Source organism: Sinohyriopsis cumingii, chromosome 10 (assembly GCF_028554795.1).
Source record: "Sinohyriopsis cumingii isolate HCF-2022 chromosome 10, ASM2855479v2, whole genome shotgun sequence".
Classification (NCBI taxonomy): domain Eukaryota; kingdom Metazoa; phylum Mollusca; class Bivalvia; order Unionida; family Unionidae; genus Sinohyriopsis; species Sinohyriopsis cumingii.
In genome coordinates, this window is record NC_142970.1 from 6,709,530 (window position 1) to 6,766,399 (window position 56,870).

Below are 56,870 nucleotides of genomic sequence, written 5' to 3' on the forward strand. Positions count from 1 at the left end.
CACAAGTGAAACGTAAAGAACAATTGCATCCGTTACGTCACCAGATCTTTAACCACTGGTACCTGAATGTTATAAGAGGACTGATTCGTCAGAAATTTTTTCAGTGGTCAGACCTTGTTGAACACTTTCAGTTTATGGATGATGATGGACCAGACGTTCGTAATTTTGGTTACTTCGAGATTCACTTACTGCAACGTATTGAGGAAGACGAGTTAAAGGATTACCAACATTTGTTACATGGAATCTGCTTAGAAAAAGACGAAACATCTAGACAAACTCTGACGTTTCAATTACGGTATGTAACATTTAAATTCCCTACTGGAGAACGAACGTGTTTGGTTAGAAATTACATTTATTGCTTCCGAAACAAAGACACTATAAAATCAAGTTGCCATGCCACGGATTATGTCACATATCATTCAACAGATTCCGTGGAAGGAACTCAATGACCATATTCAAACCGTGGATCATTACCATCGATTATTACAAGAACTGTATCCATTCAATTTGGGACGACAATTGGTGTGTGTCTTAGTGACTTGTTTTCTGGGATTTCGTTTACTAGCCGATTCTTTGTGGACTCTTTACGATCAGTACTTACCATACCCCCATGGCCTTAAATGGTCACGAAAAACTCCTTTTGCTCAAAGCCTTGCGTTTTCATCTGGATACTTCTCGACCTCAACGGGAAAAAAAGATTCGTCAACTTTTAGCGACCCAAGACGTGTATGACGATGTGTGTGTAGCTTGTGACTTACATCCCCATTGGACAGATGTCCGTGCCTGGAAAGAATGGGGTTTTGAGGCTTGGACCCAAGAAGTGGCTCAGTATGCACGAGAGTTGTTCAAGGAAAAAAGTTACTTTTCAACCCGTGTTAGTGACGGTGCCAGAAGAACCCGTCACCCAGGACAGGACTGTCGTGGACAGACCTGAAAGACCCTTTCGGGAGGACACTTGTGTGACCTTACCCCCTACTATAGAACTGGTTAGAACATTACCCAAAACATGTTGTACAGACACTTGTTTTTATTCCACGTTCATGGTTATTATGTGCCTTTTATCCTTGTACTTAAGCCTTTGGCTTTTATGTATTTTTGTCTTTCGTATTCATGTTTGAAAAAAAAACATTCAATAAACGTGTTCTGAAAAAAGTATATAAACTCTTGTCTTGTTTGTTTTCGTGTCACAAGTGACATTTCTGACACAATGGCTACCACTGCTGTCTCTGCTCCCTCTTCCTTTACTGTCAAAGTCATCGACGAATACTTAGATCGTGCCAGTTGGGAGGCTTTGTATCTTCGCCATCCCTTTAACATGCTCATTGCTGGACCTAGCGGTTCAGGCAAAACCGAATTCGTCAAACGTTTGATCGAACATAAACATCATTTGATCGATCGGCCACTTCAACGGATCGTGTGGTGTTACAAAGAGTGGCAATCGGCGTACAACCTCTTGCGAGAAAGTCAAGGCGATTCCATCGTGTTTGTGGAAGGCATTCCTAAAGAAGACGACAGCATCGTCTCTGACTCCCGTCAAACCCATTTGGTCATTTTCGACGACATGTTAGGAGAAGACGAAGAAGAAATTAAACTGTGGTTCACGCGCAAAGGGCATCATCGTAATGCCAGTGTCGTTTACATCACCCAAAATATGTTTCAACAAAGTAAAGCCCATCGCACCATCAGTCTCAATGCGCATTACGTGGTCTTGTTTAAAAGTCCTCGAGATAAATCGCAAGTGCAAGTCTTAGCCAAACAGTTAGGAACACCTTGGCTGACTCAGGCCTACGACGATGCCACTCAAACGCCACACGCCTATTTACTCGTCGATTTGAAACCTACCACCCCCGAGGAATTGCGATTTCGTACTCACTTGTTTCACCACTGGTGCCAAGACGGAGGACCTGTCCTGTACACGTCTCCGTCCTCGACTTCATTTTACTCCCCATAAAAAATCTATAAAAACCTCAGGCCCTTTTCGTCTGTCTCACACACAGTGTGAACATGACGTCCCTTCAGTCGCATCTTCCCGTCAAATTGATTCGTGCCTTGTATGGCATCAGTCGAGAAAAAAATCCAAAAACACGAGCTCGTGTCTTAGAAGCTAGTCTCAGAGAAGTCTTACGATGGTTCACGGTCACGGCACGTCAAATACTCCAAGGAATCATTCAGATTCCTCATCAAACCAAACGCTTTTTCGATCGAAACAAAGTCGCTTTGGTCCAACTGGCTGATCCCCGCATCGACACTCAAACCAAAAAACAAATCATTTTGAAACCTGGAGGGAGCGGTACTCTAGGAGGGGTCATCATTCGCTCACTCTTAAGATGGGATCCTAATGCCCCCAAAGTTATCCCAAAGAAAAAAGTCCAACGAAGCCCCAAGAAGAAAAAGACCAAGTCCCCAAGGAGAACTTCTCCAGTGGCGGGACCCTCCTCTTACCAGACACCACCCCGGAAAAAGAAAAGAAGCCCCCAGAAAAAGAAACAGAGAAAAAGTCCCCAGAAAAAGAAAAGTCCACAGAAGAAAACTGGTCGCAAGAGAGGCACTTCGGCCAGGACGCAACCTTACACTCGCAAACCACGACCTGCCACGTCGGCGACTGTGTCTCCGGCAGCCTCACGTTTATCCACTTCTCCGTAGATGACACCAGGAACTGAAGAGTACTTGGAGACGTTGATCACACCAAGAACTTCTCCGTTGATGACCCCAAAAAGAACTTCCCCAGTGGCAGGACCCTCCAATTTAGTGGCAGTGGCTGCTGCTCACAAAGTACCTTCTCCCAAAATCAAAGTCCATGAAAGATCGGGCATGTTACAAAGTTTACTGGATTTGTCCAAGCAAGAACTGGCTCGATTTAGTCCGTTACGTACCCCTGCACGACGTGTCATGCCTGTCATGAAGTTGATACTACGTAAAGACAATCAGTGGCGACGCGTTCCAGTATAAAAAAGGCCTGTGACCAAGTAGGGTATCAATGTTTTTTTTTGGTGCTCCTGAAGACTCAAAGATGTCACCATCCAGAAAACCCCAAGGAAAGAAAAGGAAAGGACTACCACCACGTTTAGCCAAACATGGGGACATGTTATCTGTCCTGTCCAAAGCTTCTCCACCCCTACGAAAAAAACTCATTCAAACAGCCTCCAAAGAGGTCATCGATACCGTGTGCGAATGTTGTTTGAATGTTTTGAAAGGCACGATCCCTTTGTCCAAACACCAGAAACAATGCTTAAGCAAACATCGTCACGTTCTTCGCCAAATGGTTCGAAAGAAAATTCCCATTCGTCAAAAAAAGAAGATGTTAGTGCAACGTGGAGGCATTTTGCCTCTCTTGTTAGGCCCCATACTGAAAGGAGTCTTGGGAACCATGTTGGGAGGTCTGGTGGGAGCAAGATAAAAAGGCCCTCGGAAGTCCCAAGATCTCAGAATCGACCCCTGACAACCCCATGGAAGGACGAAAACTAGCTTTAGTGCCTTACAAACGATGGATGGAATACCATCGGTGGCAAGAACAAAGCACCCCGCATTTACCTCCCAATCCCAATTTGAGCGAGATGTCCCAGTTACAACACGAATTGTAGTCCTTGATGGATCGCCAAGATTTATCCGAAACAGAAAAATCGCAAAAGTACGGTCAACTCTTGCAACGACTGCAACTCTTTCACCAGAAAGCTTTAGACGAAACAGCTCTACCCACTTTGAAAGATTTTAAGACCTTGATGAAAAGTCCAACACCATCATTATTACCACCACCACCACCACCACCACCACTACTACCATCCCCAGGGGTCACCAGAGATGCTACCCCTCGAAGACCTGAGGAAGAAGAGATGCGAGAAGTGTTTCAAACACCGTCAGCAGCTCCCATTTCAAGTAAGATTGCAGCATCCTTGTTGACACCGTCCCCCACACCCCAACGAGAAGAAATGAAAGCTTGGGTTAAAAAGATGATGTCCACTCCTCCTTCGACAGAAGTGAAAAAGAAAGAAGGGAAACCAGAAGCGAAAAAGGAAAAGAAAACCAAAGCCATTCCATTGTCACCTCCACCACCACCACCACTACCTTCGACTTCTACTCCCGTAGCCCATCGGACACGTAAATCCGTTTCCAAACCACCCTTCCGTCCCACCCAAAGTAGCATCACCGAAGAGTGGGTGACTTATTAACACACAAAAACAAATGGAAAAATTCTTAGCCAGCATTTACTATGATCCCTCCCATTCTGCAGGTTACGCAGGAGTTCAAAAATTGTATCGTGCTGCCAAAACTCGATTGAAAAGTCTCCGTTTACCTCAAAAGCAACGATGGTTACAAGAACAAGCTACCTACACTTTACACAAACCCATTCGACGCAAGTTTGCCAGAAGTCGCACCCGAGTGGAAGGCATCGATCATCAATGGCAAGCCGATTTAGCCGATGTCTCTCATTTGGCCAGCTACAATCGTGGCTACAAATATTTGTTTTGTGTCATCGACGTCTTTTCCAAATTTGCCTGGGTCGTGCCCTTGACTTCCAAATCGAGCAGCGAGTTAGTGCGAGCCCTGCAACGGGTGTTGAAACAAAGCGGTCGTCACCCTCTTCGATGGCAAACGGACAAAGGCACCGAATTTCTGAACCAAGCTTTCCAAAAAGAATTAAAGAAACGTGACATTCATTTTTTTACCACCGAGAATCCCGAAACCAAAGCCAGCATCGTGGAACGTTTTCAACGCACTTTGAAAGAACGCATGTGGAAATATTTTACGCATCACCACACTCTGAAGTACATCGACATCTTACCGCACCTGGTGCAAGCGTACAACCAATCTTACCATCGAAGCATCGGACGTGCCCCGCAAGACGTGACTCCCGACAACGAAGTGTTGGTGTTTGAGCACCTGTTTGGTACGTCCCCGACGAGGGCTGTCCTCAAGAAAAGTGGAGAGTTGGCCGTAGGAGATTGGGTGCACATTGGCAAAACCAAACGCACTTTCGACAAAGGTTACTTACCTAACTGGACGACCGAATTGTTTCGCGTCACTGGACGAGTGCATGGCCGTCATCCTGCCGTCTATAAATTGGAAGACATGAACGGAGAAGTGCTCAAAGGAACGTTTTATTTGCCCGAGTTACAACGTGTCACCAAAAAAGAAGACGACGTGTACGACATCGAAAGCATTCTCGAACGCAGAACCCGTAAAGTGGGCAAACGACGTGTCAAAGAAGTCAAAGTACGTTGGAAAGGATATCCACCCAGTTTTGATTCTTGGATCGACGCTTCGCAAGTCATCGACTATAAAAAGAAGAAGTGACCATCATGCCCTTTCACACAGACGCAGCTACTACGTCGACCACTCCTCCTTCACATAGTTCTTCTGTGCAAGAGTTACAAAAACAACCCTTGTGGGTGTGGTGTGGAGAACGTGTGCCTAAAACGCAAATCGTCTTTTTCTGCCAAGTGTTCGTGGTGTATTGTGTCATCGGGGCAGCCATTGCCAATTTGAGTTTGCAACAAGGAGACAAACAATTGTGGACCATTTTATTGAGCAGTTGCATCGGTTACCTGCTTCCTAATCCCTCCCTGAAATTCACCTCGAACGGGAACCACGGAATCCTTGCGTCCAGTGCCAGTGCCAGTCACCACTCCAACCACATCCAGAACCCCATTTTGAGCGGAGACACGCCTCTGACGTCCAGTAACCCCTCGGACAGCCACAGAACTCTGGAATTATGAGTCACCAAAACCAATTTTACTTAACCTTACCCAGTGACAGTTCCATGGAGGTGTTTCCCCACAGCACGTTGTGCTGTTACACGGCCAAATTACCTCAAGCCATCCCCTTAGATCACGAAGCCCATTGGGAAGTGGCTTTAGTAGAAATGATTCACCCGACCCAAGTCCTCAATGTCCTTCCCAATCAGAATTTTTTTACGGTCGAAGTTCATGACCAGCAATTGCAACAGGAGTTGGATAAGAGAACGACCATGTCTGACATTAAAACCTATAATCACATAACTAAAACGTCCACCTACCACTTGTCCATTCTCCCAGGCTATTATTTTAGTGGTCATCATTTGGTCAGTGCCATAGCCTCCAGGTTTAATGGCGTGTTTGGGAAAGCTTTTGACATTGTCAGGAACAAAAGTGTCACCATGGAGTACCAGAAAGTAGCTCGTCGATTCTTGATGAAATTTGAGCGGAATAAAATCGTGTCCATTTTATTTTGTCCTGAATTGTTTGACATGTTGGGCGGAGACATGGAGATGAGGAAGAAAGTAGAAAAAGAAAAACTCGAATCAGCAAGCATTTACGACAACGAGACTTTTGCCAAGTATTTTCGTACCCCGGTAGAACTGAACCAAGGACTGAATTTGATGTTCGTGTACTCCGATGTGGTGGAGTACAACGTGGTGGGACACACCTCCGTGCCGTTACTGCGTGTCATTCCTTTCAAAGTGGATTCTGCCACGAACGCTGACGAGGAAGGTGGAAACACTTATCACGTCCACCGCGAATTTGTCCATCCTCACTATTTGCCTGTCAGCAAGTCGTATTTGGACACGGTCAACATTACTATAAAAGGAGATTTGGGACAAAATATTCCATTCACCAAAGGAAAAGTCACGGTGAAACTCCATTTTCGAAAACGGTTCTCTCACGACTCGTAAGTAAGTCATGTATCCAGTGTACCGAGGCGTTGCTCGACAGAGAGGACACGGTTTAGGAGATATGTCAAAATCGGCCTTTCGTTCGGTGGCCCCGGTGTTGAAACCGATGGTGACACGCGGATTGCACGCCTTGAAAGATGCGGCACTGACACAAGGCAAAGAATTTCTCCAAAATGTCATCATCGACAAACAAAACCCTAAAGAAGCCTTCATGAGGGCAGGCAAAAATGTCTTGCTGCAAACGGGCAAAGACATTTTGGGTCGCCGAGAAACACCTATAAATGCCCTGCACGCTACCGAGTCAGGCATTCTGCAAGGACAAGGCAGAAAGAGACGACGCAGAAAACACCCTTTCACCAGACTTCAAGCGAGAAAGGCCAAGAAAAGAAGAACCGTTCGAGACTTAGACGTTTTCGATTATTGAGACACAGAGAAAAATGATGCACCGAGAATCTTGCGCTTGTTCCAAGACGGAACTGGATCTGTTTGCCATGCACCCCACCATGACGACCATGCAAGAATCCCAATGGGTGGAATTTCACCCCGTCTCCTCACTGACCGATTCCGCTCCCATCGAGTTTGAAATCAAGGGACAACCCGAAGATTACATCGATCTGAATAGCAGTTACTTGTACTTGAAAGTCAAAGATCTAGATAAGGATAATGGTGCAGTAGAAGACACTGAGAATATAGCTCCCGTCAACAATTTCATGCATTCCTTGTTCAGCTCAGTGGACTTGTACTTAAATAACAAACTGGTCAGCAGCAGCATGGATACTTACCCTTATCGTGCCTACCTGGAAAATCTCTTGACGTACGGAATAGATGCCAAGAACACTCATCTGAATGCTTGTGTGCTATGGGAACCTGACGAAGCGAGCAAGTTTGACATACTAGATAAAGACAATGGCGGCTTTGAGGAAAGACGAAACAAAATCAAAAATGGACAAAGTTTAGAACTGATGGATCGTTTGCATCTGGACATGTGGTTGCAAGAGAAATATTTGCTGAACGGGGTAAATGTCCGCCTGAGACTGAATCGCAGCAGTGCCGCTTTCCATGTGTTGGCTGATACTTCTGCTGGCAATCCTAAAAGCAAAATCGAGGAGGCCAAACTCTACGTACGACGCGTGGAAGTGTTACCCAAAGTGGGAAACGACATCAGTCAGACGTTGAGCAGAACGACCGCCAAGTATTCCATACGACGTGTGGAAGTGAAAACGTTCACCATTCCCAAGAGACAGCATTCTATGATCGAAGATCATCTGTTTCAAGGACAGTTACCCAAACGTTTAATCCTTGGTATGGTTGAGAATTCAGCCTTCAACGGAGCTTTCGCTGAAAATCCTTTCCACTTTCGACACTTTGACATGTCCAAGATCGAAGTCAGTCGCGATGGCAAGACCTTGTGTACACGACCTTTCGAACCTGACTTTACCAAGAAGAATTACTTGAGATAGTACTTGTCCCTGTACGAAGCCACGGGCCAGTTAGGAACCAACACCAGTCACGGCATTACGTACGAGGATTATGCAGGAGGCTATGCTTTGTGGGCTTTCGATTTCACTCCTGACCAAGGCAGCGACGAGGGACATTTCCACCCTATAAAATCCGGCCAGATTCGTGTGGAACTTCAGTTTACTAATGCTCTACCAGACACGGTGAACGTCATCCTGTATGCAGAATTCGATAATACCATAGAAATCAACAGATTGAGAGAAGTTATTCTAGATTACTAGAAGCCATGGAAGACTGTTATCCCTCTTTACCTAGTGAAGAAACTTTGGACATGAAATGTGAGGAGACTGTGGAAGAAGAAGTGATCATGATGAAGTCAAGATGGCCATAACAAGAAGCCCATTTAGTCTCCTGTTTTGCCAAACACTTGGCTGAAAAAATAACGGAATTGGTCAAGAAAAATTGCTATGGATGTCAAAACGATCATCCCAGTCAAATTCAACACGATAAATGCCTGATGTTAAGTCAAGAAGAAAAATTGGACGAATATCTGGACGAAGCTTGGAGTCTCATCTCGGACAAAGATGTGTTGCACCAGTGGTATAAAGACTTGCGTGAACATTCTTGTCCACCATTAACCACTCAAGAGATCCATTGTGTCGAAGCTCTCCTGAATCAGAGTGAAGAAACAGAACAAATAACCGTTTATTCGTCAGACATTTTCAAGCAAAAATGCAGGATCGAATTGACAACTTATTATTACCTGTGAAAAGAAGAAGAAAAAAAAACACACACAAATCAATGGATACCTGGGAACTTTATTACCTTTTGAACCACAGTTCGTACACGGCTTCTTGGAATCCTGTCGTCTGTGCTAAAGATGAACTCCCTCATCGCAAACCTCAAGACCATCAAGCTTACGTAATCAACACGGACGACAGTCATCTCCCAGGAACCAACTGGGTAGCCGTCTACTTTCCTCAAGAAGGATGTGTGGAATATTTCGATTCCTATGGATTGCCCCCTTTGGAAGACGATATCATTGACTTTATGAGAAGAAATGCTCAGACCACCCGATTCAATAATGTGAAATTACAAGGCACAGATTCCTTGGTGCGTGGACAGTCCTGTGTGTATTTTCTGCATCATCGCAGCCTGGGCTATTCCTTAGAACATTTAGTGACTCATTTTGATCCTCGTTCTTCTACTAGAAATGATGTGAAAGTAGATCGATGGTTTTGTGACCATTATGCTTATCTTTTGTCTCAAGCTAGGAAACGTAGTGTCCATCAATGGCCTAATGATTTCCAACAGTGGAAATCACAATTTCATTCACAACGTTGTCAGCCCTGTTTAAAATAGACTGTATTTGGAGAAAAAATGTTTGATGTTTTGAAGAAAAAAATGTTTGATGTTATAATGTTGGATTATTGTTAAAAAATATGTTAGAAATGTTGTTGTTTAGTGTTAAGTGATTTTTGAATAAAAAATGTGTTTTGAAAAAAAATGCCTTTGTGGTTTGTTTAGCTATAAGAATGTTGGATTGATGCTCTTTAATTTCTTACTATCCCTCTCATGACACTCATTGAACGTTGCGACTCGAAAACCGTGTGGGGCATGTTTTCCTTCACGTCCGCGCTTTGACTTTAAGAACCGGGGTTGTTTCCAGTCTAACCATCCATTGTCGACTCATCCTCCTAAGAAGATGTGCTCCAAACTAGCTAAGCTCAACGAAGCCTACGTGAATTTGCATAGGGTCAGACACAGTCTGATACCGAAGCCAGAAGAAATAGAGAATGTGAGAATGTCAAAAGTCACTGAAGACCTGATAGAAGAGCTCTTCAGAGAAGAAATGAACAGGGAGAAAGAAGAATGGACAGAGAAGTACAGACTTCAGAGACAGCAGCAACAGCAACAACAACAACAGCAGCAGCAACCTGAACCTGACAGAGGCTTTGTCGATTGCCGTATCGACACCAAAGAGTTCTTCTTCTCTTTCCGAAGAAGCAGACCTATTGCCAGAAAGTCTATAATCAGAGGACATCGCATTCTTAGAAACTAAAAAAGAATGCCATAGCAAACAAAAAAACCAGCCCTTTTCAGGGCTACCCAAGACTCTAGAAAAGAAATAACGATCGATTTGCCAATGTGTGTAAGTAGAGTAGTGTGAATATAAACACTAACTCTTTATTGATAGTGAGAGTGTATGTGTTTGTGTGTTTGTGTTTGTAACAGTTTGCGTAAGTTTGTGTGAATAGTAGATTAAAATAATGTCTTTTTTGGTGTTTGAGGTGTATATTTGGGGTTAGATTGGATTGCTTTGCGTATGTAAATAGTCTTTTGAAGTGATTTATAAAAAAATTTTAGAATAGGAATGGGTAGCATAAAAAGTGAGTGAGTGTTTCTTTTAGGTCCGCGCGTTGTTTTTTTTTTTTTTTTGGTCATGATCTAGGTAAGATGAATTTTATGTTTTTAGGGGATGTTTTCCTTCACGTCCGCGCTTTCACTATAAATTGAAACTCATTCGTCAGTCTAGCTACCCTTGTTGATTGATCAACACCACCACCAGAAGAATGAACACCAGAATTGTGAAACTGTTAGAACTCCAGATGCACCTGGAATATGAACTATCAGCGGAGGCTATCGTAGAAGAAGCAAGAATAAAGAAGGAAGAGGAGGAGAGAAGAGAGAGGGAAGAAGAGGAAAAGAAAATAGAAGAGAGGATGTCGTACAATATTCCCGAGACAGAGGACTGGGGTGCTGAAGCGAATCATCCCGCCTCTGCACTCTCAAGACAAAAAGTAAAAAGAGACTGGAGTCAAAGATGTGTGTGTGGCGCCAGGCCTGGAAGGTGCAACCATTAGATAGGTGCATCTGGAGTTGAAAAAAAGAGCCCTTTTAAGGGCTACCCAATACTCTAGAAAAGAAATAACAATCCATTTGCCAATGTGTGTAGGTAGAGTAGTGTGATTATAAACACTAACTCTTTTTGAAAAAAATGTGAGAGTATGTGTTTGTGTGTTTGTGTGTTTGTGTTTGTAAGAGCTCAGGTATGTTTGTGTGAATAGTAGATTATGGGTTTTTTAGTGTATGTGGAGAGTATAGTTTGGGTTTTATTATATGAAATGAGAAAAGTGTGGGGATGTTTTCCATCACGTCCGCGCGTTGTTTGGTCATGATCTAGGTAAGATCAATTTTGTTTTAGGGGGATGTTTTCCTTCACGTCCGCACTTTCAGTATAAAACTAACAGTGTTGGCCATTGGAGCCCATTCTACGGAATAAGCAAACAAGAAGATGCCAGCAGCTTCAGCTTTATACAACGATCTTATGGAAAGTTGGTATTGGATGGTGGATGGATTGAGTGTAGCAGAAAGGGTTGAAAAGGAATGGAGGTATGCAGTGACAAAAGACTTCGTCTCAAAACAAGTAACCAGCCTCCACTTATCCGTAAATATTGTAAAAGAAATGATAGAGGATGAGGAGAAGAGAATCAGAGGTTTAATTAACCCACCGTATGTGAAAGTGGGTAAGTTAAAATAAGCGATAGTTCATGTGACGAGTGCAAGGTGCTTTCTAGAAGACATTGTAGAATGGACAGATTGGTGTTTCGCGAAGTGGGGGTTAGAAAAACTTAAGAAAGCGGAAGAAGTAATGAGGAATGTGCTGACCGAAGAGGTCAAGAAGATCAAAGAAAAGTGGTCAAAGGAAAGAAAAGAAGAAGAAAATAGAAAAAAAAAGGATGAACTAGAAAAACTGAACACAAACTGGATGAAAATCCAAGAGAAGTTCCGGGCCATGGGCCACCCGGACTGGCTGCCGGAAACAGAAAAGAAGAAGAAGAAGAAAGGAATGATGGACAAAATAAGAGGATGGTGGAAAAAGTTAAGAAGTTAAAAGAAGAAGAAAAAACCCAAAGGCCCTTTTCAGGGCCAGCCATATTTCTCGAAAAGAGAATGACTTTTCAATTGCCTACCCCTTTTTTAAATTTAAATTTAAATTTAAATTTGAAAAAAATTTAAAAAAAAAAATCCCATGTTCAATTCCCCTTTTCCCTAGACAAGCCCAAACTCTATTCCCCATGTTAAATTCCCCTTGTCGCTATATGTTCCCACGATTTATTCCCATGTTAAATTCCCTTGTCGCTATATGTTCCCACGATTTTTCGCCATGTTAAATTTCCATTGTCGCTATATGTTCCCAAGGGGGGTCTGTAATGCTAATTCCCATTGTCGCTATAATATCCCCATTCACTACTTATGTCTTTCATTTTGATTGAGCCAATTAATTACTGGAACAAGTCTTTTAATTTTGAATACTTATCCCTTGATCTGTGCCTTTATTTTAAATTGGATACATAATTATAAATAATCTGTATTTAAAAAATAAAATTAAGATAAGTATTTGTGGATACTCACAAACAAAATCTCAAGAGTTGGTTAAAAGCGGAGGTCGACAAAAGGAAAAAGGACTATTTGGTCCAGCGTTCTACGCAATGTTCATTACATATTAAATCTAAGTTTAGTTGAAATAGGTTTTAATTTTTAATTTACTTTTACTACTGTTATATGAAATGGTTATACTAACGATTTCTTTGCTTTAGCGGCTAAGGAATTTGAAGAGTTAATAATATTAAAAACAATGCATTTTTTATTAATGCTCATGTTGAAAGTTTGAAATCTGTATATATATATATATATATATATATATATATATATACACTAATACACTAATATTATGAATAATTGCATTTTGTTTCTTTATTTTAATATTTGATTTGCTTAATTCATTCTATCTTCTGTATCTCTCGTCATATTATAAGTTACCTATTATTCATGTTAATATTAGGTATGTACTTTTCTAATAAACGCTAAAGAAAACGGCATATATTTCACATAACAACACATATGTTATCATCCTACCTGACTTACATGTAAATATTTCATCATCAAAGCTCCCGATATAAAATTATACCACGTGCAATCTCCACGATCAGTGATATGATAGTATGTGCAATCCTTACACCTGCTGTAAGCATTGTTGCATTTTCGATCTCATATGGTCTTTTTTCTGCCCTTCGCGACTATTCACATTCTAAGCTTTCATTTATTTTATGAATTAGATTTGCAATATAAAACATATTAAACCAGACGACTGGTGTTTTTGTTTTTCTAAAGGGTATGCTGTATTAGATAAATGTATGAGGTAAATTCTTAAAGATCTCAAAAGGTGATCTCCAGTGAGTCAGGAAATAAAAAATTCTCTCTCCTTCTCTTGCACAATAAAATGAAAAATAAACAATAACGTAAAGATTATGCTGGAATTCCAATCGTATTCCTTATATATGAATTAAAATACATAGTAATGCGATATCCGGCTTCCACAGTATTGTTGAATAGACGGAGCAATGGAGTCCTTCTGTACCTCGGTTTTAGTTGTGGACAATGTCATAGGCAGGAGGCTGACCTGAATAGAATAAAATGCAAATATTACATTTCTTCTGAGAGAGAGAGAGAGAGAGAGAGAGAGAGAGTATGTTTACCTAGCCGTTAATATCCGTGTGTGTGTCCGAAAGTAGGAATGAATCTATGGTTTTATAGATGCATTTTCGAAACGCTTTTTTTAAACTTTAAGACCGTTGCTCTATATTGTACGTTTTATCTTTTATCTCCAAGAGTGTTACTCAATATTGAAATGAAATATTCATTCCCTTGGTACTGTTCTTTCTACGTCAATACGAAGCGGCATTCTAAGCACATGTTACTTTCGTAAAGAGATTCCACTCGTCGTTTACACATGCAAGAGCTGAATATATACATAGGTGTGCTCAATTTGCTTTGATTTGATGTGTCTTTAGAATAGTCGTGTTAAAATTTCCATGTAAAAATGTTTACTGTTCAGATTTGTAAATACATACTTTGGACCCTCAGCAACTTCTGCATTACATATTAACAAATCATTTTTTCACATCAGCTTCAAACTATTGCAAACGAAATGAATTTTGTGTTTACTTTTGTTATAAAATAAATCTTTATATTTTAAAACTTTTCTTCCATGTCTGCTTAAAATATAAAATAATATGTATTCTAACTGCACATTGGCAGCCTTATTCAAAGAATTTAACCGTTGACTGGACTAAAGTGTACTGAACTAAGTTGGAAAACATTGTAATATATTAATGTACAAATTATGCAGGCGCTGAGATCCCCGAATAAGAATCAAACGGGATTTCAAAAATGTCTAGAGAGCACCAATGTGGATTGTTCTCGGTTTTTCAAACCACTTTATGATGGTGGCTCCTGCTTCTTTCGAAATGCCACTGTGAACACTTTGTTATTTCTCCGATCAACTTGCAAAAAACCTGCTTGTAGTTGTATTCAGTTTCGAGCAATGGCATAACATAATATGAAATATAGAAATTATTAACTTCGATTCAGCAGATCCAACACTAATAACTTGAAATTTCGTTGCGTGCAATTTCAACATAAAAGGACAATAAAAAACGATACAGAAACAAGTTGTGCAGACAGGATTCCTTATCCAAGACAGATGCGAATCTTTTATACAATTCCTTGCGTGGTAACCCTAGTATTGTAATAATCGACTTCGCATTTGTATTATGCGGTCGAGGCGCGAAGTCTTATCTAACGGCTGTTGTGATGCATTTGTAATATGCTGGCAGCAGGAGCGCGAAGTCTTATATAAAGACTTTTGTACCACGTTTTTTTTTTTTTTTATGCTGCACAAGCTTGAAGTCTTATTTGCGTTTGTATTATGCTCTGCAGGCGCGAAGTCTAGTCGTTGTATGAAGTTGTTTATACAGAGAATAGGTAATGAATTAACGCTGAAATGTTTGAAAAAATTTATCTTTTTGAATATGCACTGAACACTAGATAGGTTTAGGATATTTTCTTTTAGGTTATCAAGGTCTTAAACATGATAATTGCAAAGAGGTTGACAGTCAAGTTTTCACTTCAGTCGATCGAAGATCTACTTCCAAATACCTAGGTGTTGATAAATTTGCTACAAAAGTGACAGTAACTCGCTTTAAAGACCACCTGCTATAGCTATCAGAACGTGCGAACTCGCAAAACAAAGTTACCATGAGGCGGCTGTGTTAATTTGGGGTAGGAGACTTTAACTTAGAAAAGTAAGCAAACAAAATGCGATTACCAAACTACTATATACGTTTCTCAGATTGTGATGTTAACGTCGCTGACGTGATAAAGGAAAATACAAATGCACTCTTACATAACGTCTGTGTCAAGAATAACGTACATATCCATGTCTACGCCCACTACAATGATTTGATTCAAAGTTCGCAAAGGAGTTTATCCCTATGTGTACATGAGCGACCGGGTAAAGCATACTGAAAATTAAATACCACAAGTGGAGGCATTGCATTCGTCGTCGTCTCACAAAAATATTTTCGCAAACGACTACACAAATAAGTACAATGTTTGGTCCCTGTATTTACTTGGAAGAAAACCTTGGCGGCTACCTTGGTCAGTATCTGCGTATGCGCGTGCCTCTGTTTCCGTATGCGGATCACTGCCATCTCACCACTGTTTGCGTGGGTTCGAGTCTCGGATTCGGCTAATGTGGATATGTGAGAAAGCTTGCCAGTAGCTTCTCGTGGGTCGGTGGTTCTTTCCGGGGTTTTCCAGGGTTCTTCCTCCACCATTAATACTGGCCGCCATGTATAACCTATCGTGTGCTGAAAAATGGCGTTAAACCCTACAACAACAACAACTGTTACCGTATGTTGTAGACACGCTTCGCGATACAGCTATGGTGGCGTTCTACAGTTTCGCATTTTGCATAGTTAGGATTTTAAAGAAAAAGAATTTCCCTGGCTTTCATCACTGCTTATACTGGCTATTTAAAAAAGATCTTGTATATCTTAGGTATAATGCAAAGAATCTTTAATTCCCTTTATTTTGGTGTATGATTGATTGGTGTACTATGGGTTATAGAGTATACAGCTTGGCCTTACTTCAAATGTGCACCTTTCAAAAAAGTGCTAGCTCTACTTGGTAATTTTCACTTCCTGAATTTCAGAGGTAAATTGTATAAAAAAGAGCCGATAACTTTTTTTACATTTTATATATTTGGTAATTCATTCATTGCACTTTCAGAAGCTGGTTTGTCTAGTCTGGCAAAATTCATTTTCCCTATTTTAATAGCTGCTATGTATAGTGTACTTTAGACTGATTTTTGTAACACAAGGGAGCAGTCATTTTAGTTAGCAGTGTGCTTAAATCATGTAAAATTTCCAAAAGTACAATATCCAAAAGAAATATCATCCACATTACATTAATGTAGCATAGAGGTATGCCAACATTCTCTCTACTGTGCATGCTTTAAATGCGAACGACTTCACCTTATATATGTCACTCTCTCAAAAGTACATATTATCTGGTGAGCGCCCCCTATGCATGAATACAAAACTAGTCCTCTTGCAGTGCTTTTCTACACCGGAAATATAAAACAGCTAACTGACATTGATCAACATCCTGCGTATGGACAGATACGATCCCTCTGTCCCAAATAGTTTCTGTATCTTGACCCCAGACAACTTAGTAAGTATGGATGCTGATGGAATCAATGTCCGTACGAGAGTTTCACTGGATCACTCACATTAGTATATGCATATATGAGCACGATAGTAACAGTGACATCGAATGCTTCTTTTAATTTGGCATTGAGTATCCAGACGAGCTGCACATCAGCTATACTGATTACATGCTGGTCCAATTAGCGCTGTCGGTGACGTAGGTTTGGGTGTTCCCGTATACTGCGGAATTATAAGTATACGGAACGCACCAAACAGATGCCAAATCCGCAAACAGCAACAATGTAGTAAACGTGAGTCAGATGTAGTTATATATTTGTTTGGGAATGGGTTTGTGGCGAGTCCATCGGGTGCTCAGGTTTTGCCAGCCTGCATGGATGATTCCACACATCAAGATGGGCACTCATGCGAAGGAAAAATAGTTAAATGATTGTGAAAAGTTTTTTGTTTTACACTCAAGAAAATTGACAATTACGGGCCAACAATGAGCTCTAAATATGTCCAGTGGGTAATTAGGTTTTGCCAGCCTGAATCAATGATTCCACACATCAAGATGAGCCCGAATATGATGGCAAAATAGACAAATGATTGTGAAAAGGACTTTTTATGCTCGTAAATATTTCCGAGTATGGGCAAACAATGGAGTACCCCTGTAAACTTGTTGGCATTGATATTGTCCGGGACATTAAACAAGGTAACGTCTGCATCCTTGATGTCGACACCGAGTTTGAATCACGCAAACTTTTTGACGGAGAACGCATTGCAGTACACAGTAACAAATCGAAGCTATCACTGACAAAAGCCTAATTGTTCTGGAGCAAGTTTGACCTATCCAAACTGCCCATGCCCGAGCATTATTATGATAAAATCAAACCGGTTAGGGTGATATCAATATGCATATCATAGCAGACAACGTGTACGACTGACGTTGGTGAGACATTGCTTATTAATGAATATGAAACTAATGAGTATCTGGAAGATGACTCACTATCTAGCAACACCTACATGAGAGTCGTAGGAATATTCAAGGATGCATGATTGGGTAAAACCCATCGAAAACTGTGCTCAAAAATGTGTTTAACCTTGACAAAACTCGGCAAGAACATCAAGAATGCAAAATGTGTCCCACCTGTTGTTTTGGCGAAAACAAATATAAAACATTATCTACATGTGGAATGCTTGCTGTAGCGACGTAAATTTATGCACACAGAAAATCTGACCCGTTTAAAAAACATTGGATGTGTGTATACCGAAGCACGAAAGTACGTTTGTCCCAGCTTTGCACCAAGCGATTATGATCTCTCATGGAATGACAACTTACGCGCATGAACACCGGTAGGTCATGCAATAAACATTGACGTTAGTTCTGTGTCGGCGAGAATGCAATTTCTCTCTCACATATGTTGTACTTGGTGGTCTTTGTTACGCCAAACGGTGGCGTGTAGGTCTGTATAGTATCAATCAGATCTGATTGTGAAAATACGTCAATGGACCAAAGTGGGTCCGTAGCACGACATTGCGAGCCTCCCAACTCCCCCATAAAAGACATACCGAACGAGATTTTTTCCAGTAGGTCTAATAATAAACGTGCCCATAAATTCATTTTGTAGGAAACAGTGGCGGTCTTCTGTTGACTCGCCTCAGCAGGATTTAACACAATATTGCGTGTGGTTTCATTATTCAGTGCTTCTGGGAATACGTGTTATCCACTCGAGATATCACTCTGCAATCTGAGACCTCATTAATGATTTCTGAGCGTCCTGATGTCCGAATAATCGCACAGTAAGAGTACTGTTAAATACTTCGAATAGTCCGGTCGCCATGTATGTAAACATGTCCAAAATGAATCAGAATATTGTATTGTTTAACAAAGCAGCACCTGGTCCGATAAATTATTTCCGCAGATTCTTTTGCGGTTATGCTAGTGGTGAAAGTGTAAAAATGCGTTTAGGCGCATCTGCGATACTTGCGGACTCTTTCGATGTCAGCGGTACTGCTTTCTTCTATCTGCCAGCAGTATATACGATGGTTAATTCATACGTCTGTATACACGATCATGCAAGAAAAATAAAATATCAGCCTAACAAAGTTCTTAAGGAATTCTCACATCAAACCGTCATCGGAAAATCTTCCGTGATGTGAATAGTTGATTTTGCAACAGCGCTACAGTGCTTGCGTGGCTAATCATGCTCATGGATGACCTTTGCCACACGCGATAATTTTTCTACGGCAGCTTCGCATTTACCCAAGTAGATCGGGACTTGTTTCCGTACATTACTGTTTTAGCTTCAGTGAGAATCTTAGTCTTCACACCTCCTCTGATGATCCATCTGGCATATTTATCTCAATATAGGATTACTAGCGCTTGAGCCATGAATGATATCTATACCATCACTTTGGCGTTCACGGATATCACTTGAAGCTTTATAGGTGAAATCGTGTTGCAGCCTCGAGATGATTTATATGTGTTTCTCCAGTCTTTAATTTGTTGCTAGAATCTCGTCGTATATATAGGTATGTTCGAGGTAAACAGTAATCTTATCCAAGAGTATGTTATTGACCAGGATATTGAGCCAACAGTGTCAGTGGTTTGTTTTAAACCGTGTATGCGTCCACTGGGTCCACCAATGAAAATAAACGTTATGAACATGATCCAGTGAATGAAGCTCGAGCATTTTTTGTAACTATAGGTGGGGTTGCAGTGAGTATTTTTGTGCCACGTCACACACAATATGTGGGCATGATTGTATTATACAACAATCGCCTGTACAAAATTATCCCGTCGGCGGACTACCAGCTATGTTAATATGTGTTCAGAGATTTTACGGAAGAGTTTCACTTGTCAAAGACGTCGTCATAATCTACCACTGATTTCTTTTGCACTACTGATGAAGCTCCTGTCATTGACGACCTTGATTCAAGCGTAAATACTCTTGTTGTGAGCGATGAAGTGATGCCTGTACACCAAGACATCTAATCCAAAATACTTACCCGAAGCTGACACAATTAGAAACGTGATATATGTAACGCAAAGTTAAGCGCACGTGCCGAAATTAATTTGGAAGAACTGCAACATGATGTTGATGTTTCATGGCATTGAAGTGCATGGTCATTGTATATGTTGTGCCGTTCTTTCTCGTTGTATGAGTTGAGGAATATGTTCGCAGAGATCACCAAAGACAAATAAAGTTCCCGCAAGATTTACTTGACTAATGAACCTCAGAAATATCGCGCTGGTTTGAATAAATCAGTTTAGTAACCATGCGATTTATTTAATGACAACCGAAAAACCTCAAGGGATGTCATGACCGAGTATTCTGACAGACGTCACAAAGCTTCCCAGGGTCGACTGCAACTTCATCGCGGTTCACAGCGATCTCCGTGAATGTCGTACGAGATGTTTGCAATCCGAAAGTGGATTTTTAGCCGATGGTATCTATGTGATTGTTTAGGCAAAATTTAGATCTCGATTAATACCCAACCATGGTCATTTATTCCTAATAATTCCAATTTTCTTCCTAGCATCAGATCAGCACATTTCATCAACAAAACATTCACTTTTATATAGGTGGAAGTGTTCTTTCATTAGCCTATTAACTGTGATATAACACATAGCCCGATCTTCGCTAGCCATGATTCGTTGATCCTTTATACAGTAACATAGGATACAAAGCCACAGCGGGTCATGCCAGGGATATATTATCATGATCATTAGTTTTATAGATAAGAAATGGTTGTTGCGGTTAAACCATGATATTCCTTTTTTCCGCACATTACGCTTGCTCATAGCACGTGTTGTTATTACAACGTTGTTCTTACATTTCGATCTTTCAAAATAAAAATTGTTTAGTGAGATCCCTGCTCTAATAACCGCCGCTGTAACATATTGTCGAGGTGAAATGTAATAATTTCCAAAGACTGGCTGGTAAAGCCTATCACACGCCTTCGTCAACATAAGAAATAAGTAGTGGAATGCAGTAAGGTCTATGCAATTACATTGTTTTAACTTATGATGGTCCACTTTAATCTGTGGGTTGTAAAATTTGATTGGAAAAGACAGGAGAGTGGGGGTGGTTTTTTGTTATTATTAGGATGTAATGGGTTGATATACAAAAAACTTCACATCAGATGACATGGAAACATGGAACCAAAGGTAGTCCGCATAATTTATCGATATGTAAAAAATTCCAGTACAGTATCACGTGACCGTTTACATCCAATCAATATGCAGAAAACGCATTCAGTTCATAAAATTAGGAATTATACTGAAATACAATCTTTTCAGAGCCAAACAGAACTGGACAGTTGGGACCAAATTGAGGTTTCAATGCCAACTTGAGACCATATAGTGTTATAGCATTAACACGTGTAAATACCCAGTTGCTAACAGCTCAAAACAGAAAGGAAAATACTAAGTACTAATCCTGAGTCTGCTTATACAACGATAAAGTGGAATTTACCGATAGCTTTGGTGTGAAGGGAACCAAGAATAAAGCAACTATTATGGAGACATGACAATATTAACCGGTGTGACTGTAGGTGCTGGTTAAACAGGGCCGTTTCTGTGGTATTCGTAAATACGTGTCTATTCTGAACTTCTCGCACCACAGAATAGTCTCATCGCAATTTCCTAGGCCTTCGTAAATAAAAACGATTACCCTGGGTGAGTTCGACATTGTTGACCGAAATGTAAAGTCATTGATAACTCTTCGCACAGATGAAGTTATCAAGGACAACGTTCGCAGAAAGCTCACATCCACCATTTAAAACCGCTCCGGTGGCCTAGAGGTTAGAGCATCCGTCTCGGATGCGGAAGATCGTGGGATCGATCCCCTGTCTAGTCATACCAAAGACTTACAAAAATGATACTAACATCTGCCTCGCTTGGCATGTCTACGGCATGATGCCCCAGTGCTAGACATCACTGTAGACCGTCACATTGCAGAGATCGTAGCGATATGACTGAAAAATTGTTAAAGCTACGTTAAAAATCCAAATCACACACACACACACACACACACACACACACACACACACTCCACCATTTAAATCATAAAAGGTATAATAGTACCAAGAATAAAAATAGACCTTCAACCTCAAATAATTTAAAAAACAATATACAGCGCAAAATTGACAGTAAGACTTATACAAATGGTACTAACAGCTCTCTCGCTTGGCGCTCAGCATTAAGAGGTTAGTGTTAGGACTGGTCGGCCTGGTATCAGGATAATATGACTGGGTGAGACATCATGCTACATGTCTGCGACATGATGCCCCAGTGCTAGACATCACTATAAACTGCCACATTGCAGATATCGTAGCGATATGACTCAAAAATTGTTACACCTACGTTAAAGATCCAAATTACATAACATCATAAGTCAATGAAACTATCTGATGTCGACAACATAGACTTACAAAGATGGTACTAACATCTGCCTCACTCCGCATGTCTGCGGCATGATGCCCCAGTGCTAGACATCACTATAAACTGCCAAATTGCAGACATCGTAGCAATACAACTGAAAAATTGTTAAAGCTACGTTAAGATCCAAACCACACACACTGACACACACACGTACAGACCAACCCACCCACCCACACACACACATCACATCTTATCTTAAATCAATGAGAATATATGATGTCGACAAGATAGAGCAAGGTCCCAAAACTGATGATCTTGATATAATAATAGATGGATTCAGCGTTGGGAAGACAGATTGAATAAAAGTACACAACTATCAGCGACCGACGAACGTATTATGATACCATTACAAAATCTGCTAGAAGTTTTTATGCTTGCAACTGTAGGCGGGTGATTTAATACAAAATTCATAGAATATTTTATTGGACAACAATGAACAAGAGGAGGTAAAAATGTAACAGAAGAATTGTTTGGTGAATATGACGAAGGACGGATATAATAAGGCAACTCTATGACCACCGGTGCACCGATTATGCCGTGTCGGTTGACTTATCCGCCTCCCTAGCATTGATGGAAATCATGATCGTTATAAGTAATCATGTTTGTATTTGTCTTTGCGTTTGATTTTCACGTTATAACTGTTTTTGTACTTGAATAAGTATTTACACTTGTATTTTTTCGAATTTTTAAAAGTGTTTGTACTTCATTTGTTCACGCAGTTTGTGTTACAATCTCAAAGAATTGTGTAGCTGCATGATACTGGAGGGTTTGTTTGGTTACAGGTCTATATTGAAGTCTAATACGCCACTCGACTATCCTCTAGAGTGGACTCTTGATAGTAAATTTGCTTGGTTGGCTCACGCAGACTCACATGCATGAGCGTGTGAAGCGAGAACAAAGTCATGGGTTCAGGAGACTTTGACCTATATAGTAACAAGAGTGTGAAATTCCTATTATCATACTACCCTTTGAAAAAACTAAATAAGGAATGTTAAAGCATGGAAATAACATTAATAGTTGAACAGAAACATTTATATAATCTGGCAATATAGTGTCGTTTTTGATGTCCTGTACCTGCTTTTTAAACGGGGGTTATTGTGATAAGATGGCGTAATCTGATAAGACTTCTAGCTGCACCGACAAAACTAAAACATAAAGTTTTATAATGCATGAACTGAAATAACATGATGTTATTACAGATGTTGGCCTTCGTCTCATAAACTTTTATCGGTAAATAATTATGCCAAGAAGTTACGTATTATAAATTATGACACATTGGAGTTTGCACGTATATCCTTTGTCCGTTTTCGTAATCCGGAACTAGACTCGAATTGAGACTGGGGCAGTGATTTACACTCCTTAATTTAAAACCTTAGCAGGAAATAGCTGTGTCTTCCCTACCGGGAGCGTCCTTATCATTACATTAGCAGGTAATCGAGCTAACTCCCATAAAATAGCATTGAAATGGCGGACAGCCAGTTATAGTGTAGATTACAATGTAATCGCACGACAAGTTCCAAGCGGATGTTCTGAATAATGCAACGTTATTGGTGAACGCATCGTTCTGAAAATCTATTCGTCTAACTTGAATCTCTGGAACGTTTTAACATAGAACTATCGTGTTATACAACTAGAACTTGCTGCCAAGATTGGAACGTTTTAACATCAAGCGATCGTGTTATACAACTAGAACTTGCTGCCAAGATTGAAACGTTTTAACATAAAGCGACCGTGTTATACAACTAGAACCTGCTGCCAATATTGAAACTCTGGAACGTTTTAGCATAAAACTATCGTGTTATACAACTAGAACTTGCTGCCAAGATTGAAACTCTGGAACGTATTAACATAAAACTATCGTGTTATATAACTAGAACTTGATGACAAGATAGCTGCCAATCAGACATGTATGATTTACATAAATATATGCAAGAAAAGAAAATAGTGATAGTGACAACAAAATATTCTTAACAAAAGTATTGATATTAACTTCTAAAGCTGTCATTCCGGCATCTGTATGAATGGCCATTTTTTCTTGGTCACTCAGAGTAAAAATGAAGCATTCCGGCTGTTTTCTGATGATCATTTTGCCCTAAAAAAGAAATGAAGCGTTACTTTTTTTTTTGGATGACTATGTTAAAACAGAAAATTAAATATATGCCCTAATGCAATTTTGCTGAAATTAAAATGACTAAATATTAGTGAATAGGGTCACCCTAGCGTCAATGGGAATTAGCATTACAGACCCACCCTGGGTCACTCTGGCGTCAAGGGAAAATTAACTTGGAGAAAAATCGTGGGTCACTCTAGCGTCAAGGGGAATTTAACATGGAGAAAAATCGTGGGCCACTCTAGCATCAAGGGGAATTTAACATGGGAATAAATCGTGGGACTGTCTAGCGTCAAGGGCAATTGAACATGGGAATAAATCGTGGGACTGTCTAGCGTCAAGGGGAATTTAACATATGGAAATTGAACATGGTGGGTCTGTATAGCGTCAAGGGGAATTGAACATGGTGGGATTGTCTAGGGACAATGATGGTAGAGGGTCAAACACAACAGAGACAGAAACATACATACACTAGTACAAGCGTGAGATTTATATATAAAGCATTACCAAGACCTGAAATCTTGCTGGGGTGTTCAAAAATTTGCATAATTGTAATGATGCTATAAATAGCTATAATCAAGGAAATGCTCAACGACAAAATGGATGTGACTAAAAGTAACGCTAAAATGACGAAATTGTCCCAGAATTTAAAGGAAAATAAACATATCCCCGAAAATTAAGTTACAATGGTTTAGACTAAAATGGACAAAATTAGTAACTACTAACAATATCAACTTGTGTGACGATCGTGGATAAATACCTATATATCTATAATCAGCTGAAATTCCTATGAAATCCCACTATCTATTTATAGCTCCAACTTGTGGGTTATTTATAGTCTCAAAATTTCCAGCGTCAGTGACGTCACTGTACTGAACACTAGGGGATAAATGGCAACAGTGTTGCAAGAGGCTGACCTGAATACGCGCTACTGTAGGCAGGTAGGTAGAGTGTATCTGATAGGGATAAAGTGAGTTTATAGGGACAAACAGAGACCAATACACACACACACACATACACACAACATACGCGCGCAGACACACGCACACACACACACACACACACACACACACACACACACACACAGAGGGAAGAGGAAAAAACAAACCCCAAATATACTATCAACACAGAGGGGAGATAATACAAACCCCAAATAAACTATCCTCACAAACGTACGCGAACGCATACAAACCCCAAATATACTATCCACACAAGGTCGCTAACGCATACAAACCGCAAATATACTATCCACACTCGGGAGGAAGAGAAAAAAACAACCAAATATACGATCTACGCAACGTACGCGAACACACACACACACACACACACACACACACACACACTATAAAATGGATAAAATTAGTAACTACTTACAATATCAACTTGTGTGACGATCGTGGATAAATACCTATGTATCTATAATCAGCTGAAATTCCTATGAAATCCCACTATCTATTTATAGCTCCAACTTGTGGGTTATTCCTTTGGAAAATCCCACTATCTTTTTATAGCCTCAGCTTGAGTGACGTTCCTGTTTATGAATTCTAGTATATATGTATAGCTACAAAATGTGGAAATCCCCAAGTCGATATTTATAGTCTCAAAATTTCCAGCGTCAGTGACGTCACTGTACTGAACACTAGGGGATAAATGGCAACAGTGTTGCAAGTGGCTGACCTGAATACGCGCTACTGTAGGTAGGTAGGTAGCGTGTATCTGATAGGGACAAAGTGAGTTTTATAGGGACAAACATAAACCAACACACACACACACACACACACACACACACACGCGCGCAGACACACGCACACACACACAGAGGGAAGAGGAAAAAACAAACGCCAAATATACTATCAACACAGAGGGGAGATAATACAAACCCCAAATAAACTATCCACACAAACGTACGCGAACGCATACAAACCCCAAATATACTATCCACACAAGGTCGCTAACGCATACAAACCCCAAATATACTATCCACACTCGCGAGGAAGAAAAAAAACAACCAAATATACGATCTGCACAACGTACGCTAACACACACACACACCACATACACACACACACACACACACACACACACACGCACACCACAGAGGAAAGAAGAAAACCATTATACACTATCCACACGGAGTGAAGAAATAACCCTTGATATATATACTATCAACAGAGAGTGAAGAAAATAACCCATTATATTCCATCAACACAGAGTGAAGAAGTAAAAGTTTTTTGAAAGCACCTAAGCCCTCACCTGCAATGACCAACTCTGCCAAACACCTACACCCCACCCCACCAACTCCCAACACTACAAAACCCATTTAACCCGTTATTTTATGGCATCAGTGTGTGCTTTAGGAAACATCAAGACACAAAATGATAGATGAATAGACTGACTATTGTTTACGGACTTGCATGCCTAAAGAGCGTGCGTGAAGGAAAACATCCTTCCATTTCAGTTCTAACTAAAACATGATCCAGAGGGATAGAGAGAGGTGAAAGAGCACAATTTCATAAAGTGTGAGTAAAAACAAAACACGCCATCCTTATTATACAATGTCAAGACCAAGAGACACTTACGTTTTCTTTCTGGTCTATTCTCTTTTAGAAGGTAGTATGAAATTTCACATCAGGGCCAACGCATCGGCTCACATTGTCAATTTTTCCATTTCCATGTCTTTACTGGCACAAGTTCTTCATCATCTTCAATTTCTTCTTCTTCTGAAACCCTCTTCTCTGTTTCGTCTTGTTTCTGTTTCTTCTCTTTTCTCGTAGGGCACTCTGAATTCCAGTGTCCTTTCTCCTGACAACGATATTAGGTATCTTGACTTTTGTCTCTCATTCTTAGACGAAGCAGGTATTTTGGAGACAAATACCCATTTACCTTTGCAGATATAGCAAACTTCATTAGCACTCACTTTCGTATGACTCTCATCAAATCAACGACCAAAAGATTAAGTTTTGTTGCCACTTTCGCATGTGAATTATGCTTTCGTATGACTTTTAGCAAATAGTTGACCAGCAGGTCGATCTGTGCTGACTCTTCCATCTTCTTGATCGTTTGAGAGTGGAATGAATACTCTGACGCTAAGACACTCTCCTTATATACAGGGACCTGCTGCGTATGAAACCTAGTCAAATGTAATTTTGCAATAAGATGAAACGATTTCATTGAGGAAGTAAAAGGCAATGATGTACCGTATCGCCTCACACAAAACCTGAAGTGTTAGCTCAGATCCGTGTCAGCGATTTCGAAGATCACATAACTGAGCTTTCATCAATGCTCTCCATTTATGCCACAAAACCACGAGTCCTGATTCACGCCAAAAGAAATTTCGTTCGGTCCATAAAAAATAGCATCACATCTGAGAAACGCAAAAACGAACTTCCAGAACACTGAGAACGACGGCTTACACCTAGAACGTGAAATGTATGAGTTCAAGTAGTGCGTAAAACTTAGTCGAATTAAATTTTTATAGTCAAGACGAAACGATCTCTTTTCGAAGAAGAAAGCAGACACCAAGCGACAATGGCGATCTGTGTCACACAACACTTTTCAAAATGTATATGATCAGAGGTTTGTTCTAGCGATCTGCACGGTTAAATTAAATGTTGATGTATTTTGTAATAAGACGGACACAATTTCCATGGGATCGCCCATGGAACCATTGTTCGTGCATTAGTTTAATTTTTTAAAATATTTTTTTATATAAATCGCCTATAGGATAGACCCAGTAAAGCATGGCCATTCTCGTCACTGTCCGAATAGCTACTCAAGTCAATTCGAAGTGAACGCGGTAAGAAAATAAGTATAGCCAATGAAATGGTTTACAACGGGTGATGCATTGTTTTGTTCTAGGACTGTGTGGCATAATAATCCCTATGTTCTTGCGTTGTTACCATTACAGTGAAGACAGACTGAAATGTGAACTTACAAGCCCTCTTTGTGTGTGTTGTGCCATTTCTTCTTACCACATCAAAATGCTGAGCGTCACAGTATTGGTTCGCGTTTTCAAGCTGACCATTTTTTTTATATCTCACTTAAACATTTTAACATAAACACTCACATTCACATCGGTAGAGTCAGAACAGATGTGTTACTGTATTGAGGGGCATGTTATCTTTTTTATTTTTTCAAACTAATAAATTTGGGGTTTGTATGAAGTAAAGAACCGAAAGTACAGTGAAACTCAAGGATGATGACCCAATCTGTCTGTCTATTGATGCGTGTATTTACTTAAGAAGAAATATGACCTCTAAAACACAAAGAGATACGGTAAGCATGATTAGAATGAACATAACGATGTTTTCCTTCACGCCCGTGTAATTTAGAGCTTCAATCCTCTTTGAAGACAAACTTGGTCTCCTTTTGTAGGGCTTGAAATAATAAAAAACCTGAAAAAATCTTAAGCACTTTGCTATAGATAATTTCATCAACAGACTAAACAACATAAATACCGTTACAACACTAGAAAGCCTTAAATCTTCTATCAAAAAAAAATGCATCAAAAAATTAAAGATTAACGATAACTAACCAATGAAACCGAATTTAACAAAGGCAGTGACAGGTGAACAAATGGCTCTCACCTTGGAAAGGTAGGCGAATGTACTCTGTCATGCACCATCAACTTGAAAAAAAATTATAAACGGAGAGAAACCTGAATTCAAAATTCAGTTGTTTTTTTTTCTTCAAAATTGTTTCGTTTCTTTTTTCTTTTTTTTTGGAACAAATCTAAGCACTAATATAGAGTGGAAAAGGGAAAATGCACATACAAGCTTTGATATTTCTGAAAAAATGAGGGGATATTCCTAACGTTCATAACCACCTATGGACTTGGACTTGTCTGTGACTTATCCACAAAACAAGATTTACATATTTCTGGTCAAGATGCAAGTGTGTGCGTGTTTTTGAAAATGGTTAAAATTGGACATACAAAACGCTAGCCCGTACTTATTTTAAATCAAGTCCCGTTTTTGCTAATGGACAGTAAAAAGTACCAATAATGTGATAACCACTTGTGCAATTAGTTCAAATCTAACGAGTCTGTTAAAATGCCTACTTCCTAACATATCTATCTAATATTAGTACTTAGTGTACATAAAAATAGCCATACTGATCTTATTTAAATTATTATGTCTAAGAGACATATACCAGTTTGGTCACTGTTAGGTTTAAAAAGTTAAGTTTGTTGCGGTGTTCCAATGGGTCAAGTTTGTTTCGAGAATAGTTTAATCAAGGAGGGATACCAAGCCAAATATGGTTCCCTAGTTAATAAAAAGCAATCTTTTGGAGCCCTAAAAAAAAAATTTCTGTTAGAAGGTAACACGTCTCTCTTTTGCTTTCACGTTCTTTCCCGCACTCCTAGTCTCATGATTCTTGATATCAGGAAATGCGTAGCCATGATGGGCGGCAATGTAAGCAGCGGCTTCTACCAGTTGACTGAGGGGGTATCCAGTGTAGGTTTGTCTGTAGAATTGGGGAAGAACTCTGACCCTAATCCCCATTGAGAAGGTCTTGGTTTAAAGGTGTCTAGAGATTTGTAGGCAACGTATTGTATGGCTCTAATAAACTACCCTGCTTTGTTGACGTCATACAATGCTTGATCTAGTCCCATTACGGTGTACTTCTCAACGAGGGTCAGCGTCCCCCTCCTCCTCCTCAACCGCCTCAATTTCCTCTTCTGGTTCTGATACTAATTCTTTAGTTGAGGTAGATAGTTTCAAATCCGCTGCTATGGTGTCTGTCGCTGTTATTGTCGTTGTGGTTGTTCTTTCAGCTGAGATTGCCTGTAGTATCGGAGAGAGAAAAGAACGTTGTTGTTGTTGTAGGGTTTAACGCCATTTTTCAGCACGCGATAGGCTGTACATGGCGGCCAGTATTAACCCGGAAAGAACCACCGACCCACGAGAAGCTACTGGCAAGCTTTCTCACATACCCACATTAGCCGAATCCGAGACTCGAACCCACGCAGACAAAGGTGAGATGACAGTGATCCGTAACGGAGAGCGCTTTAGACCACTCGACCACTCGGGGCCCCAGAAAAGAACGTAGTGCCTCCGATAATTACATTTGAGTTTGCCATACCGTTTGTCTAACATAATTGGCCCTTTGTTTTGCCACCACTCTTTCCGGGGCAGGTTGTTTGTTAGGTATAGTCGGCTGTTGACTAGATGTTATTTGTGTTCTCGAGGTGGGTGGAGTTCTAACTGGCTAGGTCTGCATTTCTTGCTCCCGCTACTGTTGCGTATATTTATTCCCTCCACACCGAGTTCAGGGCCTAATTCTTTTAATTTCGTTGTACCCGAACTTACATTATCAATATTATCACCAACAAAAAAAAAACAAAAAAACGCACAAACCTAAAAGAAACACTCACTCACTTTTTTACAGAACATTACTATTTTTAAAATTTTGATAAGCGACGGAAACGAAGGACTTAGAGTCGCACTTTCTAACCAAGATAAAGAAATCATGTGTTGATAGACTCACTTCTGTATTTTTTCTTCTAACTGACTAATATATCATAGGCAATGTAATGTTATTTCTTTTCGAGAGTATGGGGTAGCCCTGAAATTTTTTTTTTGGAACTTGAAGCTATGGCGGTCGCTTAGGTTATAAGATGGCGACCTCCTCTAACGACAGGCTTTATCATAGGATAAGGTCTGCTTCTTCGGAAAAGAGAAGAAGAACTCTTTGGTGTCGATACAACTGTTGACAAACCTCTGTCAGTTTCATGCTGCTGCTGTTGCTGCTGTCTCTGCTGTTTATGAAGTCTGTACTTCTCCATCCATTCTTCTTTCTCCTTGAATTCCTCCTTGAAGAGCTCTTCTTTCAGGTCTTCAGTGACGTTTAACATTCTCACATTTTCTATCTCTTCTGGCTTCGGTATCAGACTGTGTCTGACCCTATGCAAATTCACGTAGGCTTCGTTTAACTTAGCTAGTTTGGAGCACATCTTCGTAGGAGGATGAGTTAACAATGGATGGGCAGACTGGAAACTTCCCCGGTTCTTAAAGTCAAAGCGCGGACGTGAAGGAAAACATTACTACACGGTTTTCTACCCGATACGTTCAAATAGTGTTATGGGAGGGATAGAGAGAAGTCAAAGAGCATGAATCAACATTAATATAGTCAAACAAACCACAAAGGCATTTTTTTCTTCAAAACACAACATTTTTTTTATTCATACTAACAAACAACTCTAACATTTTTTAACAATAATCCAACCCTATAACATCATACATTTTTTTCAAATACCAAACATTTTTTTTTCAATTCACACTCTACTTTAAACAGGGCTGACAACGTTGTGAATGAAATTGTGATTTCCACTGTTGGAAGTCATTAGGCCATTGATGGACACTACGTTTCCTAGTTAGAGACAAAAGAAAAGTATACTGGTCACAAAACCATCGATGTACTTTCACATCGTTTCTAGAAGAATGACGAGGATCAAAATGAGTCACTAAATGTTCTAAAGAATAGCCCAGGCTGCGATGATTCAGAAAATACACACAGGACTGTCCACACACCAAGGAAGATGTGCCTTGTTATTTCACATTATTGAATCGTGTGGTCTGAGCATTTCCTCTCATAAAGTCAATGATATCGTCTTCCAAAGGAGGCAGTCCATAGGAATCAAAATATTCCACACATCCTTCTTGAGGAAAGTAGACGGCTACCCAGTGGGTTCCTGGGAGATGACTGTCGTCCGTGTTGATCACATAAGCTTGATGGTTTTGAGGTGTGCAATGAGGGAGTTCATCTTTAGCACAGACGACAGGATTCCAAGAAGCAGTGTACAAACTGTGGTTCAAAAGGTAATAAAGTTCTCAGGTATCCATTTTTTTTTCTTCTTCACAGGTAATGATAAGTGATCAATTCGATCCTGACTTTTTGCACGAAAATGTCTGACAAGTAACCGTTTCTTCGCCTTGTCTCCCAACTCTGATCCAACAGAGCTTCGATGCGATGGATCTCTTGAGTTGTTAATGGAGGACAATAATGTTCACGCAAGCCTTTATACCACTGTTGTAACACGTCTTCTTCCGAGATGAGACTCCAAGCTTCGTCCAGATATTCGTCCAATTTTTCTTCTTGACTCAGCATCAAGCATTTATCGTGTTGAATTTCACTGGGATGATCGTTATGACATCCATAGCAATCTTTCTTGATCAATTCCTTAATTGTTTTTCTGTCAAGACTATAGCATAACAGGAAACTAAATGTGATTCTTGTTCTGGCCATCTAGACTTCATCATGATGACTTCTTCATCTTTGTCTTGGGGTTCTCCTTCCTCAGGATCTTCACATTCCATGTCCAAAGAATCCCTACTATACAAACATTGATAAAAGTCTTCCATGACTTCTAATAGTGTAGAATGACTTCTCTCAAACTGTTGGTTTATATCGTATTGTCCAATTCAGCATACAGGATGACGTTCACCGTATTATCTGCGCGTAGATTTTCCGCAAACTGAAATTCCACACGCATCTGGCCGGATTTTATAGGGTAAAAATGTCCCTCCTCGCTGTCTTGACTTACAATTCGTTAGAGAACCGTTTTCGAAAATGGAGTTTCACTGTAACTTTCCCTTTGGAGAATGGAATATTTTGTCCCAGATCTCCTTTTATAGCAATGTTGACAGTGTCTAAATACGACTTACTGACGGGTAAATAGTGAGGATATACAAATTCACGGTGTACGTGATAGGTGTTTGCACCTTCCTGGTCATTGTTTGTGGTACTATCCACTTTGAAAGGAATGACACGCAGTAACGGAACAGAGGTGTGTCCCACTACGTTGTACTCCACCACATCGGAATACACAAAGATCAAATTAAGTCCTTGGTTCAGTTCTACCGGGTTTCCAAAAGCTCTGTAAAAATCCATATTACTTTTGATCTTGGGACTCATATTGTTTGCGACCATTTCTGCATGTCCACGCAAAATTTCAAGCAAACTACCATTGAACCTGAGGGACAATGTGTCCGTATCTTGAAATTTGATCACGAGACGATGAGCCACTTGATGGTACTCAATCTTCACACTTTTTTGGCTCTGTTCAGTGCTTTGCCAAAGGCTAAGTTGAACCTGTCAGCAATAGTGTCCACCAAATGTTCACCACTAAAGTAATAACCTGAAGGAATTTTCTAGGTGTAGATAATGAAGGCTGGATTGCTGGCTGGTCTTGTGTCCCCTAAAAATCCGATTTTGTTGATTTCTTCCTCCAATTGGGCATTCAGGATTTCCACTTCGAAAGTGTTTTGCTTTTCGGTGATGTTTTTTGATTTGTGTTGGGTGAATGATTTCCACTAAAGCCACTTCCCAATGGGCTTCGTGATCTAACTGGATGGTCTGAGGTAATTTGACCGTGTAACAGCACAACGTGTTCTTGGGAAACACCTTCATGGAACTGTCACTGGGTAAGGTTAAGTAAAATTGGTTGTTATTGCTCATAATTCCAGAGTTTTGTGGCTCTCCGAGGCGATACTGGAAGTCAGAGGAGTGTCTCCGCCCAAAATGGGGTTGTTGTTGTTGTGGTTGTTGTTGTTCGACTGGTGACTGGCACTGGCACTGGACACTAGGTTCCCGTGGTTCCCGTTCGAGGAGAATTTCAGGGAGGGATTAGGAAGAAGGTAACCGCCGATGTAACTGCTCAATACAATGGTCCACAAGTGTTTGTCTCCTTGTTGCAAACTCAGATTGGCAATGGATGCACCGATGACACAATACACCACGAAGGTTTGGCAGAAAAAGTCGATTTGCGTTTTAGGCACACGTTTTCCATACCACACCCACAAGGGTTGTGTTTGTAAATCTTGCAGAGAAGAATTGGGTGAAAGAGTGATCGCAGTAGCTGAATCTGTGTGAAAGGGCATGATGGTCACTTCTTTTTATAGTACGAAGCGTCGATGCAAGAATAAAAACTGGGTGGATATCCTTTCCAACGTACTTTGACTTCTCTGACACGTCGTTTGCCCACTTTACAGTTTCTGCGTTTGACAATGCCTTTGATGTCGTACACGTCGTTTTTTTTGGTGACACGACTTGATTTCAAATAAGTACGGGCTAGCGTTTTGTTGAGTACTTAACACCCATGGCTGTCTTTTTGAGCACCTTTTTCCTCCTTTGCCACGCTCGGACAGAAAAAATGAGTGTGTGGTGAGACTATTCCCACTCATGTTTAAAGCTTTTCAATCAGGTTGTTAAGGACTAGTTAGTCCTACACCTGAGTGGCTAAATTTAAAAGTAGTCTGTGAGTACATAAAAGTCTGGGGGATGAGGCTCTCTTTCCCTCCCCAGGAGCAATTAAAAATCACGCGGTGCGTTATTAAACCAGTGATATATGTTCCATTAGAGCGAAAATCACTTTAATTCAAGTAAGCAAGCAAGCAAGTTCGGGTACCGTCTCTAGCACTTTTGCTGACACCAACTGTCTGGGTTATTTTCTTTCTTGCAAGCCCCTATGTTCCACTTCTGTTTGTGATAATAACTTGTGATACTTCACATTTTCTAAAGTGGAAATCTTTACAAGCCGTACAAAATACAAAACTTATATGACTTTGGCTTTTGACACTTGCACAGACTCTTCACTTTATAAGTGTCACGAGAAAATTGTATATCCAATTTTTACCATTTTCAAAAACACGCACACACTTGCAGCTTGACCAGAAATATGTACATCTTGTTTTGTAGATAAGTCACAGACAAGTCCAAGTCCATAGGTGGTTATGAACGTTAGGAATATCCCCTCATTTTTTCAGAAATATCAAAGCTTGTATGTGCATTTTCCCTTTTCCACTCTATATTAGTGCTTAGATTTGTTCCAAAAAAAGAAAAAAAGAAACGAAACAATTTTGAAGAAAAAAACAACTGAATTTTGAATTCAGGTTTCTCTCTGTTTATAATTTTTTTTCAAGTTGATGGTGCATGACAGAGTACATTCGCCTACCTTTCCAAAGTGAGAGCCATTTCTTCACCTGTCACTGCCTTTGTTAAATTCGGTTTCATTGGTTAGTTATCGTTAATCTTTAATTTTTTGATGCATTTCTTTTTGATAGAAGATTTAAGGCTTTCTAGTGTTGTAACGGTATTTATGTTGTTTAGTCTGTTGATGAAATTATCTATAGCAAAGTGCTTAAGATTTTTTCAGGTTTTTTATTATTTCAAGCCCTACAAAAGGAGACCAAGTTTGTCTTCAAAGAGGATTGAAGCTCTAAATTACACGGGCGTGAAGGAAAACATCGTTATGTTCATTCTAATCATGCTTGCCGTATCTCTTTGTGTTTTAGAGGTCATATTTCTTCTTAAGTAAATACACGCATCAATAGACAGACAGATTGGGTCATCATCCTTGAGTTTCACTGTACTTTCGGTTCTTTACTTCATACAAACCCCAAATTTATTAGTTTAAAAAAAAAGATAACATGCCCCTCAATACTGTAACACATCTGTTCTGACTCTACCGATGTGAGTGTAAGTGTTTATGTTAAAATGTTTAAGTGAGATATAAAAAAATGGTCAGCTTGAAAATGCGAACCAATACTGTGACGCTCAGTATTTTGATGTGGTAAGAAGAAATGGCACAACACACACAAAGAGGGCTTGTAAGTTCACATTTCAGTCTGTCTGCACTGTAATGGTAACAACACAAGAACATAGGGATTATTATGCCACACAGTCCTAGAACAAAACAATGCATCACCCGTTGTAAGCCATTTCATTGCCTGTACTTATTTTCTTACCGCGTTCACTTCGAATTGACTTGAGTAGCTATTCACACAGTGACGAGAATGGCCATGCTTTACTGGGTCTATCCTATAGGCGATTTATATAAAAAATATTTTAAAAAATTAAACTAATGCACGAACAATGGTTCCATGGGCGATCCCATGGAAATTGTGTCCGTCTTATTACAAAATACATCAACATTTAATTTAACCGTGCAGATCGCTAGAACAAACCTCTGATCATATACATTTTGAAAAGTGTTGTGTGACACAGATCGCCATTGTCGCTTGGTGTCTGCTTTCTTCTTCGAAAAGAGATCGTTTCGTCTTGACTATAAAAATTTAATTTGACTAAGTTTTACGCACTACTTGAACTCATACATTTCACGTTCTAGGTGCTAGCCATCGTTCTCAGTGTTCTGGAAGTTCGTTTTTGCGTGTCTCAGATGTGATACTATTTTTTATGGACCGAACGAAATTTCTTTTGGCGTGAATCAGGACTCGTGGTTTTGTGGCATAAATGGAGAGCATTCATGAAAGCTCAGTTATGTCGTCTTCGAAATCGCTGACACGGATCTGAGCTAACACTTCAGGTTTTGTGTGAGGCGATACGGTACATCATTGCCTTTTACTTCCTCAATGAAATCGTTTCATCTTATTGCAAAATTACATTTGACTAGGTTTCATACGCAGCAGGTCCCTGTATATAAGAAGAGTGTCTTAGCGTCAGAGTATTCATTCCACTTTCAAACGATCAAGAAGATGGAAGAGTCAGCACAGATCGACCTGCTGGTCAAATATTTGCTAAAAGTCATACGAAAGCATAATTCACATGCGAAAGTGGCAACAAAACTTACTCTTTTGGTCGTTGATTTGATGAGAGTCATACGAAAGTGTGTGCTAATGAAGTTTGCTATATCTGCAAAGGTAAATGGGTATTTGTCTCCAAAATACCTGCTTCGTCTGAGAAAGAGAGACAAAAGTCAAGATACCTAATATCGTTGTCAGGAGAAAGGACACTGGAATTCAGAGTGCCCTACGAGAAAAGAGAAGAAACAGAAACAAGACGAAACAGAGAAGAGGGATTCAGAAGAAGAAGAAGAAGAAATTGAAGATGATGAAGAACTTGTGCCAGTAAAGACATGGAAATAGAAAAATTGACAATGTGAGCCGATGCGTTGGCCCTGATGTGAAATTTCATACTACCTTCTAAAAGAGAATAGACCAGAAAGAAAACGTAAGTGTCTCTTGGTCTTGACATTGTATAATAAGGATGGCGTGTTTTGTTTTTACTCACACTTTATGAATTTGTGCTCTTTCACCTCTCTCTATCCCTCTGGATCATGTTTTAGTTAGAATTGAAATGGAAGGATGTTTTCCTTCACGCACGCTCTTTAGGCATGCAAATCCGTAAACAATAGTCAGTCTATTCATCCATCATTTTGTGTCTTGATGTTTCCTAAAGCACACACTGATGCCATAAAATTACGGGTTAAATGGGTTTTGTAGTGTTGGGAGTTGGTGGGGTGGGGTGTAGGTGTTTGGCAGAGTTGGTCATTGCAGGTGAGGGCTTAGGTGCTTTCAAAAAACTTTTTCTTCTTCACTCTGTGTTGATGGAATATAATGGGTTATTTTCTTCACTCTCTGTTGATAGTATATATATCAAGAGTTATTTCTTCTCTCCGTGTGGATAGTGTGTAATGGTTTTCTTCTTCCCTCTGTGGTGTGTGTGTGTGTGTGTGTGTGTGTGTGTGTGTGTGTGTGTGTGTGTGGTGTGTGTGTGTGTGTTAGCGTACGTTGTGTAGATCGTATATTTGGTTGTTTTTTATCTTCCTCCCGAGTGTGGATAGTATATTTGGGGTTTGTATGCGTTAGCGACCTTGTGTGGATAGTATATTTGGGGTTTATATGCGTTCGCGTACGTTTGTGTGGATAGTTTATTTGGGGTTTGTATTATCTCCCCTCTGTGTTGATAGTATATTTGGGGTTTGTTTTTCCTCTTCCCTCTGTGTGTGTGTGTGTGTGTGTGCGTGTGTCTGCGTGCGTATGTTGTGTGTGTGTGTGTATTGGTCTCTGTTTGTCCCTATAAAACTCACTTTATCCCTATCATATACACTCTACGTACCTACCTACAGTAGCGCGTATTCAGGTCAGCCACTTGCAACACTGTTGCCATTTCTGCCCTAGTGTTCAGTACAGTGACGTCACTGACGCTGGAAATTTTGAGACTATAAATATCGACTTGGGGATTTCCACATTTTGTAGCTATACATATATAATAGAATTCATAAACAGGAACGTCACTCAAGCAGAGGCTATAAAAAGATAGTGGGATTTTCCAAAGGAATAACCCAAAAGTTGGAACTATAAATAGATAGTGGGATTTCATAGGAATTTCAGCTGATTATAGATACATAGGTATTTATCCATGATCGTCACACAAGTTGATATTGTAAGTAGTTACTAATTTTATGCATTTTATAGTGTGTGTGTGTGTGTGTGTGTGTGTGTGTGTGTTCGCGTACGTTGTGTAGATCGTATATTTGGTTGTTTTTTTTTCCCTCCCGAGTGTGGATAGTATATTTGGGGTTTGTATGCGTTAGCTACCTTGTGTGGATAGTATATTTGGGGTTTGTATGCGTTCGCGTACGTTTGTGTGGATAGTTTATTGGGGGTTTGTATTATCTCCCCTTTGTGTTGATAGTATATTTGGGGTTTGTTTTTTCCTCTTCCCTCTATGTGTGTGTGTGTGCGTGTGTCTGCGCGCGTATGTTGTGTGTGTGTTTGTGTGTGTATTGGTCTATGTTTGTCCCTATAAAACTGACTTTATCCCTATCAGATACACTCTACCTACCTACCTACAGTAGCGCGTATTCAGGTCAGCCACTTGCAACACTGTTGCCATTTATCCCCTAGTGTTCAGTACAGTGACGTCACTGACGCTGGAAATTTTGAGACTATAAATATCGACTTGGGGATTTCCACATTTTGTAGCTATACATATATACTAGAATTCATAAACAGGAACGTCACTCAAGCTGAGGCTATAAAAAGATAGTGGGATTTTCCAAAGGAATAACCCACAAGTTGGAGCTATAAATAGATAGTGGGATTTCATAGGAATTTCAGCTGATTATAGATACATAGATATTTATCCACGATCGTCACACAAGTTGATATTGTAAGTAGTTACTAATTTTGTCCATTTTAGTCTAAACCATTGTAACTTAATTTTCGGGGATATGTTTATTTCCCTTTAAATTCTGGGACAATTTCGTCATTTTAGCGTTACTTTTAGTCACATCCATTTTGTCGTTGAGCATTTCCTTGATTATAGCTATTTATAGCATCATTACAATTATGCAAATTTTTGAACACCCCAGCATGATTTCAGGTCTTGGTAATGCTTTATATATAAATCTCACGCTTGTACTAGTGTATGTATGTTTCTGTCTCTGTTGTGTTTGACCCTCTACCATCATTGTCCCTAGACAATCCCACCATGTTCAATTCCCCTTGACGCTATACAGACCCACCATGTTCAATTTCCATATGTTAAATTCCCCTTGACGCTAGACAGTCCCACGATTTATTCCCATGTTCAATTGCCCTTGACGCTAGAAAGTCCCACGATTTATTCCCATGTTAAATTCCCCTTGACACTAGAGTGGCCCACGATTTTTCTCCATGTTAAATTCCCCTTGACGCTAGAGTGACCCACGATTTTTCTCCATGTTAATTTTCCCTTGACGCTAGAGTGACCCGGGGGGGTCTGTAATGCTAATTCCCATTGACGCTAGGGTGACCCTATTCACTACTCTAAATAGAATGACCGTTATTGCTTTTTGATCTCTGCGTATATGTATGGCGTACATATGTATGGATGGGGTATGTATGGATGGGGGTATTTTTCGTCGAAGTGTACATACAAGTATTCATATATTCAATCACTTTGCATATATAAAACTGTGTCCTCAACAAAACGATTTTACGAAGGGTTTCCCCTCATTTCATCACATACGCGAACACACATACACCCACTCCCACTCACCCCTCCCCATATATTTGTAACAGTCCTAATATGCTATTCCCAGTTAGTTATCTGTCTAGATCGAGTGAGTTTAAAAATTAATATTTCCCATGAATGAATGTTTACCCTAGATGTCTTGAGACAACAATTTGTGGAATCCACAATTTGTGGATCTCTATAGGCATACCTTCGCATCGACGACGGTATGTATGTGTGTGTTCATGTCTGTCTGTCTATCTGTAAGTATATATGCATATATTTTGAGTGCCCTTTTCAAATTCCAGTATGGCAAATGATTAACGTGTTTATTTCATGTATATGAACTAAATATACGAAATGCCTACACTGTACACTAAATCATAGGGCAGTTTTTTGTGGGTCAGTCCGACTCGTGTAAACGTGTTTACCCATTTGTATTTTATTATATAGTAAGTACTATAATTTTTTATTAATTAATATTACTGAGAGAGAGAGAGAGAGAGAGAGAGAGAGAGAGAGAGAGAGAGAACTGAGGGTACCTACCGTATGGGTATCGTAATGAAAGGTAATGGTTGTATGTTCATTAGGTTCATGAGTGGAGACAGGCGCATGCGTATAGTGGGTATTGGTGCGATGATTGTGTATGGTTGTTTGCTGAAAGAGAATATGGTTACTGTACCTAAAATGCAAAACATGTTTCAAAACAGGAACTCAGAAAGCAATTTTTACTCTGACGATACAATTTCTTATATAACATAGGAAACTAACTTGTAACTTAGTTACCCTGCGTCCAGTCGAAATAATTGTGGTTATTACAGGTTACCTGAGCGTAGATGACAAAGGTAGAACCATACACGTATTCGCTTAGCCGACGAAATGCACATCTCCATTTCAAAATCATACCAGCAGAACATTTAAATACAAGAATTACTTTACTCTTACGATGCATATATTACGTTAGTGAACCCGAACCGAGTTACTAGAGGATACTCGATCGCGGACGTAAATGAAACCACCTTATCCACTTTAGCTAAGCCTATTAAAAGCTTTTTGTTGTTGTTGTAGGGCTTAACGCCATTTTTCAGCACAAGATAGGCCATACATGGTGGCCAGTATTAATGGTGGAGGAAGAACCCGGAAAACCCCCGGAAAGAACCACCGACCCACGAGAAGCTACTGGCAAACTTTCTCACATAACCACATTAGCCGAATCCGAGACTCGAACAGACGCAGACAGAGGTGAGATGGCAGTGATCCGTAACGGTGAGCACTTTAGACCACTCGGCCCCCCTATTAAAAGCAATACATTATATGTAATCTCCATTTCAGAATCATACCATAGTTATGTAATGTCAAAAGTGGCAACAGACGTAATAATACTCGCTCTAGAGCTTTGGCCAACTACAAAGAAATACAATTTGAAGGTTCAGAATGATTAATAATGTAGTCCAACGGCTGGGATTTTATTTAATTTACATATTTATTAATTCATTATACATTTAATTAAATAATTAAATTTTTTATGCAAAATATGAGTTAAATGCTCGTAAACAAGACTTAATGTCTCTAAAGAATTGGTTCGAACGGTAGGAACAGGTCTAATCTTGAATTCTGGTGGCTGAATGGCCCAACCTTAATTGTACAGTATGCTTGGCAGATTGGTTGAGTAGGGCTCCAGCAGCCAAACAAATGTTTGAACAGGATATGGAATAAAAAAACGCAACGGGAACGATCATTCAAGTAAATATGTTTCTTACCAACACACACACACACACACACACAAACACACACACACACACACACACACACACATATATATATATATATATATATATATATATATATATATATATATATATATATATATATATATATATATATATATATATAAACATAATTTCAAGGCCATATTCTTTCCGAGTACGGTCCAATTCCCAGAGGAGAAACGATGGCTGTGCGTGTGCGAATTATCTACGGATAGCAGATATCAAGCAAAAAGCACAATATGTTGTATCATCGTATATTCTGGAGGTCGCACATTGTAAGGGCCCTCAATCATTTATCAGATAAATTACCTATGATAGCAATGCAAGATAAAATTTATTTCAGACCGTAATAGCAAGCGCTATGTCTGCAGTTGAGTGGTCGGAAAATCTAACTTTAGATACAGAGACATAATTGGGTTGATAATCCATCTTTAAATACAGAGACATGAGTGGGTTGATAATCTAGTTTAAGATACAGAGACAAGGGTGGGTTGATAATCTAGTTTTATAGACAGAGCCAGGAGTGGGTTGATAGTCTAGTTTTAGGTACAGTGACATAATTTGGTTGATAATCTAGTTTTAGATACAGAGACAGAATTGGGTTGATTATCTAGTTTTAGAGACAGAGACAGGAGTGGGTTGATAATCTAGTTTTAGAGAGAGAGAGAGAGAGAGAGAGAGTGAAACAGGAGTGGGTTGATAATCTAATTTTAGATACAGACACATAATTGGGTTGGTAATCTTGTTTTATATACAGAGACATAATTGAGCTGATAATCGAGATTTAGGTACAGAGAAAGAATTTGGTTGATAATCTAGTTTTGTATGCAGAGACATAATTGGGTTGATAATCTATTTATTTTTTTTTTGAGAGAGAGAGAGGGATGGTCTGAAAATCTAGTTTTATATACAGAGATATAATTGGATTGATTATCTAGTTTTCGAGAAAGGGACATGAATGGGTTGGTAATCTAGTTTTTGAGAGAGAGAGAGAGAGAGTTTTAGCGAAAGGGACAGGAGTGGTTGGATAATCTAGTTTTAGATACATAGACAGAAGTGGGTTGATAATCTAGCTTTATATAAAGAGACATAACTGCGTTGATAATCTAGTTTTAGAGAGAGAGAGGAGTGGTCAGATAATCTAGATTTAGGTACAGAGACATAATTGGTTTGATAATCTTGTGTTAGGTATAGAGGCATAATTGGGTTGATAATCTAGTTTTAGAGACAGGGACATGAGTGGGTTGATAATCTAGTTTTAGAAACAGAGACATGAGTGGTTTGATGATCTAGTTTTAGAGAGAATGACAGAAATGGTTTGAAAATCTAGTTTTAGAGAGAGAGAGAGAGAGGAGTGGGATGACAATCTAGTTTTAGATACAGAGACATAATTGGGTTGATAATCTAGTTTTAGAGACAGGGACATGAGTGGGTTGATAATCTAGTTTTAGAAACAGAGACATGAGTGGTTTGATGATCTAGTTTTAGAGAGAATGACAGAAATGGTTTGAAAATCTAGTTTTAGAGAGAGAGAGAGAGAGAGAGAGGAGTGGGTTGACAATCTAGTTTTAGATACAGAGACATAATTGGGTTGATAATCTAGTTTTAGAGACAGGGACATGAGTGGGTTGATAATCTAGTTTTAGAAACAGAGACATGAGTGGTTTGATGATCTAGTTTTAGAGAGAATGACAGAAATGGTTTGAAAATCTAGTTTTAGAGAGAGAGAGAGAGAGAGAGAGAGAGAGGAGTGGGTTGACAATCTAGTTTTAGATACAGAGACATAATTGGGTTGATAATCTAGTGTAGATACAGAGACATAATTAGGCTGATAATCTAATGTTAGAGACAGAGACAGGCGTGAGTTGCTAATCTAGTTATATATAGAGAGAGAGAGACATGAGTGGTCTGATAATCTAGTTCTAGATACAGAGACAGAATTGGGTTGATATTATAACTTTAGAGACAGAGACAGGAGTGGGTTGATGATCTAGTTTTAGAGACAGAGAGAGACAAAAGTGGGTTGATAATCTAGTTTTAGAGACAGAGACAGAGTAGATATATGACGGTGACTAGAAAAAGATTTCTTAGTCCGCAGTTTGAAGTTGTCAATTGCATAATCGGAATTACGACAGTAGAAAAAGAAATTAACTTTCAGTCCAGTGTTTTTTTACTTCTTCTTCTTCTTCTTCTGTGCCTAACCTTGACACAAGGCTTGAAATTGGGGTACAGGCAAGTGAAAAGCCATGCTTACTGATGTCATATTCAATTTGGTATGGCATCTATCTAACCAAAGGAGTTAAGTTTATCCTCACGTTTACAAGATTTTGAACCTAAGTCTCAACCACGAGGAACCTGAGTGATACCACGACTTTTGAAATGTGCTGACGCAGACAATACAAAACACGTTGTCGTCTATATATATATATATATATATATATATATATATATATATATATATATATATATATTACATAATAACCATCTTGTTAAAGTGTTGGGCATAAACAATACTGCAATTAACATAGAGAAGAAGGATATACAGTGTTACTTGTTATTGTTAACAATACCTTCGCTGAATAGAAATGGCAAAATTTATCGTCTTGGTATAAATAGTAAAGACTGATAAACGGATAAAAGGATGAAACTGTATTCCAATAACTCACGAACCTCTTCCAAATTACACAATCGCTTCTATAAAGAAAGTTCTATCAGGACCTGCTGTCTAACTGTGCTATAGACTATTGTTGCGGGCACGATACAGGAAAATGCAATTATATAACTGATGTAACTATTAATATATAGACCAGTTATATAATTGCATTTTCTTTTATCGTGACTGCAACAATCCACCGACCTCCCTCTTCCCCAAAGACTAATTATTATACCCTTAGTCACTCACCTGGTAAGACAGGCCAATTAGAATCCCGAAGATGATCATAAATTTCATTTTGATGATGGTGTGGTTACAGACACGAATACTTATCTGGAGTTAACATTGCTTATCATGATCAAACATCATGACTTTGCCTGCATTTGGTTATCGCAAGGTTTCCTTATGAATGGTGTACATTCTAACCTCTGAGTGACACATATGTTGGCCTTTTATATTCAGTATCAAATACATCGTACTAGCGGTATATATTTAGATATTCGATGATTGTATATACATACAATATTTCTATCAGCAGCAGAGAGTGTGAACAGACCACTTGCTGATAGGTCCATATTTGAAAAATAAAGCTTCCTCCGAATTATATAAAAGGCCAATAACGTCCAACCGAAGCCTCTAACAAAAACTGGGAATTTCTCTAATTGGGTTAGTTTTTTTGATACTTTATCCTTGTCGTTCTCGTTTTTCAAAATTGTGTTTACCCACCACTTATTTGTGGCTGCACTCTCTCTTCTACTCTAAATGTGTCAGTAATGAAATCATTATTACATCAATAATGTATTCTTGCACTAGTAGATTAGCTAGAGAAAGATTAGAAGCAATTAGAAGATATTTTCCTGTTCGTGATCCTCTCAATCACAAATTGCAAGAACGACAGGAGACACAAGTTGAATATGCAAAATATAAAGAATTTTGTTAAAAACGTAGTACAAAGGTTACTGAAAGTGTTGCAGACGTTACTGAAAGTGTTGCAGACATTACTGAAAAGCTTCTTCCAACGTTAAAACAAACTGCTGAACAAACTGAAAAAATAGCAAAACGAACTAAACAGACAAAAAAGATTTTAAGAGATCTTCCAGCTATAGCTGCCGCTCAACCACAACGTGCCCCTCAACCCGAAGAAATGCGCGAAGTACTTGAAATGTTATTGAAGATGCTAATAATGTTATAAACAAACAGCAAACAGCAGCAGATTTAACTGCATTTGCTACTGCGAGTTACAGAGAAAGATATTTAAAACCTGAATATGTTAATAAGCCGGTTTCAAGAGACACTTGGTACAACTGGATATTTCGAATGAAAAAGGAGGTAAGCAAGTTAGGACAAGTAATTGTGATAATATTGCATATATAGGTGAAATAAAACATATTTAGTGATAGGGCATCAACTTAGAAAACATCCAAACAAATCTAAACCTGAAGTTGATTTTCAAGATAAATTGATGGAAAAAGGTTTTAATGCTATCTAAAATGCAAAATCAGAAGAAGCTTATCATACTACTGCAATTTATAAAGATAAGGGTAAATATGTAAGAACGAAATAAGCTGATACTTGAACGAAAGATGACTGGGGTTAAAGATGTATATCGTATTTCTATTAAGCAAGATTCTCTCAAATCTGAAGATCCTGATTTTCAAAAATTTAAAGAATTATGAAACAGAAAACATCATAAACAATTACAAATTGTAACTGAAGCTCAACGACTATCTCCTTGACCACGACAACTTCCTCAACTTCCTCAACAACCATTACAACAAAAACAACAACTAGAACAATTACAACAAAACGATATCAACGAATTGATGAACCTGAAGCTCAAATTCCTCAATCTCCAGATGTTGAAGAAGCTGAAATTTTGTTTACAGATAAAGGATTAATAGTTATTACAAATGCGAATTTATCTAAAATATATGATATTGCTGCACAGTGTGATAAAAGAGATAGATAATGAAAACTGTAATATCGATCGATGACAAAAGATGATTTGATTGATAATTTAAGATTAGCTTCATATGATTCTGATGTTGTACATGATGAAAAATTTCAACGAGTATTTTGTGATAAAGTGAGAAAACGAAAAGAAGAATTACAGCAAGGAGAGATAGATGTTCTTACTGAAATATCTGGAAAACCTGAACCAAAAACAGGAAGTTGATTAGGAATTTGTCCTGAGAGTGTCCTTGCCGATATTGACCTACTGGAAATTCTGATCAGAGGAAAACGCACAGCAAATAATTCTCCAGAAATTATTAATGAAATATCTGATATTTGCCGAAGATTATTTACAGCGGTGTTATGGATCGTAATGTGTATCATTCTCTCATTAATGAAACTGCTGATAATTGTTACAGCGACTGAAAATAATTAACTAAGCAGCATGTAATTAAAAAATGATTATACACAATGCTCTACGTGGACTTGTAATAATGAGGGTAGTAAATCCACGAATAATAACATACAAAGCCATTTACGGAGATGGACTTGGCGATGTTGTTCAAGGTTTATGTAAGATAATTGATGTTGGTAATGTTGTCGGTAAATCATTTACAGCAATCAAAGCAAGATTAGCTCGATTAGTACAAAGAAAACCACAGCCAGTAAAATTACCAAGTACTGAAATTTTGCCTGCAAATATCAGTAAAATAATAAGTCAAGCTGCAAATAGAAAACTAACAGAGTTGGCTAATATATCCCAGTCAGAAATATGAAAAACTATAACAGCAAGTTTAATATCGGGATGTGGTCTTCGTTTTAGACGATAACAATTATAATAAAAATGCTTAAGCTTATATCCGATCAAGCGCTTGATATAGACGCACCCGTTCTCAAAGACGAATCAATACGTGATTATCAAAATTATTCTTATGACGCACGACAACCAGATCAACGTGGTCAAATTGAATTACAAGTTCAAGATACAAGCATATATTGTTTACCTGCGGAAGCGTTTATTAAAGTAGAAGGTATACTTTTGCAAGATGATAGTACAGGAGTTGCAATTGATGATAGCGTTGGTTTTGTTAACAATGGTATTATGGCGTTGTTTGACAGCGCTACGTACATGATTGACAAAAGAAATATTGAAACAATTCGAAAAAACGTTGATGTTGCTACAACAATACGTGGTCTTGCAAAATATTCAGATGATTATACAAGATCAGCCGGTCCATCAATGATGTTTGTTAAAGATACATCTAATTATCCTGAGCACATACACGTATGAATGAATGTAGCTGGAACAGAAGCTGCATCGATGAACAAACATTTCAACTTAGATTTTGCTACACGTCGATCAATGTTAAATAATTAAGAAGCTTTTTCCTGCGTTATTCCACTCTCTCATATATTTTGATTTTGTAGAAATGTTAGAAAAGTTATTTTTGGAGCTAAAACTTACAGTTGTACTTGTAAGAAAAACTACTGAAAATGATGCAATCTTGCGTCCTGGTTCTCCTCACAATTGTATGGTAAGATTAACAACATTTTCAATGTGGATGCCAGTAATGACTCCAACAATTGCAGAAGAAGACAAGTTAATTAGTTTTAATAATTCAGGTTATAATCATTGCTATCATGGTTACCAAGACCACATATAGCGTTCAAAGTAATGTTGCTAGGTTATTTACATGGCATATAGCACCATAAGAAGGAGGTTATGTGTGTCGCTTTACAAAATGCTGATCGACTAGATTCACAAAAACGTAGCCATATAATATCTGGCACACTTGCAGTTTCTTTACGGATAAATGGACATAAATACCGATCTAAATATATATATTGATAAATTTTGACCGAAATCATGTAGCACGTGCATATCGTCGTTTAATGACAATCATGGGACGAGATCAAAATATAGATACTGGTTTACAAATATCACAGCGGGATTTTACAACACTGTATCCAATTTATTATTGTTCATTGGAGCATATATATTTATTCAAACAATATGTTGTTGATGTTCACTTTCGAGCTCGTGTCAACCCCCATGGTGTTAATTTTAGAGCAATGCAGTTATACTCAGCGATAAAGCAATGGTATGTTAAGGCACTGACGGGCGGATAGAAAACATATGACATTTTCAGTTTAAAAAAACATTTAGTAATAAAAATGTCTTATCATCATCTTAGTGTTAGTCTGACTCCTGGTCAGATTAAAAAGCTTCATTCAAGTTCAGCGAAGAACTGCGGAATAAAATATTACGAACAAATCAGATCACAGGTGGTCAAAATAAACTATCATTGTCAGAAAGTCAACTAAGACATTTCAATATCGCCCAAAAATCAAAAAGAGGAGTTAAACCCAATCTTTGTGCTGGTGCGGTTAAAGACTCACTTAAAACAGGTGGTATATTTCCACTTGCAGTTATACTAGCGTTAATAGCAGCTGCTGCACCAGCTGTTGCAAAAGAGGCTGGACTTGTTGCTGTTGGAACTGCTGCTGGGATGGCATTAAAGAAGTCAGCTGGACAAGGATTTTAAAAAAGACACGGTCTGGGTCTAATATTACCAGGAACCCGTTATCGATGCAGGAAATGGTCTGAGATTTCCAGGGACAATTCGCTAATCATTTCAATGTCAAATTTTGATTTACTTGATGCTGCTGAAAATTCAATATAATTTTTTTAGAGGAGTTTTATGCCTGATCAATTATTAGAACGACCAAACAATATTGAAACCGATATAATTAATCTTGATAGAAGTTACGGTTTCAGTACTCATTGGGTGACATACGCAATTGATCCACGTGGAAATATTTATTTTGATTCGTATGAGTTGGCACCACCAAAAGAATTTTTAAATCACGTAAACACTATAAAAACTCAAGTCTGGCATTCAACATTACCAACACAAACAATAATCGATCCGCCAATAGAAGGGAGCGAAACAATTGCTGTACTCGACTCTGTATCTTCATCAACATGACCGCCTCATAAAGGCGTACACAAGTATGCAAGTAGCCGCTAATAGTTTTGAACAGATCTTAAATTATAATGGTATATATTTACGGAAGGTCTTCTTTTCTCAAAGACGGGAATAAAAAGATGATATTGATTTGTCAAATTACGCGACTAAAGATGAATTTGCTGATAGTAAGAACCTCTCTGGTTTGACACAAGAGATGAAGTTATTTTTCAGGTTTTTTATTTACTGTGTTATAAAAACCAGTAATACTAAATGGAATAACATGGTTCGTAGAGTTCTCGGTGCTAATACGGATAACATTCAAGCATGTACTGACGGCGGTATAATCAGAGACTTAAATATATCAATCGCACCTATCAGAAATGAAATTACAAAAAGTGTTGCTAATAGTTTGATCTTTATAGAAGAAACCCCGACTCACAAAGACGAGCCCTGATTGATTCCATGGAAACTCTGATTAAATGTATCAGTAATGCTAAAAAGGAATTTCGTATCGATCGTGCATCTCATGTGTGGTAACATTTAAAATCAAAAGCAACACCGATAGTGGCGATGCTAGAAGGAACGACCAACAAGCAGCGACGATTATTAATAATCTTGTCAATCAAAGGTATTTTTTCAGAGCAAAGTTTATTAAGGAAGCAGATGATACTTTGAATATCAGTGACAAACGTGACCCTGTCCTTCATAATGAAAAAAAAAATCGCCGTATTAAGTAAAAATTCCAAACCAGGAATATTGACTGGTATTGGCAAACCGTATTATAAAAGAGCGTATCATGTAACCGCGGTTATTTATGGAATTTATCCGATGCGTGATAAACCCAGCGTTAATAATCTAAAACCGATGAAAATGTTAACAATAAATTGTGTAGCCGAACGAGTAACGGATTATGTTACAAACGCGATACGTGGAAATAAACTAAAGGATCAGGGATGTGAAAAAAGAAACAAATGAGGTAAATCAGTCAAGGATAAAGGCGCTACAATAAATGATGTTACTGAATTAGGAAATAAAATAAAATTCCTAATAACAAAATGAACAATAACAGGAGAGATTTAATAAGAATCAAAGTATAAATCCAAAGGAGCTTCGATTGAATTTATTGATCACAATGCTTATGCGTTGACTAATGCAGCAACAATATTTCCATAACATCGAATTGTTAATTTGTATCAAGGAGATATATTTGATTTTATTAAGGAAATAAGAATGATCCTGTATCCGTGTGGCTGTTTCAGAGTTCCAATAATGGAAACTATGATCAGCTTTTACGGTCTAATGAAGATATTTATCGCACAGAATCTCTCCATTTTAAAATGAAAAATATTGCGCTGAAGAATAACCATGACGATGCTGAACAATTCCTGAGTAATTGTTTTACTATTTCGTCAGCTGCTGCTTATTTTTTTTTTGCTAGAGAGATTAATGCGTGGAAACCAACACGGTCAGATTTTCTTGAAGAAATACAACGCAGTTGTGTGGGATACGGATACCGTGGATTATAGAATATTAAAAACGATTATAGGGATGTCATTTCGATTGATATGGGTGCATCTTATGCAGGAAGTTTGTTTGGTATGGAAGAGCGTTCTAAGCATTATGAGCGATTTGGACATCCAACACACGAGATGACCATATTATCTATAAATGGACCATTACCAGATTTTTCTTTGACTGGATTTGCCTAAGATTTTCATCCGATTTGTTATGTCTGGTTTGGCAAGCATTTTTCCAAAAATATGGGCACAAACAGTATTATTACGGTATATGCTTGATGAGATAAACTACTATTATCGTTGATTGTAAATTAAGTTATTATATCGTATCGTCCGCAGAAAGAAGTTTGGTTACCACAACAAAAGAAATATTCTGATGATGAAAATCCTGAGATAACTGATTTTGAGAATAAAATAGCAAAAGATCTTGGCAAAAAAATAATCGCTAAATTTACCAAAGGAATGTCATATAATCATAAATAACAATGTACACGATTGATTATAGATTAACTAGGTTTTATAATTTTTAATACAGCAAATACAAACACATTTATAAGTCGAAGTAATATTAATTTATCAGACGAAACTAAATTAGATACAATTGAGAGTTATATTGATGGTGAGGCACTGCAGTTTACTCATTTAAAATCTTCATTGTTCGCGTACGTTTTCATAAATATATTATCGATGATAAATAGAGTTTCTGACTGACTTTGCTGTCAGAGTTGCAACGGATTCATTTTATATCAACAAACAATACAGGATTGCTAGAACGACTACATATCGGCACTTATGCATCATGTGGTGAATGGAGAATAAAACAAGAAAATATACTTAATTATTCTAAATCCGCCGACTTTGAAATTAAGGATATTTATTACCAAATAAATCATATATAAAAATTGTCATCAGCACCATCTGTATTTGATCCTGTAGCTAGACATAACATAATTTATCTCAATGGACTTTGAGATTCTGGTAAAAGAACTCGTGTGATCGAATTATTGTTGAACAGTTGTTCAGAAATAGTTTATTAACACCTGCACACAAACTCGCAAGTTAAATGAAAGAAAGAAATATTAAATCATGCACTTATAAATTCTTTCGATGGAAGGGAGATAAATGCACTCCTCAACGAATGATATATTCCAAGGGTGATTGTTTGGGATGAAATATGCATTGTTACATTAGAGAAGTTTCTTGATTGGTTACTGACATAAAATACTGCTGTAATAATGTGCAGCGATCATGGTCAACCACCACCGTTTGTTGGGTTGTATCCACATAAAAGGCTGAGGAATTGTTTAGATTATAATGAAGAAATGACTGATGATAATAGAGCACTTGATCCAGAGTTAAGAGAGTTTAAGAAATGAACCAGACTACAACCGAATAAAATACAATGCGAAATAATACGTGAAATAATTTCAGAAACTCTTATTAACAATTTTTTGAATTTATGGAGACCAAATGATTTGATAGTGGCAAACAGAACGATAGTTTGTGGTACAATTTAACAATACTTATTTATGTTACGTAAAGAAACATTTCAAATCACCCCGTGCCATTGTGTTAACGACCAGCAGATACGCGACGACAGAATATCGACGTTGATATAATAAGATCGTCAGAGAAACAAAATCTTGTTTTAAATGGTTATGTTTTAGTTCCTGTCAGTGTTGTTGAGAGCGCGTTAACTATGGACAAAACTCCATGGACGCTAGGATACGCAATGACAATTCATTCATGAGAAGGATTAACCATCTCTGATACAAATGTTTGGATCGTCGATGATCGTATCGAATGGTCAAACCTAGTTTATTTCGCAGTGTCTCGAGTCAGAAGAATATCTCAGCTGCGGAGAATTATAATAGACTTCAAAGAAACTGCTGGTAATAGCGATGTTATTGAAAATTAAATAGAAAGAACTAAATTAGTTATAATCAGCGCGACAAACAAAAATAAGCAACACTTTGATCTCGATGTTGAATTTATCATGACATTGAAACAAAGACAGAATAATCATTGTGCAAACTGTAACACAGTAATATTGTGGACATATTAACAAAATAATCCAAGACAATTTACCGTAGACTAAATTAATAGTAGTCTTGGTCATACACGCGAACATGTAATGCTGACCTGTCTTGAATGTAATCGACGTCGATATGCTAGTTTACAAAAGTGAATGCGGTGGTAATTGTGTGTCTCCAGGAATTACTTGCAATTGTTCACGTGCAAGTCCACGTTGAGGAGCAGTTGAATATAGTCTGTAGGTTGCAGGTCTACCCGTGGATCTTACCACGCTGAAAATTGTATGTTTCTTAATATTCCATATAGGATTGGTCGCTCTTTTTTTACCTCTTTCAAGTTCATCGGGTTCATATAAATATCTTACAGTAATATTACTTAATTCTGTTTATTTTTTTTGAAAAGTCATTTCGTTGTATTGGTATATGTTTATTTTGTACCGCATTAATGGGTCTCATGGTAGTTGTTCGTGGAATTTCAATATTTAATGCATTTATCACACTTGGTAATCTTACAATCCATTCGAGAGATCTCATATCTTTCTGAATTATTTCGTTCGCATATTTATCTGCAAATAACAGCTCAGCAAGTTTTCAAATAAATCGTTCAACAATTGCCCGACGCAATGAATTGCTGTATGCCCTCGTCTAATTTTGACGTTATTTTATTTCATCAGAGATGATACTGCACCAAGAAATTCCTTTCCACGATCCACCTGTAACAGCTGCGGCCATCGCACGGGTCCTCGTTGATAAATTTGTTCAAAAGCAGAAAAAAACTTCAGCTGATGTTTTAGTTGATAACGGCTATGCTTCTGTATATCTACTTGCAACGTCAGCGACAGTTAATGTCAGCTACAGTTAACGCGTATTTGTATGTGCGTGATTGACGTCTGCCAATTTTAAAAGTATCATGTGGTAAAAATAAAATATCTGCTTGATGAACTTCATTAGGAGTGCTAACATCAAAATCTGCATGCTGAATTTTTTTAGTTGCCATATTGCCTGTCGATCTAAACATTTTGCAGCAACATAATGTGTAACATTTTCTGCAACAGCAAGTTTACTAATCGCTGCTATACCCTCCAATATCTTTTAGGGCTATAATAAATCGATTCCACTATTTGTATAATCGGATGATTAGTTACCAGCCCCTCATACTAGTTTACTTTTCGTCGCGGACCTTATCAACCAATTAGCTATTGATTCCCTAAAATATTTACTTTTTATGGAGTTTAAAGAGTGAGTCAACTGCACATCTGCAATATGTTATTGTTGCAGATCTGGATTTTTATATGCTATATCATGAACTTGACATACTTGATCAATAGCATTTATTGGATACTCTCCAGGTCTTGGTTGATCTCGCTCGTCAAGTCGGATATCAAGTCGAGTTCCAGGACCACAAAAATTATATCGAGGAAGAGGTTTGTCTCCTGAGTATTTAGCCCATAGAGTTCCTGGTAGTATTCCTAATAAAGTAGCGATATCACCACCGATTTTATTATTAGAAATAAATTTATATGTATTTGTACCACATTTTGCACACTTGCCTGTAAGTGCACGCTTTTTATTTTTTTGTTATTACTGTTGTTAATTAACTTGTGGGGGTGGATGCTCTGCATCGAACACAATCTAGATCCATATTAGTTATTATATTTCTACAACATGGGTGCCATTGATTTCTCAGCGACACGAAAACAAGAACCAGTCAAACATATTTCAGTATTATTGAATTCCATCAGAATGATAATAATAGGTCTATCCTGACCGGGTAAAACACAATTACGGCTTAATTTGATAGTGAGATGGCTCAAGTGGGACTTAAATATAAATGGTGTCTAGCTGGTTATTCTGTTCTCTCTGTAATTTTGAACTAGTAACTGCAATAAGTCTGGAATAATACTCACTACTTATCTTTCAATTGAGATAAATCTTATTATATATACTTTTCGAATTTATATTTATCCCTCAATACACAGCCCTTTTGCTATCGTGTTTAAACCAACGTTCACCGGTCTACACGTTAGTTCAAGAATACCCAAAGTCGCACGTGCTAACATTATGCATTCATTTGTATGAGTTTTTCCTGTACTGTATCTGTCTATCCATTTTACATTATGTTTCGTGCGTGTACAATCTTGATTGCACGTTGTATTTAGATAAATAACAGGTGTCAAAATTTAAATGGAGATTGCTAATTTCATAATTTCATATATTTCCATTTCGTTTAAAGTTATTATGTTAATTGCAAACTAGACGTGAAGTAATTATGTACAATTCTTCGCCTATGTGTTAACTGGAAACTACGTTATTATGTAAAACGTATTCGCCTGGTCACATTGCGCTCTAATATTCTGTATATTTTAAGTTGTGTGTAAGCGTTTTTAAACGCATGTATGAGCAGTAGGTATAAGTAGACCTATATATGCGTGTGTATATGCTCATACGGGTGAGCGGGTATATCCAGCATGGGTTCAGATAAGAGTAGATGCCTATTTTAACATCAAAATATCGAAAAAGATTTTATGAAAAAGAAACAAATGAGAGTCATTATTACCTTTTTGAATGCTTATACCTTTCGTTCGCCTACCCTTAGTTATATTATCGTGATCGAAATAAAACAAAGCTTGATTTGCAGGACCTTCTCCTTTCCCCACATTGTTTTCTTACTCACGCTGTTACTGTCATCTTCGTCGTTATCAGCTGATATAAAGTTGACATATTGTTCATCATTCAGGAACATGCTTTAATGGTTGTTAGATTTAAATATCACGTGAAGTCACATGTACTGAAGATAAGACGAAATTTTGTGAAACGTATTTAGAGAGCGAAAGAATAGCAACAGCCTATAAGGTATATATATATACATATATATATATATATATATATATATATATATATATATATATATATATATATATAATATAATATATATATATATATATATATATATATATATATATATATATATATATATATATATATATATACTGTATAGGCTATATATCAAATAAAAGATAGCACTAAATGCTACGAAAGGAAGGCATTATGAATTTGTCTGCCGTAGAGCATGTACGAGAGGAAGTTTAGTGTTACGCCTGATTTTTCATATACCATCATTTCCTTCTAGCTTCAATTACATACTAGTATTTACTTCATAGTAAAAGGAAATGCTGGTTTATGGAAAGGCAGATAGAAAATACGTAATGATGTCAGCAGTAATCAACATCTCTGTGTAAGCTTATGATAAATAATGTCTCCGTTCATGAAGCTGTGTAAACTTCTAGTACTGTGAACATGCTCCATCAGTTTGTTAGTCACTGTTGATCTACTGCAGTTTTGAAAGGATTTATTCGTTTTTTGCGTTCGAAAATGATTTTGCTCTGTGTCAGTACGTACTAATTATTGAGCTTTCGTAGTTTTTACAATGAAGTTTTCTTATTATGTAGCACGTGACGTCAGAGTCATGCTTTGTCATTAGAGGAGAATCAGCCAGTTAAATTAATATAAACAGGTTACAGGAAACCTCCGCAGGCAGGTAAGACATGAACTTGTCAAAATCGTTTTCTGGTCTGACAACATATTATATATAGTATATAGTCTGACAACATAGTATATCGGGTTTCATTTCAAGCCTCGTAAGCGGATTCCTGAGTAGATTAATCACAAACACGTTACTAGTATGACATACGTACTTACCAAATGAAGTTATGCAAAACGAACAAAGCCAGTACTTGGTGTAGAACAGAGGTAATACTTTCATAAAGTGTAATTAATTTAATGGTGTATTTTTAACTCCGCTGTCTAAATGTAGACCAATCAGATACAGTTGCATCAGTATGACAAGCAAGAACTATTTAAAATAACCTGATTGTGCCAATATACTTCTGCTGTTGGTCTTAGTTAGCAACAAATCTCAAATTTATATCAAAACCAGTGAACATCTTCTCAAATCTTTTTGTGAAATCAGCCCATTTAAGGTTAGTGTCGGTTTACATGGTACATGAGAATTTGTCA

The 56,870-nt window shown here is 38.4% G+C and overlaps 1 protein-coding gene across 1 annotated transcript; it reads right to left on the reverse strand.

Annotated features, from left to right (window-relative positions):
• Positions 1-13,417: 13,417 nt before the first annotated feature.
• LOC149789544 (uncharacterized) lies at positions 13,418-44,805 on the reverse strand. Its single transcript, XM_089973314.1, has 4 exons — positions 44,628-44,805; positions 40,503-40,613; positions 24,099-24,200; positions 13,418-13,571 (listed from the first exon to the last, which is right to left on the reverse strand). The coding sequence occupies exons 1-4, from the start codon at positions 44,673-44,675 to the stop codon at positions 13,455-13,457; spliced, it is 378 nt and encodes a 125-aa protein (XP_089829440.1). The 5' UTR covers positions 44,676-44,805; the 3' UTR covers positions 13,418-13,454.
• Positions 44,806-56,870: the final 12,065 nt, after the last annotated feature.

Excerpts from the sequence above, each read along its gene's own strand:
- LOC149789544 (XM_089973314.1), bottom strand. The coding sequence starts at position 44,675 with ATGAAATTTATGATCATCTTCGGGATTCTAATTGGCCTGTCTTACCAG. Across the intron at positions 24,201-40,502 it reads TTCATTACGATACCCATACG|GGCAAAATGATCATCAGAAA; the intron begins GTAGGTACCCTC and ends TTTCTTTTTTAG. Across the intron at positions 13,572-24,098 it reads CCGGAATGACAGCTTTAGAA|GTCAGCCTCCTGCCTATGAC; the intron begins GTTAATATCAAT and ends TATTCTATTCAG.